This window comes from Quercus robur, chromosome 11 (genome assembly GCF_932294415.1).
Source record: "Quercus robur chromosome 11, dhQueRobu3.1, whole genome shotgun sequence".
In the NCBI taxonomy this organism is placed as follows: Eukaryota; Viridiplantae; Streptophyta; class Magnoliopsida; order Fagales; family Fagaceae; genus Quercus; species Quercus robur.
This window is the reverse complement of record NC_065544.1, coordinates 27062292-27124605: the sequence shown is the minus strand read 5'-3', so window position 1 is coordinate 27124605 and position 62314 is coordinate 27062292. Positions and strand designations below refer to the sequence as shown.

The 62314-nt window shown below is 35.7% G+C and overlaps 3 protein-coding genes across 8 annotated transcripts; 2 read left to right on the top strand and 1 right to left on the bottom strand.

The window, feature by feature from the left end:
- The first annotated feature begins 1914 nt into the window (after positions 1-1914).
- LOC126705750 (phosphoglycerate mutase-like protein 1) lies at positions 1915-10921 on the top strand. 5 transcript variants are annotated; one of them, XM_050404930.1, is made up of 11 exons: positions 2067-2211; positions 2313-2462; positions 4422-4489; positions 4644-4751; positions 4883-4962; positions 8346-8508; positions 9008-9082; positions 9242-9330; positions 9903-10022; positions 10504-10548; positions 10625-10921. In XM_050404930.1, the coding sequence occupies exons 3-11, from the start codon at positions 4430-4432 to the stop codon at positions 10740-10742; spliced, it is 858 nt and encodes a 285-aa protein (XP_050260887.1). In that variant the 5' UTR covers positions 2067-2211; positions 2313-2462; positions 4422-4429; the 3' UTR covers positions 10743-10921. The 5 variants fall into 5 exon arrangements, with proteins under 5 accessions (XP_050260883.1, XP_050260884.1, XP_050260886.1 ...); XM_050404926.1 differs by lacking the exon at positions 2313-2462 and having other exon boundaries at positions 1915-2143; positions 4567-4751; XM_050404927.1 differs by lacking the exon at positions 2313-2462 and having other exon boundaries at positions 1925-2211.
- A 1282-nt stretch (positions 10922-12203) lies between these two features.
- LOC126705675 (fatty acid amide hydrolase) lies at positions 12204-25099 on the bottom strand. 2 transcript variants are annotated; one of them, XM_050404796.1, is made up of 21 exons: positions 24884-25099; positions 24687-24776; positions 24436-24545; positions 24261-24321; positions 23455-23645; positions 23246-23375; positions 22996-23073; positions 22750-22897; positions 20459-20571; positions 20297-20372; positions 18182-18253; positions 17509-17560; positions 16885-16965; positions 16708-16791; positions 16421-16524; positions 16173-16265; positions 15648-15716; positions 15073-15137; positions 13621-13682; positions 12540-12635; positions 12204-12421 (listed from the first exon to the last, which is right to left on the bottom strand). In XM_050404796.1, the coding sequence occupies exons 2-21, from the start codon at positions 24763-24765 to the stop codon at positions 12359-12361; spliced, it is 1827 nt and encodes a 608-aa protein (XP_050260753.1). In that variant the 5' UTR covers positions 24766-24776; positions 24884-25099; the 3' UTR covers positions 12204-12358. The 2 variants fall into 2 exon arrangements, with proteins under 2 accessions (XP_050260753.1, XP_050260752.1); XM_050404795.1 differs by having other exon boundaries at positions 24687-25099.
- Positions 25100-41098: 15999 nt separating this feature from the next.
- LOC126705587 (uncharacterized) lies at positions 41099-61152 on the top strand. The gene is made up of 10 exons (XM_050404663.1): positions 41099-41287; positions 41383-41758; positions 42779-42895; positions 43824-43906; positions 46545-47008; positions 48406-48584; positions 49847-49932; positions 59269-59402; positions 60121-60426; positions 60805-61152. Exons 2-10 carry the CDS (start codon positions 41399-41401, stop codon positions 60981-60983), a joined length of 1908 nt encoding a protein of 635 aa, XP_050260620.1. The 5' UTR covers positions 41099-41287; positions 41383-41398; the 3' UTR covers positions 60984-61152.
- The last annotated feature ends 1162 nt before the right edge of the window (positions 61153-62314 follow it).

Here is a 62314-nt window from a genome sequence, read left to right as displayed (position 1 = left end):
TTCTTGAAATCAAGTAAAACTTAAGTCTACTATCTTTTTGACACGTGTTATCATCTTGGTGGGTCTGGTACAATTGGACACTAGACCTAAATCAAATCTCTTAAAATCTCACTGTTTTAAAAAAAATTTGTATTGGATTGGCAGATTCAGTTGAGAATCAAACTCAAAATTGGTCCAGTTAAAACTAGGAAAATCAACAAAAAACCAGTAAAAAACTAAAAATCTAGAGTTGGTCTCTTTTTCAATTCTTTGACTGTTTCAATTTTTAAAGGGTATTTGGTCATTTGGTTATTATAGGAGGGTACTTCTGGCAAAGTAAATGTTTGTAATGATTTGAGGATATTTTTGATGAAGTAAATTGCATTTAGTGGACATCGTTATCACATATTCACAATCAAAGTACACCACCGTAAACACTTAAAAAGGGGAGGGGGGGGGGGAGGGGGGGGGGTGTGTTGTGAAGAACAAGTATAAACTATTATTCTTTCTTCTAAGGTGGAGTTTGGATTGAGTTTCCCAGTTTGCATTTGCGGGGTAAGAACAAGTATAAACTATTATTCTTTCTTTCTTCTAAGGTGGAGTTTGGATTGAGTTTCCCAGTTTGCATTTGCGGGGTCTCATGCACTATTCACAGAACTCGCAAATACCTTTTTTTTTTCAACAAAAACAACTTTAAAACTGGGTCCCACGGCATTATTCACACATTTAAAAATTATTTTGTTACAGTGTTTTCAATTTTCAGTAATAAGTGATATCCAAACAAACCTTAAAAAAAAAAAAACTTCTTTTTTTTTTTAAGGGAAAAACCCAACTACTAAAATGGTTAAAATTACAATCTATTTTCCCATATAGATAGATAGTAGAGAGATGGAGGTGGTGTTTGAATCACATATATTAGACACTACAAAAATACTAGGCTATTACTTGAACCCCACATCAATTTTACTTAAAAAAAACACTTACAAGCAATTAATTTTTTTAAAATCAACTTACAAATTAATTTGATAATGAATATTTTTGTTAGATTCATTTGATAATGATTTTTTTTTTTTTGAGAATCCGTCCAAATTTCTTTAAAAATTTAAGTAAAAAGCTCATTAGCTAAAACAAAAGTATCGATGTCTAGAGGAACAGATTCCATCCAGACAGTTAAAGAACAAAATCTAGCTCTCATTTGATAATGAATATGATGGATGCAATTTCAACACATAATAAATGAAATATTTTGTTTATAAAAAAAAAATAAACGAAATATTTTAATTATTATTTTGTGATTGGTAAGATGTTAGTTTATATTTATAAAACTTATTTAGTATACAATTAATAGCCCCATTGCTTAAGAGAATATGTTGTGTGTAGTATAACTTATTCTACCCTCCCTTAAAAGTTATCATGACTTTTGAGTCAAGTTATGACGTTCTTTTGTATTATAACCCATTTTCCTTTCCCTTGTATGTGTTTGTTTCTAAAAAAAAAAAAAAATTGAAATACTCCAATTAAGAGGAAATTATTGTGTACTCTCGGAGTACCATAAATGCGTACTCCTTCCTGTCACATGAATGGTGGGTCCCGCTAATTAAATTCATGGTAGGACCTACCATTTATGTGAGAGGGAGGAATACACATTTATGGTACTTCGGGAATATCTAATAATTTTTTCCCAATTAAGAGTCTTATGAGTTATGACTCAACAGATATTAGAGATATCTTTAGTTCAAACTCTTCTCTCACAACTATCAAATAATAATAATAATAATAATAAAAGCCTCTAGAAACTAAAGTGAGATGCAAGTTTGTAACATCCAATTAAGCTATGCCACATATGTAAAAGGAGGCTTATAATATAGGGTGAAGGGTGGTCCACTCCAGGTTCAAAGACTCAAGGCACAATAGCCCATTCAGTCCCAGCTTCTAAAAATAAAATCACAAAGACAAGTTTCAGCAAAGCTAGCATAGAACAGCGAAGTAGCAACATGACCAATATTATTAAAAATCCCGTTAATCCTTATTATTCAGAAATATATAATACGCTTAATCCAATCACAACTGGTCCTGTCACACTCAGACATTATCATAGGAAAAACAGGCAAGGCACTTGCAATTCTCTAACGTATCTCTCTTCGTCCACTCGCATTTCTAACAGGTCTCAATCTCACTCATCCCCACCCCTTCGTTCTCGTTTCTCTGCTCTCTGTTTCTCCTCTAACCCTGGTAATATACCCTTTTCCCTAATACTCAAATAACGCACACATATATAACTATGTGGGTTTTAATTTTGAGTTATTTCATATGGGTTTTTATTTGTTTTTAAGATTGTTTGGTATATATCTTGGATTTATGCTGCTAAAGCTGGTGTCTTGGGATGAGGGTCATTGTGGAAATTTTCATGTAGCTGAGATGAGGTTTTGGTTTTCTTGATCTGTGAATCTTACGGGAAAATAGTACTGGCTTGATCTTTAAAGGTTTGATATTGTGTAAGGGAAATTGTATTGTGGATTGAAATTTGTGATTTTTGTACATTTTCATTTGGGATTTCTTATCTGACCATAAAATTCTTGACCATTCCCATTATATATGTGCCCTTTAATGCTCATTTATTCAATAGCAGTAAATCTTGCTTATTAAATTATGCTTGTTATGTGCTTCTGGTCTCGCTGTTCATGCTTAAGAAAGCTTGGCTTTTAATTATATGGAATTTAAATTAACCCGATTAAAAAAGAAGAAGGTATTGTTGGTGGGGATTTATTGGAAATGATGCAAAGAGAACACCTTTGCGGCGTTATTTTAAGATTTTATCAATTCATTCAAAAAAATTGTGGACCTATAGATTCCATGAACTTTGGAATTTATCAAGAAAAAATAAAACATTTTAACTAGGAATGATTATCAAACGTGTGAAATTTTTACAGCTGTATAAGTGTGCATTTGGATTGAAATGAAAAATTAAAATTATTTCACTATTCAACTTATTTTTGCTACTATTCATAGGCTTTATTATACTTTTTGGTACTATTTATGGGCTCATTGTAAATTCCATGAACTTTGGAATTTATCAAGAAAAAATAAAACATTTTAACTTGGAATGATTATCAAACGTGTGAAATTTTTACAGCTGTATAAGTATGCATTTGGATTGAAATGAAAAATTAAAATTATTTCACTATTCAGCTTATTTTTGCTATTATCATGGGCCCCATTGCACTTTTTGACACTATTCATGAGCTTGCTGTACTATTTCAACTAACTTTTACCTTTATCTACAGTACTTTCAGTAATAATTTTTCAATTTTAGCAAAATAAGCGGTATTCAAACACACTCTAAGTGTTTCCTAAAAGCCAACAATGTAGAAATTTGTAACACAGTGGTCCAGCCTGATTCATCATCACAATGTTGCTAATTGAGTTTGTTTCTAAAATTTTAACCTTATAACTGTTAACATTAATTTGACAGCCAATCCTGCATTTCTTGTGGATTGTTTTTGTTCTTAGAGTTGATGCTCATGGACATAGCTCTGAATATTATACATGTTTGATCACTTGCTTTAATTATACTTTCAGCTTTCTTCAGTGGACGAAATCTTCAGGTCCATGCTTTTAAAAGAAACCAAATTCTTGTAGCACCTCTATTCATTGTATATTTATCTTTTATCCCATTAGTTTAGTGATGGAACTTATTGACTGTGATCATTGGGGGACATTATTTCTCCACAGTGTTGCATGACTTTATATTAACCATGATTGCAGACCAGAAATAACAAATATTTTTCCTACTTAAGACCATATAGTTCTATGAATACATCTCTCCGAAGCTTTGCTTGCAAAATTTTCATCTTATGATGGTTCTCAAGAGTTTGGTTAATAATTCACTGTCAGTATCCAATGGCTAGCTGTAATCTATTGATGATTTACAAGATAGTCTTTTAGATCAATGAGCAGGATTTACCTCTGAAACTTACTAGAAGAACATTGCATTTTAATGAAGTTTTCTTAGCTTCAATCCTCATTCTCCATGATAAGCCTGCTGGGTTGTCATGAAGACTAAAAACCTGCATATTGTTATTTATTAGAGATTTGCTTGAGACCCTTTTGCAATAGTGGAGCATTGGGAGCAATAATGTTTCTTTGTTATATAGTGGTTGTTTTCATATGGTCCAAAGACTCCAAACAGCTCTAGCCGTGGATCCTCTCACGGGTCATGGCCATACACTAAGCAAGTGATTGCTGAGTTAGTTGTTTCTCTTCTTAAACACATGTTTTTGTTATATCTAGTCTATAAATACTAAAATGCATACATACATGTATTATATTTGTGATTTTGACCCGATGCTATCTTGAAATCCTTATTTTACTTGAAATGTTACAAGCAAATTGTTTTGTGCTGATGTATTTCCAGTTTCTTACTTAAAAGCGATTGTCTTCAGTTGCAGATATGGATGGTGGTGCAGGCCCATGTTTGTTTCCATTGCACAGATGCAAAACTCTTCACCTGGTTGGTATCCAAATTTGTTTTCAAATTAGTTTCCAAGTCCATCATGGATTTGAAGCTTCTATACATTTTGTCTGAAGGACATTCAAGATTGCCTTCTTTCTTGGCTTTTGCTCGCAACTCAAGGCATTGTGGTCTTTTAAAACCATACATCCAGGTGAGGCATGCACAAGGGATCCACAATGTAGAGGGAGATAAGAACTACAAGGCATACTTGTCTCCAGAATACTTTGATGCACACCTTACACCACTAGGCTGGCAACAGGTATAAAGCAAGTCATTAAACGTTTATCCAAATTTTATAAAAATAGCTGTACCAAAATTTTTGTCTTGTTTGAAATAATGTAATACCCCCATGAGAATAATATTGCATTAGTACTCTGGCTAATATTACAGGTTGATAATCTGCGAAAGCATGTTCATGCCAGTGGGCTTTCCAAGCGGGTTGATTTAGTTATTACATCCCCATTGACAAGGTATTGACATCAGCATTTTGTACACATATTGGATCTTGATAAGCTTTTGTTGCTATATTTTCCACGTCTGTGTAATATATCAATTTAAAAAAAAAAATTGCCACTTCTATGATATTAGAGTCATGCTTTTCTGATTAGTGTGGGCAGAATTATTTAATTGAAATGATGTCTAGTGATTTTATCTGAAGCTAAAAAGTAGATTTTTTTTTTTTTTTTTTTTACTTGGATTGAAGTGAAAAAGGTTCTTGAGATACTCTTTTCTCTTTTCCTGATTGGTTTTGAAAGTTGCACTATAATGTGCTCTTCCAAATTTTATAGTTCTGGTGGTGTTACATAATGCTGATACAGCTGGAAGGAATTGTTCCATTTATGTTTTTTGAACATTAACTTTGTTGTTGATAAACTTGATTTTCGCGGTCAAAATGACCACTTATAGGCTTTTATTGTTCAATAAGAGTGATAGACTATGGTCATGTTTGCAACAGATACAAGGCACTACACTTTTGGAAAGAGAATGTGCAGTTACTACACAGGATCTTTGATTCTTATATGAATTCCACTTGGTGCACTCAAAGTTTTGTACTACCTGTGTATGTGCAAACTTGCAAACATAGTTGTCAGTATCATACAATACGCGATACGTATCGTATTGTGCACAAAAAGTTCCGTATCGTAATGGCGAATTGGAAGTGCTCATAAATAGTACAATAAAGTGGTGCATATTGTATCATAAAATCATAGTACCGTACAATACATAGAAATATGCTTTAAAATGAGTTGTTTTGTTAAAATTTGTGCTTTTGTTTGAATCCAACAGGTTGTTAGACTTGTTTTTAACAAAAAAATTGTTAGGTGAATTTAGCCCAATAAAATAACATATACATAAGATTTTTTTCCCCTCTTTCTTCTTCAAAATTTGGACTACTAGCTTACACTTCACTTTCATATTTGCAAATTCTTTTCTGTACAATGAATCTGACAATATAATTATTTTTTAATTTTGTCGTTGCTGTTAAAAATCTAAGAAGCTAGAATGCCATGAAGAAATATTTTTAAAAAATTAAAAAGAAAAAAAAAAGAGGAGATAGTAAATGAAGAAAATTTCAATGAAGAAATAAATTAGCAAAATGATGAACATGATGATAACATTGACTTAGATGGAGTTGATTAGGCAAGATGATGAATATGATGAAAATAAATTATTATTTTGGGTCATTTGTCATGTATTATCACTTTTGAGTTTAATCAATTTGAATGTGTATGTTATAAACACAGGTTAATTTGATTTATTTAGTTAACTTGTTAAATATTATAAAATACGTTTGGAATATATTCCAAATTTATAATTTGAAAAAAAAATAAAAAATCAATTCACAATACGATTCACATTTGACAACTATGCTTGCAAATTTGCATTTGCACATGCTAATATTGTTTTAATCCTGGTCTAATAGTGGATGTGCCCAGAAACTCTTAGCAATGTGATGGGGTGGAAGTCTGTGTGTACATTGTCAGGCTTCAATGATATTTTTATTTTTCCTCAAGCTCATGAATGGGTTCACAAGAAAATCTCAAGGGTAGATTTCTTGAGGAGATGGGGTTTTCAGAATATCTCTACTTAATTAAGCATTCAGAGTTTCCTTGAAAATGCAGAAACTGTTATTCATAAAATCAGTCCATAAGTGATTCATTAGTTACTTACATTTACAATCTCCATCCTGGCATGATCTAAATTTGTTGTAGTTAAAGTGTTTGATGTAAATACTTTGGAATTTCGAAGCCTATAAAAGTCTTTTTTTTTTTTTTTTTTGCTTCAGCGTTGATGGTTCTCATGTGTTAGAATCCTGGGAATTGAAATATCCTGTTTTGATGTACTTGCAAAACTAGCATGAAATCATATAAATATATCACTTAAACAAATTCCATTATGAGTAATTCCACTTCTGTTGTTTAGATTTGAATACTCCTTGTTCAGCATATTTTTTATATTGAAGCGTAATTCTTGTAAACAACAATCAAATTGGTCTTTAATGCACCATTTTAGTTTGATTTTCAGAAAATGACCATAGTGGCCTTGACATTGACTGCTCACCTTCTTTGTGTTAGACTAGCGTCAGTACATGACAGACCAATTAGAACTTTTTTCATTTCTTTTTTTTGTTTTGGGGGGGTGGGGGCAGTAAAAACAATTACTTTAATATATCACTAACAAGTCTTGTGAGGTGGATAGAGTTGGGGATTTGCAATTTTTTTTTGCTGTCCTGAAGAGTAGTGGTTCTTGCAATGTTGTCATCAAACAACTAAATATGTAATGATTTCTGATAAATTACAAATCAACAGGCCAATGAATTCTAGTTAAGATGGCACCTCCTCCCATTGTAAGAGCAAGGTGAGGGTCAAGTTGTTGTTTCAAGATGCACTTGGTGTGTGAGTAACTTACCAATAAAAGAAAGTGCAATTTAATCCATAGGACCAGAGAGGAAAACCTAAGGATATTGTGTTGCACCTCCTTGTCTAATGGATAATGTTAATTTGTGAGTTTTGATTGAGCTTGAAACTTATATACCCTTGGCTATACAATTGAACATAGCATGATATATGAAAATTATTCTATACAATTTAACATAGCAAAATATATGAAAATTATGCTATTCAATTGAACATAACGTGCTCTTTTAGAAGCTTTTTTATTTTGGGATTGCATTTTATTCTTGTGAGATGCTTACATTTTATTGATTATAGTTCCCATGCAAAAGCTGGAGGCCAATTAGCAGATTGCCAAAAAATTCCTGTTTCTATGTTAAAATCAAAGGCAATTGAGAGAAGTATAATTTCATATAAATCTTGCTGGATTTATGTAGCATATATAGTTTATGGAAGTTCAATAAACTTGTGGGTACTGTTTGAGTAGTTTGAGATTTAGTCTGTTTAAAAGTCATTTATCTCTACAATTAGCATTCAGGTGGAGTTGGTTCATCTGTAATTGCAGAGCTCATTAACTTCATGGGTAGCATAATTGGCTAGGACTACGTCTCATGAAGCAGAGCTCCCTTGTTTGAATCTACCCTTCCTCTTCCTTTGGGGCCAAACCTATCAAAAAAAAAAAGGAAAGTTGGAGAGGGCATTATTTGGTCATAAATTATTTCCAGCAAACATAGAAGCTACTGGAGTAATTTATTATAATTTGAGTTGCAAAGATGTAATATCAGATAATTTTCAAGTTAAGTTGAAACAAACTTCATTGGATGTATAAAAATATGGTGGCATTTTGTCTGTTCTCCTTTTGGAAGATGAATTTGTTTCATGTAGTTGTTATTTGTCCTGGGAAGACATGCATCAATTATTAATGTTGCAAAATTTTGCTTATGGTTACTTGATTATAGGACCATACAGACTGCTGTTGGAGTATTTGGTGGTGAGGGCTATACAGATAGGATGGATGTATTGCCTCTAATGGTGGCAAATGCAGGAAACAGTAGTCGTGCTGCAATCTCAAGTCTTAACTGCCCGCCAATCATAGCAGTAGAACTTTGTCGAGAACATTTGGTATGTCTTGTGAAAATAAGATATTTTTCTTTCTTGCATTTACACATGCATCCCATTGGAGGAAAGTGTATCATATTGTTGAGAGCTAATGAGTATAAAATCAAGCTCATGCCTACAAGATTTCTGTTAAACCTAGTGAGTATAAATTCTTTAAGCTATCTTGTAGAAGAAATTCAATGCTTTCATAGGGAAGAGAGTCAGCCATTCCATTTGCACGTTGATGGTTTCAGAATTGGTCTGTTGTAATTTTTTGTTTTAGTTGGCTTGGTTTTTTCTAATTTTAATTGCACAAATTTTAGAATTCTCTAATTCAAATTGATGCAGAGGCCATTGATGGAAAATGTTCCATTCATTTCTATTAGACCAGAAATTTTTAATAATTGTGATGAGTTTGGTACATATTAATTGTTGCTGCATTCCTTTTTCCTTCAAGTGTTATCCAGTAACTTAGTTTATTGACATCTAAAGGTATTTTTGGATTGTATATATCTGGTTGCAGGGAGTTCACCCTTGTGATAAAAGGAGGAATGTCGGTGAATATCAGTTCCTTTTTCCTGCAATTGATTTCTCATTGGTAAGAACTTAGATATCTAAATAAATCTAGAAACAGCTAGCAGTTATAATTTCATTGAGGATGCTTTTATCTTTTGCTGGCAGTACAATTTCAGGCGAAAATTAGTTGTTTCCTTTGGTTCTATAGTGAATAAAATTTATTATTACTATTATTTTGCAGATAGAAAGTGATGAGGATATATTATGGAAGGCTGCTATTAGAGAGACGACGGAGGAAGTTGCAGCTAGGGGGTTGAAGTTCATGAACTGGTGACAAGCTTGTTTACTTATAGTTAGGCCCTAACATTCATTCAAACAGTAACTTATTGAAACTGCAACCACTTGTTACATGGAAGTTGGACTTCCTATTGTTCTATTGTGGTATCTTACATTTCCCTACTCCCTGGAAAGGACACATGATGCATCAATTAATATCCTGTGACTAACATGGTGTTCAATGTGCTGTCTTCAAATCTAACTTATAACCTTTTGAAGCACAAGGTTCATTTTAATTCATCACATGCTCATTGGTATTGCTAGCTTTGATCCTTTATTTCTCAACATACTATGAACTTTCCAGCTTATCAATCCTTTCAAGATCCTGTCTTTGACAAGGACAAAATAAATTTTGATTGCTCTTCATGTTTCTCATAATTTGTATAGAACATGAATCTAAAAAGCCAATAGGTCCCAAGAAGTATGTAAAGTTACAAAGCTTTGATTGATTTCCTCAATATTTTCTCTTAGTTGTTTTTATTATTTAGGTATTGTAAGCATATATGGTTATTCAATTTGACTGATCATAAGTGGAACCTCTGATTTTCTGTAAAATTGTTTCTCAGGTTGTGGACACGGCCAGAGAAGGAGATTGCAATTGTTACCCACAGTGGATTCTTGTTTCACACGCTAAGTTCATTTGGAAATGACTGTCACCCCTTGGTGAAGAAAGAGATATGCAAACAGTAATTATCCATATGCCTTTTATTTATTTGAAGAATATTTTGACTCAATCTTTAAACATGAATCATCAGCTTTGTAGATAAGGATGCTCCTTTCAGGGTATTACCCTGTTTTCTCCTAGGTACATAAGATATAATATTCACTACATAAGAGTTTTTGCCTTTCATATTTGAAATATGTTTTTCATTTCGCTTTTTATATCATGCTTCATGATCTCTTCTCACTGCATGTCCTTACATACTGTAACATTTCTATTTTTGCATCCTTGAGCTGTAATGAAATCATTAATGTATCTTTTCTTAAATCAATCTCTTATAATTTTTTTTTTTGTTTTTGTTTTCTTAAATATAGGATTATTATAAGCAAATTACTTCAAATAAAAATTAAATAGGAGCTTGATGTAGGGTTTAATTGACACATCAATGTCTCCTTTTGTCAACTTATTCACGAATAAAAAATAACTATTGCAACATGTACTTGCAGCTTTGCAAATTGTGAGCTTCGTTCTATGGTCATTGTTGATAGAAGGTGAATTTATGAACTCTTCTAAACTGTTGGTGAATTTTTTTGTTCAGGATTCTTATGACTTCTCTTGTTTGGCCAGTATGACAGGTTCAGATTCCTCAACAACTAATTATCCAGGAAAGATCCCTGCTGGGCTGGACCGCCCTAGTGATGTTGTGGACGAGAATAAACTAGAGAAAGAGGGGCCAGATTCTTGATTTACATAGAAAAAAATATGCCTTGAGGTTCATGTATCAAGCAAATTGGAACATTCAGTTCCATATACTAAATGCATTCTCTGAAGCGTGGGCTTCTCTTAAACTGCATACCTATTATCCTATGTGTTGTGGTAACATACATTTTGAAATTGATTGTTAGATAAAGAGGTTTTATTTAAGTTCGGCCAATCAAGAAGAGATGGACAAAAATTCAATTTTGAGGGAAAATTATAGTGAACTAGATCTTAGGAACAATTTAGTAGAGCTGCAATCTTCAAGGTTTAAGAAGGGGTCGTTTATAGTGCAGCTTAGGCCTGTTCATGTCCATTCCCTCACTATACCTCTCGCCCGTTACAGCCATGAATGGCACAACTGTTTGTTATTACCATTATGGTTTTGTTGTGATGTATGTCCTTAACCATCATTTTACAGCACTTAAGAGAGGTGTTTAGTACATACACTTTTTTTTGATAATCATTTAGTACATACACTTAAAAAGATGTATTTTGTTGTTTGAAAATATGTGTGAGTGAAAAAATGTGAAAATACGTATAATGTTGTTTAAAAACTGAAAACATGTGTTTGAGTAGGTGTACTAAATGGGGCCTAAACATTCCCAGATCTTTTATCCCCAAAGTGAAGGGTCAAATTTTTAAGAGATGTGTTATGCTAGTGTAGAGGTTGGACCTTGGTGTTACAGCTTGTGGGTGTCTGTGAATCAACCTTTCCAAATTGGGAAGATTTCCCACTAACAATTTCTTCAACATCTTGCAAATATGGAAGTTTTGTGCATTGTATACTATGCTTTTATCTGTTACGCTAGTAAATTGATGTGCAGCAGCCGGAAAAGGGTGCTGGCAGATGGGAGCAGCTTTAAGGTGTTTGAGTTTTGAGATCAAAAGGTGAGCAGGGATGAGAAGTGTCTTATAAACATACTATCACACAATTTTGATCTGACTAATGTGAATTTAAGTGTGCGTTTGAATACTGTTTATTTTGCTGAAAATTAAAAATAATAATAAAATAATTTTTTAATTACTGTTCACTATTGGGCTACTGTAGCTGTCTCATTGTACTGTTCATGTTTCATGAGCAGTGCAAGAGGCCCTGGTCCCAAAAAAAAAAAAAAAAAAAAAAAAAAAATGCAAAAATGTGCAAACGCAAATGTGATCCAAACGGGCCTTAAAAAAGCCAAAGCTGAGAGATGGGTGGGATTTTTCTGTTGTTTTTACTCTTTTCCAGGGCTTTATTTCAATCTTGGGGTGCAATGAGGTTATGGACAATGGCTACCAAAAGAATCTGAATGCCAACGCAAATCACTCTCGTCTATATATTGATAGTCACTGAAAGGAGTTAGATCTTGTTAGATCTTATGCCGAAACCTATAAAGTACAAATTATCACACAATGCAATTAAATACTCGATTTCTATATGTTCTAATCAACAATATGTTCCCAGCCGTTATTAATCCAATCGTGATTGTCCCATTTGGATTGATGTTGGATATAGACAAATTGGTTTAGCAAGGTAACATAGGTCTTTTGATATTGACAACCACAGCAGTAAGAGCTGTGGCAATGTATAAACATTAAACAGCAACAGTAAGCCACAGCACTTTAATTAGTCTTCAGAACATCATAAAAAGTTGCAGGCTTTTTCCTAGACTTTGCACACAGTTCCTGAAAAAATGACGAGTACTTTAGATCAGTGACAAGCACTTTTTTTTTTTTTTAACAAGTTGCTCATAGCATGTACCATCCATTTTCTTTCATTCAATAATATAATAAGAACTGATACCTCTATTGCAAATGCCACACGCAAAAGTGAAGCTTCACCCCGTGGACGGCCTATCAGTTGCAAACCTATTGGAAGTCCTTGTTTATCATAACCGACCTGAACAATGAAGAATTACCCAAAAAGACAAAAAATTAGCCAACAGAATTGCAAACATAAAAGAGGTTGCAAAACACACCCAGAATTCTTGATTGGTCAAAGAATCTATCTTTGGATAGTGACTGAATGTAATAGGCTATTAAGTTACTTAGAGATGTCCAAAACTTAAATAGAGGAGAGGCTTTCTATGTAGAGATTTAAAAGTTTAATAACCTTTTGTGTGCTGGAGTAAGCTCCCAAATTCTTGAACTCAGTTCAATGGGTTGCATCTTGGATGAGTTCAAGAACTAATTGTTTTAATTTTCACAAAAAATTACATTTTTTTTTTTGACAAAGAGGGAGAATAATTTGAAAGTTACCACTAAAACAAACAGAACATGCTTTTAAACATGGGAGGGAAATCTTACAGAAATGGATGAGGGTAAGATTGAAGAGTGTGTTCTCATGGTCAAAATGTCTGGAAGAGGTTTCCACTTCTAGGATTCGTATGGTACAATAAATTGCTGGCAGATTAGTATATGATATGGAAGGGGGAAAACTGGAAGGAGTTGTTGCATATTTTAACAACATCAAGCTTGGGAATTAGGGGTTCATTTTATTTACATTAGAGATATGTACAGATATGTTTTAAAGTACCATAACAAAATTGATATGTCCTCCAATTATTTGGCACTTATGTTCTACTCAAGACAAGCAACATAAGATATTAAGAAAGTTACCATAAGTTTTTCCTATCCTTTCCTCTTATCTTTTTCTCTTTATCCTTTAGATTCAAAGTTTATAGATTGTGTGAAAAATTATCAAGACTGGATGGAGTTGTTGCAACATTGGTTGTAAGCACAAATGGGAATTTCATAATTTGTTGTAAAGGTGGGAGTCCATTTCTGTTAATTGCATTTACAAAGAATGACAGCAGAGTACCTAACACATATAAACCATAGAACACTTCCGATAGGTTTTTAAGAAAAAGAAACGCATCACTCACAGGCACAGAAATGGCAGGAAGTCCAAGAAGATTTGCTGCAATGATAAACCGCATAAGATCACCTGAAAACAAGGAGGGTATGCAAGAAAACTTTAAAAGATGGTGAAACGTGTAAAGCTAAAATATAGACAACAAAGAGAACTGAAACATAAAATTTAGTACAAATTTAACAAAAATAGATAGAAATGGAAATAATTGAATCTATAATAAGTTAATAACCAAAAAGACACCGAAAATTTGCCTATTGCACAATCTCATAATTTTGCAAAATGGGCATAATTGAATCTATGATATCAAAAAAGATTCCAGACATGTGCCCAATGTACAATCTAAAACTTTGGAAATTGGAGATCATTGAACCTATAACAAAAAAAGAATATATATATATATATATATATAAATATAAACACTGGAAAAAAACCAATGTAAAACCTCAAAGGGTCAGTTCTAGTTTCAGAATATGATGAATAACCTGAAATGTTGCAAGGTCTTCGAATCTCACGCAGACGTAAGCTACTTAACTTAGGAGCTATTTTCACATTAAGGACATTTAGAGTTATATACATCCAAAAGTGGACTAACATGCTACATGGAAAAGGGTAACTGGGTTTGATGGGATGAATGCTGTGGGAGGAGTATGGCAAGTGAGCCTGGGGCCCCTAGCCATCAAATAAGGTCTCTTGGCCTTATGGCCCTTATGTGGAGTTTCTTATGAGGCCATCTAACTTCATGTCAAATTGTGGCTTGCAAAGAACATTTTCCAGTTGCAGGGTTGGCATTCCCAATAACCAAGATTCTACAAAAACAAAGAGAACGTATGGATGCAACATAAATGTAAACGTTTACACCTTAGGATGGTGTCACATCACCATTTTCGAGTCAGGTTAAGCTCGAAGCTTGAAATTAAACATGTGGAACCAAAGGCAGTTGGAAAAAAGAAAGACAATAGTGCAGTAGATGGATTGAAATCAGATGAGGCATGAATCAATATTGGCCTGGTCTATCCATTTTATGACAATGCAAAAGACCAAAAGGAAGTGCGGTCAGACACATTTTTTAGTGAGAAAAGATTTTTTTTTTTTTTTTTTTTAAATTACTTAACGTTTATTATCAACTGAACCACCATTTCACTCACAAAACATGCATGTAAGGTTTTAAATTATCATATAGCAACATAAGACTTATCCACCTTTCAAATTATAGAAACTGATGATAGATAGATGCAATTTATCATGCATGTGCAATTCTTTCATAAGTGTAAATGAAGAATTATAACCAGCCCAGCAGCCCCATCATTAGTTCATAATTGAAAATGACAACAGTAATTATAATTACAGAAAAGAAATTAGGAGAAACATAAAGGCCCAAGGCAATGTAATTTGATTAGAAACAAACAATTTGACTGAAATTTCTTAAATTCATGTGTTTCAACGTGAAACATAGACAACAAACCTGTAACCTGCATATCTGTCTCCCCCAACTGAAGTGCACTAGGAGGTATTATGGGAGCTGTCATGCTGTTAGCGTAAGAAAGCATGTTAATTCAGTTATAATTACTTTGGAAAAAATCATATGTTGGCTATGAATGACAATCAATTAGACATAAACAAGTGCAAAAATCAAATTTGTATTGTTATTTGAAAATCACGTGGAGTAATAGTAAATGAAACTCTAAACACAGGCAAATAATTAATGTGTCTCCCTAAAACTGAGAAAAGCAGACCAAGTTCAGAATACAATAAGCCTACATATAAGATTTATCACAAATTGGCTTATAAAAAGATCACAGCAAGGCTGGATCAGATATTTATTACCTTTCTAATAAAAGTTCATAGCATTTATAAGCAAAAAAAAAAAAAAAAAAAAAAAAGAAAGAAAAGAAAAAAAAAAAGAAAAGGAAGAAAGGTACATAATAACTATTATATGTGATATATAAAGATTCTATTTGGATCAACTTTTATTGTGTATCATCATTTGCTCCACTTTAGTTGCACTTATTACCACTGTAATCAATTAGGCTTACGTACCCAGTTGTTGGGGTCACTATGACATCAACCTTCTTGAAGATCTCCATGTGATGGTACATAAGCCTTCGCCTGAAGCAAACCAAAAAATATTTAGAATTAAATACAAAGAACTATCATCGTTTAGACCAAGTAAAAATAATGAGAATCTCACTTACTACATGGCCTTAAATGAGGATGTGATATATGTATTAAGTACATCAGATATTTCTGAAGGGTCACTCATAGAAAAATGGAAAAAAGAACACAATTAACACTCCTGGGTTTTATGTGTCATGCCCTAGAATGCAGATAAAATCGTATCTTTCCAAAAATAGAAGACCAGTGAAACTAATCTAAAAACATCACATAAACTACATGTGTTAAACATTTTTGGATATCCATTATTTTATGAGATTCCATTAACTATAGCATGCTTGTAAGGATTACACTCTTCCGCTGTAGATATGAAAAAAATTAACAATATGAACAATATGCATGTAATGTTCCAAAAGAACTGAATTCTTTTTTATCATAATCTTGCCTCACCTAAAACACTGGGCAGCCACATAGTCTGTTGCAGTAAATGATCGAAAAAGCGCCATGCTAGTACGAGTATCATAATTAAACCTCACCCCTTTCCTACAGAAAGAAAAAAGGAAGGAGGCCATATTGAATTAAATATACCATCATCCTTGATTCTGAACAATTCCAGAAACTTGTGAAAAACTCTCAGTTCTAGTTTTGGTATACAACAATCTACTAATGTACCTTTGCAAAGAGGTAAAGAATCATACCCTTCTTCACAGTAAGGATTCACAGAAGACAGCATTTCAGATCCAATTGAAACAAGATGAGCAGTACGCATTTCATTTAGCTCAGGTATAACAATCTCCACCATCTTGAAAGATAATATGAAATATGTTGTATCTCAGCATATTATGACTGTATGAGAATGTTATTTCTCAATTTGAAACATAGTACTTCAGCGAAATATAAGCACCATTTTATTTTGAAATAAGTAATACATAAAGAATGAACAATAAAAAAACTATCAAGCACATGCTAGTTATGATGGACTTACTTCACAACCATGAGTTTTTGACAGCAGATCTAGAATATCTTCACACTTATCAGAGATATCAGTCGAATTTACATCATTAAACCACTGCAGTAGGATAATCATATACTTATAAAATGAAATCTGATATCTAAAGCAGTTAAATTTAATCGACATCAGTGGAAACAAAACTGAGATTACCGCTGTGTATTTTCCCAGCCGCAAAGATCCCAAAGCATTTAAACTGTCATTTGATGACAGTATTGGCAAACAAGGTTCAGACTACAAATCAGAAGAAATTAGACAATTAGTTACATTTAAATGAAATACAAAAAAAGAATAAATAAATAAATAAGGTTAATTGCAGCTGTCCACCCTTAAAAAAGGACCATGTAACTTGACAAAGCCTTAATCCCCACTAAATGGGAGAAATAAAAAGGGCCAATGAGTGACTGAAAACTTGGTTCTAGATAAACTAAAGTAAATATATTTGAAGACCTGTCTCACAATCAAGCAAGGTAGAAATACTGAACAGACAGCCTGAGCGGTCAACACTATTTCATGACTATATTTGGACGCAAGAATTATTATTAACTCTATAGCTATTATCAATTCCAAATCAAAATGTGAATTGCAATCAGTGAACCATGCATCTTTCTTCCAGTTCTACATATTCCTCTATTGGAAAAGAAAAAAAAATGAGGCTTCTAGTGAATTGAATCAAGGCTTAAAAAGTAGAATGTATTTAAACTTGTACATTATTTTGACAAGTAAGAAGGATTATTAAAGTTATTATATATATTTTTTTAAAAGGTTTAAAGTTACCGGTTTCAAACTGATTCTATCTGCAGGAGAGGAGCCCAAGATTGCTGCATACCTGATGAATTATCAGTCAATAAGAATTAATGAAGGAATACAAGGCAAGCAAATGTTTTCAACCAAAATTTTTTTTTTTCTGTAACCAAGGCAATAGTTTGGAACTGCATCAAAGTCAGATGTAATGGTTTTTTTTTTAATAGGTAAATAGGAGAGGAAGGGAGAGGTGGGGTTTGAAACCCAAACACCAAGAACCACAGAGGCACAGAGGGTGTTGGTAACACTGGACTATAACTCGAACCCTAAATGTTGATGAATGTACACGACTGGGACTTCAAGCAACACGTCCAAAAAAAGGAGACTGAACAAATGGATTATGCACTTCAAGCCATCTCAAAATTCTACAATGGCCCACACAATTGAATTATGATTTGGGAGAAAGAATTAATGATTCAAGAGTTATTCAATGTAGAGCAATGCAGAACTACTATAAAAAAAAAAAAAAAAAAAAAAAAAAAGTAGAGCAATGCAGAACTTAGACATGTTTTACTGGAACTGACAATAATATATACTGTAGCAATGAAATAAAATTGGAGGGCTCTTTATCACAAATCCATTAGAAGATAGAAACTAAACATAACACAAAGTAGTGATGAACATCTTCATAAGCAGAAGTGCTTACACTAGCATGACATCCTCCACTGTTGTCGCAATTGGTCCAATAATTTCCACAGTCCCTTTACCACATAATGATCTACAAAGAAAAGGTTCCAAATATGATTTTCAATCACTCATGCTTGAAAAACTCTTGCTATAGCATCAATAGTATCTTCAGTACATTAGCCAAATATTTAACATGTGAATAAATGAGGACTCCCCCTATTTGCTATATTGAAATGATTACAATGATCAAAGCTGAAGCATGTGTCAGACATGTTGGATCCTAAAAATCAACGAGATTGTAGTGGTGAGCCTTTTGGTTTACCTTATACTTAAAACATACAGATTAAATTTTATCACATTAATTTACCTTCTTGCTGGAAAATACAAAAGCACAAAATTCATTTAGCTCTTGTGTACGGTGATGCCAAATTTAATATGATGTAACAGATATCAAATTAACGAATTCTATAACCCATATTGTGCTAGACATATTGTGATTTGTAAGATATTTATCAAAAAAAAAAAAAAAAAGAGAGGAAATTTTCAAAGATATTTCTTCATATAAAACAATTTATATATGCTTTATAGCTAAAATAAAGCATGTTACAAAACAAGGCCACAAAACAGGATAATCATTATGTTAAGGAAAGCTTTGGTCAGCCATTGGTGCAAGGCAGCACAATCCGAGAAAAAGTTTAATCTCCCAAAGTAAAAACATCCTTGAACTGCTAAGAAGACTGGATTGATGTCTGCTTGAATCCTATCAAAAAGTAAATGCAGAAAAGGAAGTATTCAATTCTTCATCCTGACATATCACATACGAAGATGTCTGAGGTCAGTGACCTGTTTCGTCTACTATATCACAAAGCCTGCAGCTATTCCTGAGGCAGTCCGTAAGATTTTGTGATACCTTAACTCTTCTCCTGAGAAACTTTTTATTTATTTTTTAATTCCCAATTTACCCTAAGAAAGTTATTTTTACATCTGACAAGAGTCAATCATTGTACAGCCACAAAACAATGATATGAATGTCTGAACTGAGGCAAGTATTTGCCTGATATGAAGACACAGCAAACTCACTGATTGGCACAAATTATAAAAGGCTATGGATTAAGATTTTCTGCAGTGCTTTTGGTTTAATGCATTACACCACCTTTGCTAGTTTAGTAGTTTAGTATCAATTTCAATGCCGCCCAACCATTCATATACTTCAACACAGAATGGAAGGTTCTTTTAATTGATAGGCTGCTTCATACTGGTCATACACGGAGGTTGTTTTCCAAAGGTCTATAGTAATTACATAATCTACCTTTGATAGGGACACCACAGTTTAATGTACACTAATTTCAAAGCCAACTTATCTTCCCCGAAGGATAATAAGAAACCTAACGAACTTTTCACCTCCTTACTAACATCTAGCATTATGTAAAAGTGGGAGTATAATATATGATGTTCCTTTTCAGGGTGTAGATTCAGCTAGAAGTTAGATAATCATGATTCTCAACGCAACATAAAGAACTCAAGGATAAAAACATGGGGTTCATGTATGACAATCATTTTCTTATAGCCAAAAAAAGAGTAGTCTTAAAATGTATCTGTATGTAGATCACTTCATTTTGGAAGATACTCATTTTATTCTATTTTTCTTCCTCTACCCTTGGCCTTTTACTTATCTTTAATCAAATTTTATTAATAAAAAAATTAAGTATGTTTATTCTACAAGTTTTAATATTTTTTCATCTTGATCATAACAGGAGTCTTATCTGAATGACCACAAATTTCCACCATTTCCATTTTTTATATCTACAACACAAAATGGTTGCTGATGGTCCTGCAGCAATTTGAGCTCCAAACTTCCCTCACTCCAAATGTTAATTACAACTACCACCCATGCACTGTGTCCAAGGGGACTGACCTACCGAAGTAGTCAGAATAGAATAGACTTTTTACTTTACACGACAATAAAAAATGTGCTACTAAGTTCAAAGATTTACCATACTCTTGACTAGAATCTTGAAAATATAACTGTTATTTAAAATGTTTTAACATCATCTATATCAGAAATGCACAACTGCACAAGGTAAAAAATACAAGCAATGTGTCACACCCTGGATCCAATGTTTAAAGTGCTTACCCTTTCATATCTGTCCGTCCATATGTTGACTTTAAGCCCACTACACCACAAAGGGATGAAGGAATACGAATGGAACCTGCCTTTTAACATTACATTAAGCATAAAAATTAGAAAAATAAAAATAAAAATCACTGGGCAGCCAGCATATTATATTTGCACAACCTCCACCGTCTGTTCCAAGTGCAGCAGAACATAGTCCAGAAGCTACAATTGCTGCTGGACCTGAGGAAGATCCACCAGTATACCTTTCAGGGGCATGAGGATTTCTTGTTGTTCTGCACTTCAAAATACATCAATCAGAAAATCTTTTATGTATTAACTAGTGAGGGAGAAACAAGGAACTTGTACAACAAAGAAATTAAAATTATGGGCTAAAAATCTTATCAAGACCCTAGGTCAAATTCAATACATAAGTATACAAGAACATTTATTACTCATAAAATAAAACTTATTCAAGTACAAAAAACAACGGTTAATAACTAAAACAGGTTGAACCCAAGCTATGCTCACCAGCCCACCAACCTAGATAATTAAAAATAATCCAAGCCATCTTGAAACACATCCCATTGAGGCATTTGATTTTCATACAGTGATCAAGGTAGAATTGCATACTTAAAATGCATGCCATGTATTTTTTTGATAAGTAATAGATTTTATTGCAAGAAAAGGAATACCCTATGTTCCTTGAAAAAATACAAACAAATCAATTAGAAGCTGAGGGAGTTGGGAATCCAAAATGAAAATACAGTTGGTAAAACCCTATATCCAAGACCATTCAAACAAAATTCGAAGCAGCAAGGACTTCAATTGCTTGATAGATCTCACACTCTCCTCAAAAGTATGGCTGCTATGCTCTTTTTACACTAACCACATTATGCAAACTGGCAGCAAGTTCCATACATTCAAGGAATATTATCTAGCCAATAGTACCAATTTGAAAGGAGGGAGGCTACTGTGTCCAGAAACAGCCAATGAATCCCAAACATCATAAAGACTTCACTCCAAAGTGTATGTGCAATCTCATAATGGATCAATAGATGATCCACCGTTTCCCCATTGCAACAACACATACAACCTTATGAAAAAGATGAATCCTCCTCTATCTAAGTAAATTTTAAGTATAAAACTGAAAATTTCGACAGTTATTGCAAACATCCATGAAACAAACTAAGGTGATTCAACTAAATAGAAGCCTTGTGTTCATAAACGAGGGACAAACAGAACAGGCAGTCACTCCAAGACCTGTTGATAGCGGTGTACTATATCCTACCATATAAGTGTTTTTAAACAAAAAATATATATTTGGATAAGTAATAAAAAATTTATTCAAACATTAAAAAGAGAGTCACCCGACTATACACAATGTATACAGCTGGGGACCAATACAATCAAGAACACAAGGAGGGACAGCCATCTAGGCAATATTGTTGTGATGCAGACCAAACTTCCCTTGCCAACATGCTAGAAGGTCAACCACAGACTTCAGCATTACCTAGTAGAGACCAAACAACGTGAACACCATAGACCAAAGCTGGACTGCAATAGGACAAAAGATGATTTACTGATTTCCCACTGCATTTATACATGTAACACCAATCTAGAATCCATAATTTTTGCTTGCGTTAAGTTATTAATTGTCAAAATGTTCCCCAAAGCAGTCATTCAAAAAAAGACCGCTGCTTTGGAAGGAACCTTCGGCTTCCAAATGATCCTCCAAGGGAAGGACTGATCACAAACACCCATCAATGCCCAATAATAGCTACTCACCTCAAAGCCCAACTCTTGGCAGGAATCCAGCATAGCTAATTCTCACCAATACCCCTCAAAGAGACACCATATATAACATCCATAAAAGTAGACAAGGATTCCAATTCCCAATCTTGAACTGCATGCAAAAACTCCGTATCCCAATAAAGAACCCCATTGAGGAACTTCATGAGATCAACCAGTAAGCCCCCTTATCCCTACTAATGCTGAAAAACTCTGGGAAACTCGATTTCAAAGGACTATTACTGCACCAAACACCATTAAAATTTTACTCTTGGCCAATCTCCAATTTCAAACTGAACATAATGAGAAAAATTAGGCCATTCACTTCTAATAGACTTACATAAACTTACCCTATAAGGACCAGCATGGAGTTAGAGCACCAACCTCTTCCCCCCTCCCTCTCTCACTTTCATATTTAACCCCTATTACCCTTCTCCAAAAAGAATCTCTCTCAGTCCCAAATCTCCTTATTTAAACAATTGGCATGTACTGATATCAAAGACAACATTTTCAATATTTAGGAAAGCTATCAAGGAATAATTTGGTTCATACATGTTCCAAAAAATTAATTTATTCCAATGAGCTAAAAAGCTCTAAGTGTGTTGATAATAATTAATGACTTAAATTCATAGATAAATTTACATTATAACTACATTATTTTAGCTGTTAAGAAATAAATTTACCCGTAATTTGGATTATTTCCTGTTGTACCCATGCCGAACTCATGCATATTTGCCTTCCCTAAAAAGATTACACCACAGCTACGCAATTTTGAAACAGAAACCGAATCCTTGTTAACAGAGCGAAACTCATGCATCCATGTACTTGCACCTGTCATCATAGAATGACATTTTAAAGTTGTCTACTACCTTCAGAGACAGTCTCATGAAACCTTTTTACCATAAAAAAATATCTCAATGATTGCTTACCCTTAGATGGATGAGGGAAGCAATCTATGTCATCCTTGATTGCCATGAAAATCCCGTCCAATATAGATAATGGTTTTCCTGCACAACCAACATTAAAAGGTGTCATAGTGATTAATTGAGCTATATTTCCACCACAGTCAACACAATCATGCTTGACAAAATTTTATATTAAAGTGGAATTATTTCTTATAGGTAAAAAAATTGTAAATGCCATCATATGCATGAATGAAACTTTAAAATTCAGCATTACCTTCCTCAAACCTTTGTGTAGAGGCTGCAGCCTGCTTCCTGACTTCCTCAGCATCAAAGGAAATCAATAATGGTGTTGGGGGTTTCTTGCTGCTGAACTCTTCAATAACTGGGATGATGTACTCTGCCACCTATAAATTGAGATCGGAATGTTCCTTTTGAAATCCAGTTGAAAATAAACTTAACTCCTAGCTAGTAACAGCAACGTACCATAGATGGGGTCACAAGCCCAGACCGATAAGCATGGGCATAATCACGTATCTTCCAATACCGGAATGATGAAGCTGGTTCCACGTTCCCGTGGCTGGCAGGATCATAATGTGGAAGACACTTTAAGGCTGATTCAACTCGGTCCTCAGGTTTTCCGTATTCTTTAAGGACAACAACCCCATGTTCTGGTTCTAAAATTCACATCACACTCATTAAATCATTTTTCATGTTCAAAGATTTGTAAATTAAGTGCACAAGTTTAAGCACTATGTTGTGTGTGACACCCAATTTTCCTGTTACTCTCTGTACTTGTATGGAATGATTATTTGCAAACTGCTACTACCTTCTGTGGTTTTCCTGTTGGACGTTGGTTTTCCCACATAATGTAATAAATAAAACTAGAGATTGATGGATATAGTTATCAATCCCTTAAGTAAATTGGTTTCAAACCATAGATTTTCAAAGTACAGATTTTTTAAAAAGATCACATTTTTTTTTTCTTTCTTTTTTTTTCCTGGGTACAGCATTTTTATACAATCCCGTTTTCAAAAAGCAGGTTGAACCAAAACCAAATAATTAAACTAGCAGATGGTTAACAAAATAATAACAATCATTATTATTTTTAAATACTAATTAAATAAGATATACTAATATGAAGCAGCTTGATACCATTAGTAGCCATTTAACAGAAACCAAATATTAAATTTTAACTAAAATTGATCTAAAATCCTATCCCCCAAAAAAAAAAAAAAAAAAACAGTAATTAAAGAAAAGAAACTAATGAGTATAAGGAAAAAAATAAAAACCTTGAGGAGGGAATTCAGGTTTAAACATGGGAGCCTCAGGTATGACAGTATTCCGCAACATCTGCCAATCCAATTCTCTTATAGTCAACAACAACAACAACAACCCCACTTGATTGTTACACATAATTCAATCTAAGATGTAACAGAAACTGAAAAAAAAATGAGAGACACAAACCTCAACCATTTTATTTTGCCTTTTCAAGTGAGACACAATCAGAGAACCCAACACCCTTGATTCCACTATCCTAACAAACAGCTTGAACACCGACCCCGTCAAATGCGGAGCTGAAACAACCATCATAGTTTTTTTTTTTTTAAGGAACAAGTAATCAAGGCTCTAACAACAAAGATTGAATTTTTGCACACATATATGAAAAATGAAAGCAACCCTGTAAATGAAATGGAATTTTGAGTATGTGGGTTGACCTTGGATTGTTTCAGGCTCGTACTTGACGGTCGACAAGTCAACGTCCTCTGCCGGAACCATGGCACGCATTTTTACCATCTTTTTTAGTACTGAAAAATGAAACCAGAACAAAGAAGTTGTAGCCTTGTAGGTACTTTCAGAGAGGGTTTGAATGAATGAGTTGGCTAAAATTATGGTACTGAAAAACCCAACCAACCAAACCAAAACCAGGTCAGTGACAGTGAATGAGTCGTTGAGAATTAAGCGGAGATTAAATACTGATAACTAATAGTATTTGTTGCTTCCGTAGACTGCAGTCTTCATTTAGAAAAAAGTGGTACAATGACACAGTGGTGCACTTAATGCTGCTCTTTACCATTGCCAAATACCAATTTCTTCATGGAAAGTGTTTTCCACGAATGGCAGAGGTAACCATGGAATTGATTGACTTTTGAGTGAAAAACAAAAAGTGTACAGTAGAGTTTGAGTAAATTGTATAAATTTATATATATATTTTAAATATATTTTGATAGTTTGAGTTATTTTTTATATTTTGCGAATCCCATTATTATTATGCAACACACCTAGGTTCGAGTCTCGTTGTCCATAATAGAAGTCCGTTGGTAGACATCCTTAGTGAGGTTAAAATCCCACATAGGCAGCAACTATAAATTCGGATCACCTGACGTCCTGTCCGGGGGTGCAATATAACCATAAATCCCCCATTTTTATTTACCAAAAAAAAAAATCTCATTATTATATTTTTTTTTGGATGGGCCATTATTATAAAAATAGGTCGTGTTGTAACTTGTTATCTATACTAGTAATTGAAGAAAATGTGTTTCTTTGGAATATTGTCTCGTGGATATAGGAATATAGGTTTTTGAGATGGAAACCATGTATATTATTATTATTAATTTTTTTTTACACTCTATCATAATGAATTAATGATAAAGTTAGAAATTTAACATAAATTCAGTTTAATTTTAACAATGGTTTTTTTTTTGAGAAAAATTTTAACAATGTTTTTAATTAGTCTACCACCTCAAACATGGGTCCACCATACTTTGTAATTAAAATTTTTATTTCTATTTTTATGCCCCATGAGGGAAATGTAGGCTAATATGCAAATTTTGCGATTTTTTTTTTTTGTCCCTAAAAGGATCCTATCATAAATTTTAACAACTTTTGCTTCCAAACCATATATGAATTTGTGATGTCTAGTGTCCCACACCGAATCCAAAACAACTTGCTCCATCCATCCATCAAGCTCAACTCAACCTCCTATTTCGAATTTCATTTTAAAATAAAATTAAAAAAACAATTTCATTATTCATTTGAGCAATTATTATAAAACAACCATTGAACAAACGTAGTCAAACACTTTATAGTTTAACTGAAACTTCTTAGTGTTTCTAAGAAAGACATTCAATATTCAAATTCCTACACGTTGAACTATCGAATCAAAGAAAAAAAAAAACCCACGATTAAGCCATTGTGATTTCAAACACATGATCAAATAACTGGATCATATATATAAGATCAATGATACCCTACTATTTTACTGCTTTTGTATTATGAATTTGAGCCAGGCATTGAAATAATAATTTTCTTTTGATTTTATAATTTTAAGCTAAATTTTATAAACTTAGTAACTTCCCATTTAAATATGAACAAATTAAAGTAACTTATACGTAAATCATAAATGAACCTTCATTTTTGGTAGTATGTATGTATCATACGTCATACTCATACGGGTGAGAGTTGGTTGGACCCGCGAACCATGCCTGCTTTGCTTAGTTAAGCTACCGACATCGTTTTCATTGATATGATATGTTATTGGTGGGCTTTGGTTTGACAGTTGCCGTTAAGAAAGACTTCTCGAGATTGACGTTCAAGATGAGATGACGAATCTCATCATCCCACGCGTCAAACTAAGCGCGTATGGATAAAAATGTTCATCAAATGGAAACCTTTTTTTTTTTTTTGAGATTTTTTTTGTCAATTAAAAAAATAATTCTATAATAATTGTTCCATTGAATGTTCTATGATAAAAATCTCAATTAATTTTTTAATTGAGATTTTTGGATGTTCAATACTGATGTGCAACTTTTTATAATGGGATCAATATATCAATGAACTAATATTTTGTACAGATGAAAATTCAAGCACTTATTTCTTTTTTTCAATAATAAATTCAAACTCATGATCCTTACCTTCATTAACCGAGTTATTATCTGTGGGGCCAAAGAACTTGTGACCCCGGCCCACTTTACTTTAGGGCCCAAGGCCCGAGCCGAGGAGGGATATTGCCGAGGACATACAGTGAAAGTCCAAATGGCCTAGAGATATAGTCGAGGATGATTCTGTCCTCGGCATCCCAACGCGCTCCTGAGAGAAATGGCAAGTACGGTATAGGAACAGTTTAAGGAAAAGCTGAATACATCCACATTGATGGAGAAAGGATCTCTGGACAATATGGCGACAAAGGACAAAGGAAAGGCTGTCATTACTGCAATTAAATACTCTGCGCCAGACAGAGCAATACTTTTCAGCTTTTACAACCACCCCCAACCACTTTGGGTATGGGCTGATGGGACAAGTATCAGCCTTGGAAAGCTGAACCTGCACGTGGACGTTAGAGGAAGGGTAAAGGGTAATATAAAAAGAGAAGTAAGCAATCCAGAAAAAGGGGCTGGAAAAAAAGGCCAAGAACCAGAGCCTCCCAGGCCATGCCGAGGAGAGAGACTTCTTGAGCAAACATGGTTCGCCTCTGTATGAAAACCAAGTCTAACCATTGTCCGGTGACCAAAGCCTAACCTTTCAGCCCACGCTCTACAAATTATATTGTTTGGGCTCTTAATGTACGAACCCAATACCATTTTGGAGTCGTTATAAATTGAGTCCTTACAATTGACGCCGTCTGTGGATAAGGCTTGCGCGTTGACACAGGTGGTGGATCGAGAAAGTCCCTTTGTCACTTCCAACAGCCCGTTGTTGTTGCTCTAATATAAAATTCCACTAGGGGCTACGCTTCGGAGCGTCAGTAGCGCGGACAGTTCTAGGGGCTTCCAACTTCAGATCAACGTCCCACACCTTGGCCGAGGGGCTAATCCCCCAAACTTAAAGAAAATTCTAAGTTTTAGACAGAACCAAGGTATTGCATGGTCCTCGGACTCAAACCTATGGGGAAACCAACTACTTAAAGAAAATTCTAAGTTTTAGACAGAATCAAGGTATTGCATGGTCCTCGGACTCAAACCTATGGGGAAACCAACTACTTAAAGAAAATTCTAAGTTTTGGACAGAACCAAGGTATTGCATGGTCCTCGGACTCAAACCTATGGGGAAACCAACTACTTAAAGAAAATTCTAAGTTTTAGACAGAACCAAGGTATTGCATGGTCCTCGGACTCAAACCTATGGGGAAACCAACTACTTAAAGAAAATTCTAAGTTTTGGACAGAACCAAGGTAAGTATTGCATGGTCCTCGGACTCAAACCTATAGGGAAACCAACTACTTAAAGAAAATTCTAAGTTTTGGACAGAACCAAGGTATTGCATGGTCCTCGGACTCAAACCTATGGGGAAACCAACTACTTAAAGAAAATTCTAAGTTTTGGACAGAACAAAGGTATTGCATGGTCCTCGGACTTAAACCTTTGGGGAAACCAACTACTTAAAGAAAATCTAAGTTTTGGACAGAACCAAGGTAGGTATTACATGGTCCTCGGACTCAAACCTATGGGAAAACCAACTACTTAAAGAAAATCTAAGTTTTGGACAGAACCAAGGTATTGCATGGTCCTCGGACTCAAACCTATGGGGAAACCAACTACTTAAAGAAAATTCTAAGTTTTGGACAGAACCAAAGTATTGCATGGTCCTCGGACTCAAACCTATGGGGAAACCAACTACTTAAAGAAAATCTATGTTTTGGATAGAACCAAGATATTGCATGGTCCTCGGACTCAAACCTATGGGGAAACCAACTATTTAAAGAAAATTCTAAGTTTTGGACAGAACCAAGGTATTGCATGGTCCTCGGACTTAAACCTATGGAGAAACCAACTACTTAAGAAAATTCTAAGTTTTGGATAGAACCAAGGTATTGCATGGTCCTCGGACTCAAACCTATGGAGAAACCAACTACTTAAAGAAAATCTAAGTTTTGGATAGAAACAAGATATTGCATGGTCCTCGGACTCAGACCTATGGGAAGATTATCCATTAGAAAATGGATTAAGTCCTAGACAGAATGGAAATCCCGACCTATCCTCGGATCCCCAGCTCTAAGGGAACTAACGCAAACGAGTGTTTAGGTTCGGTACAGTCATACCTCGGTCCTCGGATCGGATGCCAAAAATGGTTAAGGCTATGAATGTTGTTAGGAATGTGGCAAAGCACCTTACTCCTCGGCGACCTTCTCGGATAGTTCATTTTGGGTTACCCATCCTCGGATGATCGCCTCATACGCAATACAGAGCATTCAGTTGTTATCCCAGTTAGTCTTATATGTATAACCTTTTTCAGGTTGGCATTATTATGCCTGTTAGTCTCAATAAGTTCAAAATAATAGCTTTTTGTTAGCAGGGGTTTCGACCCTAAGTATCGTTCAGAATAAAAAAAAAAATAGCACATCCATTCACAATATAACTATTGCAAAAAAGAAAGAATACTTAGAACAAAATAAAGTCATCTTTTATTAATACAAAGAAATAGTACAACGTACAATGAGGGGCTTAAGCAAGCCTATACCAGAAGCTAACTACAAAAGCAAAAAGAAAAGCAAAAAGGAAAAAGATACAAGGGAACGATAAATCCTTCAAAATTCTGCTCTTGTGGCGACTAAGCGTGTCAGGATGGCCCCTTTGATAGAAGGGGAGAAGAGGCAGAAGAAGAAGCAGAAACACCAGGATGTCCCTAGTGATGGAAGAGAAGAAGAAGCGGAGACAAAATGAGGCACCAGAGAAGGAGGAGAGGAGGAAGCGGGGATGCCTAGTCCCCGTGCTAGCTCTGACTCCCATCAGGCCAGTGCCATGTTAGCAATGCTCGAGAGAGAGAGGATGGTACTGACGATGAGCAACCCCCGTGCTATCGCACCAAAAATCTGATGCGACTAGCACCTGCTTCGGATTTTGGCTAAAGGAAGAAGAGGCTTATTTGCCGCCTTGTCAAGGGGGAGAAATGTTTTGAGTCTCTATCTCCCTTGCCCTGACCGGGCCATCTTGAGTCTCGGAGAGACCTAGTGCTCCTAGGGAGGGTGTGGTCCCTTCACCCTCATCTTCGCCCCAACCATATCACTCCCTAAGGCTTAATCCCACTAGCAGCGAGGACTTTGACCACAGCAGGTGGTTTAGGAATTTGAAAAGATTGAGGGGTCTGTACGTAAAGGAAATGACCTCCTACCTTGCTTCTTATATGGAAGGCGAGTCTGGTGGCATTTAATCTGTACAGATTTTCAAGAAAAGTTACAAACGAGATAATTCCCACTCAACTCCCAACCCCGTCTACGACCGTTGGGTTGGCGTTGCCTCATAAAGGGAACTTATTAAAGACGTGCCTCGTGTACTGAAACGGCAAAAGCATGACGTGAGTAAAACTTAAGGAATGTCTCATAACCAAGAGCATTTCCCAGGCAAATGAAGAGACACCGACATTAATGAAGGACAAAGCTTGGCAAGCCGTGATATAGGCCCGACGTCACCAAAACCCTCCTCTCCGTCCGAGGGGCCGAACAGCAGGATTTTGAGGGGCTATTGTGGGACCAGAGAACTTGTGATCCCGATCCACTTTGCTTTAGGGCCCAAGGCCCGAGCCGAGGAGGGATATTGTCGAGGACATACAGTGAAAGTCCAAATGGCCTAGAGATATAGCCGAGGATGATTCTGTCCTCGGCATCCCAACGCGCTCCTAAGAGAAAGGGCAAGTACGGTATAGGAACAGTTTAAGGAAAAGTTTAAGGAAAAGCTGAATACCTCCACATTGATGGAGAAAGGACCCCTGGACAATATGGCGACGAAGGACAAAGAAAAGGCTGCCATTACTGCAATTAAATACTCTGCGCCAGACAGAGTAATGCTTTTCAGCTTTTACAACCACCCCCAACCACTTTGGGTATGGGCTGATGGGACAAGTATCAGCCCTGGAAAGTTGAACCTATACGTGGACGTTGGAGGAAGGGTAAAGGCTAATATAAAAAGAGAAGTAAGCAATCCAGAAAAAGGGGCTGGGAAAAAAGGCCAAGAACCAGAGCCTCCCAGGCCATGTCGAGGAGAGAGACTTCTTAAGCAAATATGGTTCACCTCTGTATGAAAACCAAGTCTAACCATTGTCCGATGACCAAGGCCTAGCCTTTCAGCTCACACTCTACAAATTATATTGTTTGGGCCCTTAATATACGAACCCAATACCATTTTGGGGTTGTTACAAATTGAGTCCTTACATTATCAATTGACCATTTTTTTTTTCAATTATAATATAAATAATAAGCATTTAAATTTTTTCCAATTATTTTTAATTTACATTGTAATTTTTTTTTTGCAACATTTTTCATAACTTATTAAATTGTTAAGTTGTGATTATAGCATCATCACCTTTATATGTTTATCTACAAAAAGAAAAAGAAAATTCACTTTTATATGAACTTGTAATTAACATGATTTTCATAATACATAATAACTATAAAAAAAGTTAGTAAAAACTTGGTGCCACTACACCTTATAAGATTGGATTCAAGTTAAATTTGGTGTAATTTATTTTTGAGAATTTTATGTCGTTCAATTTTTTTACAAGTTAATAACTTTTTAATAAATGTGTATATATATATAAGAAGATCTTCAATAGTTTGGGAATTAACAAAGTAAAAAATTATAAACCTGACAATTATTATTTATTTGGAAAAAATATTATGTCCACAATATTTTTACAACACTGTGGGCGCAAGCGGATTTCGGGGAGAGTATGCCTCGGCCGAGTGAACAGGGGCTGAAAAAAAAAAAAAGAGTTGCCACCTAGATTAGGTCCAAGAACCATAAATTATTTCCATAAAAAGACCGTTATACCTTACTAGTCTAATTTAGTAATTTCATTGCCCCTTTAATTAAACAGACAGTCAAACCCCCAAAAAAAATCAACATCACCTTGCCAAACTGAGCCTACTAATAAATAGAAATTGAATTCCCAAACCTTAATTTGACATAAATAAAAAGAGAAAGAGAAATGGTAGTAGTAACGAATAAAGTTCCCAAAACCACTACAGTGAGCCACATGTAAGAAATTGGTAGAAGATGAAACAGTGTATTATAGGTAGCTTAATAGACCGACCTAAAACCAAAACCCAAACAGACACATAAATAATAAATAAAATATGTACTAGTAACACATAACCGTCCCAATTAAAAAGTCGTCCATTATATCACTTTCCACTTTCTGTTTCCAAAGAATCCAAACCCCACCACCCCCCTCTCTTAACTTTCCACTTTCCTCTCTCTCTCTCTCTCTCTCTCTCACTTGTAAAGGGGGAAGCTTTTCTGCTAATTTTTTCAATTGTTGGACTGCTTCTATAAGAATAGAATTCCATTATGGAGGAGATTTCTTTAGCAATTGAGCTAAACAATTTCTGTATTTGGAGATTTTTGGGATAAAATCTAACATATAATTAACAATTCCAAGGAATTGTTGTATTTGTTTGGTACTTGTAAGCTTATTTGGGAATTCACCAAGAGAGACAGCTATGTGAGGCTGTAAAGTATACTTTCCATCTAAGATGTTTACTCCCAAGAAATCTATAGAAGACTGTCCGATGACCATTTTCTTTTCTGAAAGCATTATTCCTTGAGATTTCATTAAATTATAAAATTTAGTGAGCAACTTTTCATGGGATTCTTCATCTTTTGAGAACAAGAGAATATCATCTACATAAATTAATGCATTGGTCAAGAGTGGCTGGAACAACGTTACCATTGCTTTTTAAAATTGGGATGTAGAATTTTTGAGACCAAAAGCCATTACAGTCCATTGGTAATGGTGGTCTGGGATGCAGAACGCTGTCTTGTATCTCTTTTCTGGATGGATTCCTAATTGCCAAAATCCTGCTTTAAGATCAAACTTTGAGAATACTTTTGCATTTGAAAGATGCTGAAAGAGAGCACTCTTGTTTGGCAAGGGGAATTTATCATCTGCAAGAAAATGATTAAGATCTTGGTAATTGATTACCAATCTGAGTTTTCTTTAAACTTGCTCAGCATGTTTGTTGACATAGAAAGCTTCACATGCCCATGGAGAGGTTGTAGGTTCAATGAGGCCTTCCAAGAGGAGGGTAGATAGTTCTTGCTTGGCCAAGGCTAAATGGTCTGGATTCATTCCCTTGTGATTGGTTTTTGTGGGATTGACATTTTCATTCTTCTTAAAGGGAAAATGCATGAAAAATTTCTGATTTTATCACAAAGGATTTGGATTTTTAAGGAGGAATTTAGAATGGCTGTTTGCACAACAGTCATTAATAATTTGCAGTTTTAGAGAGTCAAATGGGTCAATTGTGAATAAATGAGGTACTGTGTCTAAGTGAGAAGGTGCTATTTATGCAAAAGTCCTTTTGAAGACCATCTAAGGTTAGGTATTTGATGAAGGAGATCAAATCCTATGAGAATGTCTTTGCCTGTAAGAGGAGATCCAAGGACTTGGTGTGTGATGGTAAGGGTTGGAAAGATTCTAATGAGGATAGGCTTACTTTTGAGGGTGATCAAGAATGTTTATCCATTTGCCGCTCGGAACATCTAATTATGAGGTAACCAAAATTCTGCAGGTAAAATTTTTGGATGGTGGATTGTTGCTACTGCTCCTGTGTCAAACAAGGCTATTACTGGGATGGGTTTGGAGTAAGTGTCAAGAAGAATATGTACTTAAGCTATGGGAGTGGGGTTAGTTAGAGGGGCTATAATGGGTTGGGATGTATAGATGGTTTGGATCTCTGGGTCTGAGTCATCCTCATTGTCTGGGTCTGAATCATCTTCTGAAGTAGAATAGGCCATAATTACCAAAGCTTGAGGAGAGTAGTCATCATCCAGTGAAAAGAGTGATTCTACATCTGAGAAAGGAGTATCATTTGCATGGATCTGGGCTTGTTCAAGAAGCTTTGCTACTTTCTCCTTTATTGGGCAACTTTTTGCAAAGTGACCTGGTCTTCTGCATACAAAACAGACTTTCAAAAATTTTCTTTTAAACGGCTTTCTTCTAAGAAACTTCCATTTTTTCTTCTTGAAGGATTTTTTCTTTTGTCCTGCATTGTATCGTTTCTTCCAAGAATATTTCTTGAAATGATCTCTTCTTTTTGTTGGACAGGCGCAATTTTTTTCATAGCACTTTATTTGCAAGTCTTTCCTTTTACAATTGTCTTTGAGTTTGCTATGAATCTTGTCAATTTCTGAAAGAAATTTTCTCCGATTGCAGAGTTTTTCTAAGGCAATGAGTACATGCTAATAAATTTCTCCTAAGGAAGCTTGCTGTAGAGTTACCTTTTAGAGATTCATCATATGGAGAGTTTCATCTCCTAATGGTTCTGGCAGGGAGTTGAGAAAAGTATGCTTGGAATTAACATCATCCATGCCATTAAAAGAGTAGTATCTCCTTAACATTCTATCAAAATATTTCTCCAAATCTTTTCTTTCAAATGAGCAACACTTCATCAATAAGAATTCCTCTCATGCTACTTCCGTATAATGGGTCACTGAACCAAGAAATTCATTTTGGATGATTGTGAAAAAAGTCTTCTAGTGTGTTGCATTGAGCTGGCTGTCTTTGCCTATATTCTCTTAGATTGATCCCCCATTCTCTTAATCTTCCTGTAACTCTTGCAACAAATTTAGCAATGATCTGGGCAACAGTAGCATTTAAGGCTTGGAATTCAGCTATGCACCATGAATACATGTTAAAAATCTCATCATGCCATCTAGAAGAAGGAGCATTATCAATAGTGAATAGATGTTTTGAGTCTGTGGTTGGTGAATAGGTCAACCTTGTTTGGTTGTCAGGGATAAAGGGTGGTGGAGGAAAGATTGGTGGTGGAGGTGGAGGCTGTTTAGGGCGAAGAACATCATCTTCTTCTACCTTTGGTTCAGTATCTGCCATAAACACTTCCTCTAAACCAAGATCAGACAAGTCTAGGTCTGTGTCCTCAATTATTGGGAGCACAAAAGGTTCTTTTGAATCTTCAAGGGTGAGGGTTTTAAGAAATGATGAGATTGGGTTTGGAGGGTCAGGGTCCACAGTCAACATGTTCATATCTGGTGGTTTTGAAGAAGCACCAATAGTTGGATCTGGGGGTTGGTATAATGGTTCTTTGTCTTTTTTCATAGAAGAAGGTTCTTTTTGTGGCTTAGCTTGGGGTTCTAGTTAAGGTGGAGCTGAATGTGTTATGCCTGGGAGAAATCCACTTGGTTTAAAAGGGTTATGATCAGGATGTGTCATGAATAATGGTTGGAGGTTTTGGTAGGGAGAAATTGGTAAGAATGGTGAGGTCAAAGGCATGGATAGGTCTTTATATGGTGATTGTTGAGGTTGGTAGGGCGTATAAACATGCATCAGGAGAGATCCACTTGGTTTAAAAGGGTTATGATTAGGATGTATCATGACTAATGGTTGGAGGTTTTGGTAGGGAGAAATTGGTAAGAATGGTGAGGTTAAAGGCATGGATAGGTCTCTATATAGTGATTGTTGAGGCTGGTAGGGCGTATGTGTGTGTGTGTGTGTGTGTGTGTGTGTGTGTGTGAGAGAGAGAGAGAGAGAGAGAGGGAATAAGAGACACAAGCTTTAAAGACCCATAAATTTTATGAGTTTATTTTAGTTGATACAGACTCAATCCTGGTAACACATATACCTTACTCCCAAGACCCAAATAGAATTGGCTACTCTAAAGTAGTCATAAAATAGATGCTCACCCCCTCCCAATGAAAGCACAACCTTGGATCACTAAGAACTTTTCCTAACTCTTTGACCCTCAGTTTTATAATTATTATGATTATATAGAAGCTTAGGATAGGTTCCTTCTACTCCAAAATAATATTTACAGACATACTTGGTTTTTCCGTTTTGATATGTATAGAAAGAAAGACATAATGATACCAAGATGATTCATTGACTGATAGAATTCCTATGGTCTTGAAGCTATGATTCTCCCTCCTGATCTCTTAAAAGCCTATGAGACTTTCAAGGAAGAACCAGATATACCACATCTTAAGAATTTCCCACATCTTTTGTAGTTCTTTTACAAGTTTCCAGATCTCTCATGGATCATTAGATGGGAATACAAGACAGAAAGACACCTCCAGTATCTTGTCCCCATACTTACCAGAAAATTAAAATTAAAATTGTGGAATAAATTTAATTTTGATCATATTTTCCAAGAATTACAGAAAAAGACCTCTTTCTCCAAGACAGAAACTTCTAATTTCCTTCTAGAGAAAGTTCAAGTCCAGTGCCAGCTTGCCTTCGTCTCAGATAGAAAATAGCTTAAGAAGTAACTACTTGAAGCTGCATCACAAATTTCGGATGATGAAAATGACACAGTGATGGAATCCTCCTTTCTAAATTACAGAACTCACCCAGAAGCATTCCAAGACTCTCAAGATCCCTATGACATATGACAGGACGACAGAATGACAGCTCACTCAGACAGACCCTCTAGAAGACAATTATGATATATCACTATTCATTAGCATGCGTGAATAGTTTCCACACAGATCCAAACAAATGATAGATTAGAGACTACTTTTTGATAGAATACTGTGAATAGTACCTTACAGATTCCTAAACAAATTCAAAAGTCACTTTATGAAAGTCTAATGTTTATCAATAGTATTGTCCACAATGTTCTACAAGTTTCTGCTAACAGATTAACTTGAGTTAACTTTACCTACTCAGGTTACTTTTGAAGACTTACTATGGTTCATTCCATCTATAAAAAGACAGACTTCGAAGACAGAAGATAGGTTCAATTGTCAGGTTCAAAATTGAGGTTCAAGTTTTAGGTTCAAGTCCCAAAAAGAAGATAGCCCTCTCTCTCCCTTAGAAAGACTTTTGTAATCCTTCATCTCTTGTAATCCTGTAACCCTTCCCTACAGACAGATAGAATCTTGTAACATTTCAGTTTTAAAGACAGATTTTACTTTGTAATCTTGTAACTCTTCAGACAGAGTTTTATTTTCAAGCTTGTAACAAAGACAAAAGTTTGTTTTTAAGTTTTATCAAAGATAGAAGTTTTTATTCAAGTAAGATTTTACTAGTTTCTGTTTTCATATTCTATATTCTGTTTTAAGTTATTTTGAATAAATCTATTTTGCTGTTTTCTTCTTCATCCTCTATTTTGTCATTGTTTATGCTTCTATATTACTGCTGTGCTCTCTCTTGGGTATGTTATGGTATCCAAGATTCTTCTAAGGTTCAATTCTCTTATGCCATAACAACAGTAATATAGAAACATAAACAATGATAAAATAGATGATAAAGAAGAAAACAACAAAATAGATATATTCAAAATAGGTTAAAACGGAATATAGAATATGAAAATAGAAACTAGTAAAATATGACTTGAATAAAAACTTCTGTCTTTGTTACAAGCTTGAAAATAAAACTCTCTTTGAAGAGTTACAAGATTACAAAGTAAAATCTGTCTTTGAAACTAAAAGGTTACAAGATTTTGTTTGTCTATAAGGAAGGATTACACGATTACAAGAGAGGAAGGATTACAAGAGTCTTTCTAAGGTAGAGAGATGGCTATCTTTTTCTGGGAATTGAACCTAAAACTTGAACCTCAATTTTGAACCTGAGAATTGAACCTTAGAATTTGGACCTATCTTCTGTCTTTAGAGTTTGTCCTTTTATAGATGAAATGAACCAAGGTAAGTCTTCAAAAATAACTTGAGTTTGTCAACTCAAGTTAATTTGTTGGTGAAAACTTGTAGAATATTGTGGAAATTACTATTGATGAGCAATAGTCTATTTGAGAATCTATCAGGTCTCTTTTCATGATTGCTAGTGAATAGTAGTGACTTATGAACATCTGTCTGTATTTGTCTGGACTGTCTTGGATTTGTTTGGAAGCTATTCACGCATGTAAATAGTGATCTGTCACAGGTGAATAGTGATTTGTCATAGTGAATAATGATTTGTCACAAGTGCCACAAGCCGAAGTTGCTGTTGCCTCCATTCAACCCAACTCGACTTCCATTACTGAGGTACTACGTATAGTGCGGAGCTAGGATTTTTCTTAAGGGGGGCTAGGCTAATTATAATCAATTTCTTAGGTTGAAAAAAAAAAATTCATGACTAAAAAGTAAAATCAATGTTTTATTTTATAAATTAACTTTAACTCGACAAATTTACCTTATATTCTTTTATGCTACTTGTAAGGACTCAATTTGTAATGATCCCAAACTCGTATTGGGTTCGAACGCTAAAGGCCCAAACAATAAATTTGTAGAGCGTGGATGTCAAAGAACTAGATTAACTTCAAAAGAAAAACGATTAAACTTAACGTTTCTAGATGGATTAACATAAATATCATGATCAATTTATCATTGAAGTAAGCTAAGTTCTTTATTTCATGAGATTTTCTTCTAGGCACCAATTATTTAGAAGTTTCGATCCCTTCTCTCAATGCATTCTTCCATATTATATATTGTCCTCTTGGTGTCATCTTCACCACACACGTGTAGGTTGGATTCGGGGGATCCCTTCCTGTCCCATCCAACACTTCCTAGAACCTTCAACCAGCAGCTGTAAGGCTGCTTTATCACTGTTCAGGCATCACATCTACATTAATGCGGCCAGAGAGTTGATTGAGAAGCAATTAATGCGGAGGCAACAGTTGTTAAAGATATTTGTTTATCTTTTCTTTCTGACCCTTGGTCCCATGTCCCACCTTTAGTGGTAATGTAGCTCTGAAATGTGTTTGTAACAATATGGCGTTCAGGTCGTTCTCGGACACATATTGCCGAGAAGGATTTTGTCTTCGGACGAATACTGGACCCACCTCATGTGATATCTACTCCTCTTTTCATTTGGTTCCCCTTATAACCTCATATGGGTCTCCTCGGATGGTTTAACGTCCTCAGATGGGCCACAGGCCCAGTTAACACGGTTTTAATAATTATTGATTAACCGGCCCCCACACTACTGAAATTATTAATAATTGATTTTTAGACTTGCATTGTTTTTAATTTTAACTTCTATTTTAATATTTCTCAACTTTGAAATGTTCAACAAGTGGATAAATGGAGATATTAGTAGTTGTAATCCAAGATCACATTTTAAGAAAACAATATTTACTTCTTAGGTTTGAATCTTTCTAGGGGTTTCAACATTTGAAACTTCAGCATTTGAAATATATGAATGAGTGATAACCTTCAAATCTTGAACACTTTCTTTTCTTCATATATGAATATGTCTACTCCAATTATAAAATCTAAATAAAATTTTATAATCTAGTTATATAGTCTTAAAAGAAAATTATAGAACTAAATAGCTCTCTATAACAATTACACAGGCTAGTATTCGAATATAATAATATAAGCCAATGATCAAATTTGGAATATAAATAAAATATAATAATATTTATTTATTTTTTTTTTTGTGAAGGCAATGAAGTGAACGAACTTACTTCTCTACTTCATAGAAAATAGAAAGGTCAAATGAATTAAACCTAACCAAAAAACAAGTCAGTGGAAAAAAAGCTCAGTGCAAACTAGGTGTTACCCAATTATTGCTTTTAATAATAAAAAAAAAAAATATAAACTACAAAAGTTAAAACTTAATACTAGAAGTAAAGCATTGGCATCCAGGGACGCAAAAAAAACATATTTTGCATCCTTAAACACTATTTTATCTGTTTTACCAATTTATTTTACAACTCATCCCACATCCCAGTTTTTATTTTTACATACAACCCAATAAAATAATATAAAATACCTAATAAAATAATAAAAAAATTATTCTCTCTCTTTCTTTCCTCCCACTATCTTTTTATCTTCACACATAACCATTAGATTATTATTATTATTTTTTTTTTGTACAACCTATGAATAGTAAGGTTGTATATATGCAATTAGAGCACTAACATCCGAGGATGCAAAAAAAAAAAAAAAAAAAAAAAAATTTGCATCCTTAAACACTATTTTATCTATTTTACTAACTCATTTTACAACTCACCTTACATCCCAATTTTTATTTTTACACTCAACCCAATAAAATAATATAAATTACCTAATAAAATAACAAAAAGTATTCTTCTCTCTCTTTTTCCTGCCACTATCTTTTTCTCTTCACACACAACCACTAGATTAAATATTATTATTTTTTACAACCTACGAATAGTAAGGTTGTATATATGCAATCTTACTATTCATAGGTTGCAATTTTTTTAATTATACAAATCAGGATGGAATGAGTTTTTGCTGTCTTAGGTTGTAAAATAGCAATTGAGGGGTGTTTACACCCCCTAATGCTAGTGTTCAAACTTAGATAATATTGCCATATCTAAAGACTCTAAACATACCCATTGGCAGAGAGAGAGAGAGAGAGAGAGAGAGAGAGAGAGAGAGAGAGAGAGAGAGAGAGAGAGAGAGAGAGAGAGAGAGAGAGAGAGTTGGGCTGAGGCTAGAGTCGCTGGCCATCTTTGTTATGGGTTTCCATTAGATTAGAGTTGAGAGGATAACATGAGGCTCACACAATGAATTGGGGTTTTAAGCAAAGCAACAACGGTGCCGTAAGGAGGATTTAATTTTTGTTTTTGTTTTTTTTTTTTTTGAGTAAACAACAACTATTAGCTATAACTAGTCACTAACTATTAAAAATGAGATCTAATGAAATGTCTGTTTCTTTTTCTTCTTAAGTTAAATATTTATTTATTTATTTTTCTTTATAATTTGTATGTTAAGAAATTGTTTTCTTTTTTGGTTAAGAAAACTGTTATTTCCCTGTTAATGTCAGGGTACCAGGGCTAGTTGCTATATGTTAATGTAACTGAGGAGCTGAAGTTATAGTACTTTGAATTTTAGGAATGCTGCTAATTATATTTTTGCTTATTTTTAGAACACGCATATTGTCTTCTCCAAAAAATCATGTGCAAAGGGTTTTAATCTACTTCTCTCCCCCCAACTTGGTAAAACAGCCCTTTCCCTAGTTGTGTGGGGGCCAACATTACTGTACGGATGTGGTTCACAATGCCTCTCTCCCTCATATTCTACGGACCACAGCCCTACCATCTCTTAACACGTCACACTCTGGCAGACAGTTGCCCTTACCTAATTGGTTCATTCACAACCAAGCAGTTCACTCTAGTACAGTCTCATACTCATGCGACTGTCTATTTTAACACTAGTTTGCTACTTCGACAAAAGATATGAAATTACTTAAGTACCCCGGATTCCAACATTCACAGGGGCTTTTAAGTCCAAAAACTCGGGTCCCACGTGGGTATGTGTTTTTAGGCTTAAAATTTTTGGAGCAGCGAAGAAGAAGAGAGGGAAGCTCCAAAGGTGAGAGAATCGAGTCTCTACTCTTCGCTTTTTCATTCTTTGTGTGTGGGAAAGATCGCTTTCCTGTGAATCAATTTGAAACAGACAGGTGCGACTTTCTACATCTTTTTCACATTCATTGCTGTTTTGTTTTTTTTTTATTTTTTGGTTAGTTTTTGTTAGTTGATTTTGAACTTGCAAAAGGAGGAGGAGGTTCAACATGAGTGTGGATTCCAAGTTGTTGGAAGAAGAGGCAGAAGTAGAATTACAATACACTGATAAAAAACCCAGTACTCGAAAACGCAAATTGAATCAAAAGCTTGATAGTAATGGCCATGTCATGCCAGAAAAACTTGTCAAAAGAATTAAATTGTTTTTGACCAAGCCATCAACCCTTCTAGTACTTGCTCCTAAGATTGGTTCCAAGGTTGTGAGGTGGGAAAATCGTGTCCGGCTATCCCATCTTTTGCGCAAATTGGCGAAACGCCGCAATTGGGTAGAAGTTGGTGGTGTGTTGAGCATGTTGTTGAAAGCGTCATGTAAGGACCGGTATCCATTGAACAATCGTTTCAAGTATTCGGTACGCTTCCCTTTGTGTTTTTTGATGTGTTCTTTTAGAAATTCATGTGTTATAACGTGTATTAGTGATCATTTAGAATGTAGAGAGCAGGGGACAATGATGTGTGTATTTTGCTGCTCTTTGTGTTTTTGATTTGTTTCTTTAGAAATTTGTTTGTTATAATTGTGTATTAGTGATAATTTAGAATGTAGAGGGCAGGGGACAATGATGTGTGTGTGGTGACTTTTAGTCATTTTCGGATTAGGATCTTGATGTTTACAATGTAAGTTTGTGTTATGTGGTATTCATGCATTGTTTGATTCTATAATGAATGCTCTTTCTTTTGTGTGTGTGTGGAACTTAGGATGAGGACCAATATTTTGTGAGATGTTCTAACTTGCACCTTTGATGGCAGCTTGATATGGAATATGGGCTTTCTATCATAAAAAAAGTCCAATTTATGAGTAAATTTTCTTGTTTGAAACAATGAAATCTTTTCCCTGGAAAAAAAATAGAAAGGAGTTTTCTTCTTATTTTCATATAGTATATAATCTTAAAATTTTGGGTTGGGCAACTAAACTAGAGGCATGAAAGCTTGATTATTTTAGTCTAAATTCTACAGAGCAGATACTCTTTAAATCAGAGTCCGATTCCTGATTTAAAGCTTTTTATTCCTCATTACTTTGTTTGAATGGATAAATTCTTTGGGTGCTTGTGCTTGTGCTTTTGCTTCTTTGTTTGAGTTACTTGATAGTTGTACTTTCCATGCATCTTTTTTATTGATCTTTTACTGTATCCTTCGTACACTTCTAGTGTACTTGGATTCATAGTACTGTTTTCCGATGAAGTCTTATTATTTATAAAAAAAAAATATCATAACATTTAGTATGCATGTTCATATGCTTGTTGTTTTAGGCATTGTTTAAGCTACTCATTTTAATAATTTTTACTCATGAAATTTTATTATTGTGAATCTTTATCATTGATGTCCTTGATTCTAAAATTAAGGAGCCCACTAATAAATTTTAGCAATAATTTTAGGTTTCAATGGAGCTTCTTAAGCATATGAAAAGTGATCGTCTCAAGTTCACCAAAATCAGGAACATATATGACATTTGGATGAGAAAGAATGGATCAATGAAAGAATGGCCCATAGAGGTATGCTTTGGAAAACACTAATCTTCAATATTGCAGAATCACAGAGTATTTGTTTAGTGTTTGTTAAGTTGGTACACATTAAAGCCCTAGAAATTTTCCAGAAAAAACATAAACGATAGCAACAAACCCACACACTACAAGTAAATATATTTCCGAAGAGTAATGTCCTTTAGATATTTTGCTTCCATCTTGGTGGAAAGTGTGAGTTTATATTAATCTTTGTATTTTGTAATCCAAAGAGGGGTTAAAGTCCTTTGGTATGCTTGAAGAGCTGTAAAAATTTAATATTTTTCTTTTTAATTACTGCTTCCCAAATCTGTTGATCTTGGGTAGGGTTAGCCATAATGCCTCCTTACACCAAAGACAAAGCTAGACTGATCCCCAACTCCATCGTTAGAATTTGAATAGACTCAGATAATGTTCTTGTGTGCTCTGTGTTGATGCATCAGTATGATGCAAGTCATCTGAATGTCTACCATATGATATTCAACTTGATTCAATCTAATGTTGGAGGGATATATGTGTGTAAAAGTCTTTTGACAAAGTATAGAAGAGAGCCTGATTCCTTTTTTTTCCCCAAAGGATGAGGTATAAGATAGATTGAATGCCTTGGTTTATATTTACAAAGTGGAGCTTGATTTTTTTTATTATTTCAAAGGCTGTTGCAAAGTCCCATCAGAATCATAGGATGAATTGCTAATTAGACACATTGACATTATATCTGGTTATTGTTAAATAGAAATTGCAACATGGTGCAGTAAGTTTGTACGCATAGACCACATTGTGAAAATTTGTAACAAATTGTCAATATAAAAATTGTAGTTACTAAGTTAAATGCCTTTTGTAATTCACAATTTATTACATATAATGCACTTAACTTATTTAATACACTGAAGTTTCTTATGTAGATTTTTTTCTTATTGAGCAGGATAGATTTCTGGTTCATTTTGAGTTCATTCTATTCTGTCTTACACAAGGGAATGTTGAGGAAGCACATCAGGCTGCTATATGGTATTGTTCTTATTTTTTCCTATGACCAGTGAATAGCTTGCTTGTTGATTACTTGAATGCAATTTAAAAAAAAAAAAAAAAATAATAATAATAATAACAAGAAGACAATTAGCTCTTGCTCCTCTGACAAGTTTGTACAACATCCCCTGTGAGAATGCAGTGGATGTATAGTTGTGAGCTTGGACCCATTGGGTGCATGCATCACTGTACCAATAGAAAAATTTCACAAGTAGTAGAACTTTCAATATCCCTTCTAGTATAATACTTGTATGTAAAATGTAGGATTTCTAAAAATTGCCATTTTATATCTTGGTGGCCTTGAAATAATGCGTCGGTTTTCCAAAGATTTAACAGCGTTTTTTTTTTTTTTTTTGGGTCAGAACTCTAAGCTAATAAGTTATACACTTAATTTTGTAGCTAGTTTTGTTTTTTGTTTTTTAATAACTGGGCTGGTCTCCATGGCAAAGAAGGATCAAATTCTTTTTAAAACATTTGCAATAAAAAATTCACATTAGTGAAATCGCTCTTTAATTCCAAGGGTTAGCACACAGATGGAAGTGGAGGTTACTAGTTTCAATCTTCCTCCCCCATCTCTGAGATGCTCAGTCGGTCCTCCGGCTTCCATTGGAATTTAAGTGAGCTCTAAAGGCTGAGTGAGTAAAATAAACTTTGGTTGATCTTGAGGCCACCAAAAATAAGTGTCGGTGATATGGCATGTTAAATGTGGTATAAAAATATCACTTGTGAGCATGTGAAGATCGATTATTTAGGTCTGGATTATTCCATTGCTTGCTAAAGTTAAGCAGTCACCTATTTGGTGGTCTTATAGTTGCTAGATCACTTGGAGCTATTAGTTTCTGGCTTGTGCCTACCAACATGCGGAAACTCACTCAAAACAAGCTGTTTTTGTTGCATGTTTGGGTTGATTTTGGATGCTCACATTATGCCCAGGTCCGAGACTTTGTAATGAATTCAGTTGGCTGGTTGGCTGTGCAGTTTTAATATAAACCATTTAGTATGAAGTATCGCTAGCTTTAACATTTTCTCTCAAGGATAGGGTCATGTGGCATTAAATTAGGTGATGTTAGTGTTTTTAGGCCTGGACTAGTTGGTGTACATGTTTTATGGAGTACAATTTAATTTGGTTCATGTTGGATTAGAAGTCCTTTATTGGGTGACATATTGTCATAAAAGTCACAAGGTTTTTATGCTGATGCAAATCAATGTTTAGTTGGTTATTTGCAATCACCCTCATAAAAGCAAGTTACATGGTGTTTGAGGAATAATTGCAGTGACGGTGGAAGTTGCAGAAGTACAAACTACAAACGTAAAGTGAAAGGAGGTAGTAGCCTTGTGGCTGTCTAACTGCACTATAACTGTCAGCATCAGAAAGGTAGTTCTATCATTATTACGTGTAACTTGCAACAGTTGTTAATCTCTTTAAGAACATACTTGTGTAATTAGCTTGTATTTTACAAGCTTTTCAATCTGAGTTCCGATGTAGGAGAATTTAAGCCAAGAAGGGGAAAAAAGGCCGATTAGTCCACTGCCTTTTATTTGTTTATGTTGTGTTTAATTTATTATTGTGTCTTTAGTATTTTAAAAGATCATATTACTTATTAAAAAAAAAAGATCATATAACTAGCATGTGCATTTGAATGAAGTCTCTGCTAATTTGTAGGTTTGGTGAGTGCCAAACATACATGCAAGATGTGGTTCTTACAGATAATTTGTATGGATAATGGAGTGCAACCCCTTTTTTGATTGGGTGTAGAGCTTCCCCTTGAAAGCTTAAAACTTTCTTTGCTAGGGACAAAATAAAAGGGAAAGCAAGGAAAAAAAAGTAATCAGTTATAACTAATGAGGATGATTTCTTTTTAGTTTTGATCAGTAAGAAAAGAAACCTTATTAAATCAAAAAAGAAGAAGAAAGGCCAAGGCCAAAGTACACAGGGAGTATACTTAGGACACTCCAAAGGAAAAGTAAAGAGAAAAACAAAACAAAATAGCCCCAAGATTCAGGAAAGAGCCAAACCGTCCGAAAAGGTCAGAAGGTCTAAACCTGAACTGACAGAGTACCCAAAATTTGAGATTTCAATTGAACATTTGAACATTCTGTTCCTTCAAAAGCTCTCAAATTTGCTTGTGTGCATGTGAATGTTTCTTTTAACAAAGTTTGAGAGCTAATCATAAATTCATGCTTGTTCAATTCCTTTAGGTTGAACATCCTGTGCTACTTCACTCACCTTCTTCGCTGCATGATTTGGAATTACAAAGGGGCAAGGCAAAAAACCTTAGGAAGATTGACAGTATAAATATATATATATATATATATATATATATATATTGTAAATTCTAAACAAGATGATTTTGCAGTGTTCTTTATTAAAATTGTGTGGTCTTGAGAAATATGCATTTTCTAATGACTAGCATATCTTTGAGATGGTGTATAATGATTTTTAGTGTCTTTGGAAACAGTCATACTTGTGCTTATGTTTGTCTCACTTGTAAATTTCAGCATTCTTTTATGACAGAATATACTGAGTTCAATCATCTGATTAGAGGAGACAGTATTTGAATTTCTTCATCAGAAATTAGTAATTGTGAATTGTATTTATTATTTCACTTGTACTTTTCAGCCTCAAGCAAGAACAAGAACTGGACGCTGACCCTATGTCAAATATGGTCATGGGCTTGACATTCTATGAGCTGTGGTATTCAACTATCCCAGAAGAGATGCAGTGGAGAGATTCAGATCTATTTTCATCTCGTTGCCACTCTGATATAATGGAAACAAGATTCAGCAACCCTGTCGAAAATTCAATGTGGTGTAGTGCAAATGATACTCACAAGGCTGATATACCCATTCGATGCGATTCAGACACCTCTGTCATGAAGGATAAAAAAATATCTAGCAATGCTGATATTAATCAAAATAGAGAAGTTTCTATGGATGCTGATGTTAGCCTGCAAAGTGAACATCCCATGCAGAACTTCCAGCCACAAGAGTTTTCCATGAACTCTGATGAAATTACTGGAAATGAAGCCTCATTTTCTAAACACGGTGATCATATGCAGTATGCTTCCAATTTCTATTCTCTTCGTAAGTTCTAGATTCTTTACTTTTTTTTCCCTAAACATATGTAGGTATTTACTTTTGGATTAGTTTGTTAAAAGTCCTTCCTCATCCTTCTTTCTTTCTTTAACTACTTTACTTTTCCATCTGTACATATTATGTGGCGTATCTGAGGCAGTAGTTAATAATGGAAAACGAATGTTTATAATCAACTTGCAGTTGGTCTCACTTTATTTAAGTACTTGTTTGATGAGATCCTTTGATTTCTTTGTTCATTAAAGTGTATGCTTTCTCTAAAATGCTTGGCTTGATTACCACCATTGGGTGAAACTGGACACCAATGAGAATAATTTTTGCCTTTCTGTACTTATTCAGATGTTTTTTTTATAGGTATACATATTCAGATGTTTTAAAACTAAGTTAACTAATAGGAGTGAAATATATTGGCCTACTTAAATTAATGAACGAACTAAATGCTATCCCTAGTAGGTTAAAATTGTCGAGTTTTGTCATATATGTCTACTGCTAGATTGTGTTTTTCTTTTTAGATGATAAAATCTGCTTATTCATGGTACAAAAAGGTTGTAAATGGCATTTTCTGTTTTTGAATTCTAATGATTGCCGAAGACCAATCTATGTGCATTTACATTGTGGGACAGATTATAACTTCTTAGTTCTATTGATATAATGCCTGGGCACGGATGGATTTTGAATTATTGGCTTTTTAAGTCCATTGAGTTGTGAAGTTTTTGTTAAATAATTTGATGTTTAGTGGATAGAGTGGAAGATTTGCTGGTTAGATCAAGCCAAAGTAGTCACACGACACTATGCATAGCTGCTGTGACATACATTTAAAAAGGAAAAAGGAAAAAAAAGACATTGATATATTCTTTCATGTTTGATTGAGTTGAGAAATTGATTTTAAACCTAAAGAATAGACATTTCTATGTGGGTACTACTTGTGGAGGTGGTATTGGTGGTGCCTGATGGAATTGGTGGTGGTAGGAGTCTTGAAGCCTTTTTGCCTCCCTAATATCTTTCTTTATATATATATATATAGCATACAAAGTATGTAAGAAACTCAGCTTCACATCTGCCACTAAATATCTCCTATATGCTTCCTAGTATACTGCCCCTTCCAACGTACCAACAGATCCACTACCCTTTTGGGCATAATCCACTTCACCCCAAATAATTAGAAGACAAGTAACCATAACTCTCTAGCCACAAGACATGAATATTTATGATGAATGCTGATTATTATTGTTATTCTCAAGTGATTCCTTTGACTGATAATGTTAGCAACAAATAAACATTCCCTATTAAAATAATGTTTGGTGTTTTTAGGCTTTGGAAAATCTTGTCACAGTTATTGGTTTATGAGCAAATATAATGTTAAATGAATTTCTTTTCTCTTGCCAAAGGGGGCTTGGAGACCTGGTTGTTACCCTTGCAATTGCCGGATCCCGAAGAAAATTGTGAGGACTTGATCAATTTGCATAGGGGAATGCTTAATGATTATTATATGGATGCAGTTAAGTATTTTCAACTTGCTCTTTACTCAACACCGCCATTATTGGTGGCCTTACTTCCTTTGGTACAGGTATGTAAACATTTATTCCTATACATATATTTTTTGCAAGTAAATTTTATAGCCTTATGAGATATCATACTTTTTTTTGATAAGTAATGAGATATCATATTTGAATTTAGTCTAACATATATCAATAATGAAACTATTGCAGCTTAGGGAGCAATTAGGAATTCAGCACTATATTTGGGTTCTTAGAGAGATCACTTAAAGGGTTCTTGAATCTTGAATGAGTTAAGGGTTTAGGTAGGATCAAGTAATAAAAAGATTGGATCTTGAATGAGTTTGATGTCTGTTTGTGGTTCAAAAGGTTAATTGAATGAGAAAAAATACAAGATTAAACCTATGCGATCACACCTCTAAACTTAAAATAAACTGTTGGAATTTTATTAAATTCAGTCTCTCTATCTGCATCTCTTATTGGATACATAAAACACACTTTCATTTCATAGGCTATTGCCAATATGCCCTAGGACTAGGACTACAACTCATGAATAATCTTTTCCTAAATAGACTAGGACTCCTAATAATAACAAAGAATATTAAGAATTTCTAAACCAAAAAGAACATGACTAAAAAAAAAAGAAAAAAAAAAGAGACTCATGGGCCTCTGGAATAGCCCACTACGGCATATTCCCTAAAATCTGGAAATTACCAAACTACCTGTATTTTAAACTTCATTAAAACTGAAACAATAACTTGCTAACCTATGGAAATTTTAATAATAAGAATCATTATAATTAAAGTAGCCTATGAAAGGTGCCAAGAAGGCCCCATGGTGAAACTAGACCACAATTTTTGAATCTTTTAATTTGTAGTCTTGTTTTTCTCGAACTCTTTACTATTTCCATCATGGTGTATTCTACTAGTTAAAAATAGAAAAATAAGGGGAGAGAGAGAGAGGAATATGCTAGGTTATCTTTTCTTAGACTTGAAATATTCAATACTCAAAAATCTAATTTAATCACTACATTGAAGTGAGATGCCCTTTTGAAGACATTATTTAATTGGATGAAGGCTGTGGATCACCTTGCTTCCTTGGATTTCTTTTAGTGTTTAGATTAGCCCGTTAGGGGTTAAAAGCCTTCGGATTACCTAGTATCTGGTTTTGGCGGGTGGATTGAGATTAACAGTGAGGATTGTTGTGCAGTATGCTCTACAATGTGCAACTAATTTGAGTGAAGTTCTCCTACGTCATAAAAATAATAAATATGGTCACTGATTTTGTCCTTAAATTCATGTATGTTCTTAGTTCTTTTGTTCCATAATTTCAGTTGTTGCTGATTGGAGGTCAATTTGATGAGGCCCTAAAAGTTCTGGAGAAGCTCTGTTGTAAATCAAACACAGCTCTTCCTATTAGGTACTGATTCCTTTGCTTGCTTTATTACTCTTACTGATTGGAAATAATTTTTATTTTTTATAAGTACTGATTGCTAATAAATGAAAGGAGTTTGAGAAGATAAGAGTCTATGTGGGGAGAGAAACTTGAAACTCAATTGATTTGGAAAGAAGATTTAAGTTCATCTAATTGCTTGAGAAAACATTGATTAAAAAGCATATGGAGTAGTTGCTACCACAGGAACTGGAGTTGGTTTGTTGCTAACTTGCCATTGGTTGTGGTAGTGAAGGTGGTGTGCCAGCAGTACCATGGTGTAGTGCTGTGCATGGTCAGTCAATTCAGATTTGAGGGAAAAAAGCCTCACCAGACTGAAGCAGTCAGGTTTTTATTTATTTATCATTATTATTAATATTTTTTTTTAAAAAGAAAAAAAATGGCACTGAACTGAGTCAGTACAACAACCAGCCAAAACCAAAGCATCTTGAGCACTTTTCAGTTGGTTGCACAGTGATGATCTCAGTGGATATATGCAATGTGGTGACAGTGGTGATCATTGAAGAAGTGATCAAAAATCTCGTCCCTCCCATGATTACTGGATGATCTTGACAAATATGATGATGGCAACACTGCAGAAGGTTGAAGTCACCTCTGTGGCAGAACAATAGAGGCAATTGGAGAGTTAGAATACAAGATGAGGGAAAAAGAAAAGTTGGCAGACAAAGGAGTTAAGGAGACTAGATGAAAGACAAAGAGGATTGGGGTCTGGTGGCAATGGGTGAGGTTGTAAGGCAGTGCTGATGAGAAGGGCTGAAGGAGGTGAGATGTACAGGGGGGCATCGATTATTGAATGGGGAATGGGGGAGTGAGGGTAAACTGATGAGGTTTTATTGGGTAGCTAACCATGTGTGTGCGGGTTCATGGTTACATGCCACTAAAACATTGCCACATATTTATAACAGTTAAATGTATAACTTGGATTCAATCAAATTTTAGTCAAGCATGTTGGTTAGTTAGATTCTGACCCAACTCCTTAGGTTGTAAATATTTGGACTGACCTGACCTCTTTCCCTTAGAGAAACCAAAAATGTGATCGAACTTCAAACCAGGCTGATTCATTAATGTTGGTGCACATCCCAACCATGTTTTCTGGAGGATGGGGCTTGTTTTTGATAAATGCACACAAGCGAATTTATTTCTCTTTATAGTCTTGGTGTACATCCCAACCCAGTCTCTCAGTTCATGATGAAAGCTTGAATGATGTATTTGTGATTGTTATTTGGCCATGTTAGATTGCTTTTAGTACTATCTTCCAAGAAATTTCATTTTTCTTTGTTTTCCCTAAAGGATGATTCACATTTCATAGAAAACTGATGGTATTTCTGAATATGTGTGTCTTGCCAGTTCCAGGGAAAGGCTGGATGTTAACTAGGCAGCAATTGTCCACTTTCCAGACTAGGAGGATAACCAGCTGATTTGACCAAGTTCTATGCTGCTTGAGTCAAGTTCTATTCACCAAGTTTGAGCTTGGTTTAACATGGCTCGGCTTGGTTGATTTACCTGATCAGCCTTAGTCAAGCTTTAGCTAGAGAGCTCAATTTTTCCCACAAGCACTTTTTTTTTTGGGGTCCTTTTTAGCTAGTCCTGAAAAGGAAATAATTCCTACAGAATTATTTCTAATTGTATTTATATTAGTCAATTAATCTAATCCTGTGTGTATGCTAGGCACTTGCCCTTCAAAGGTTATATTTCTAATTTTTTTTAGTATATAAAAGCTCATCAGCTCATGAGCCAAGCCTATGTAAGTTGACCTTGAGCTCACTTACTCTACAAACCCAGTAGCCCACTTTTGGGCTCAAAGTCAGCTTGTTTGCTATTCGAGCTTGTTAAATTATTGATTGTCTCCTTTTTTGACTTTATCTACTCTCGGGTTCCAACCGGTGTGGGGAGTGATAGATTACGTTGGTGCCTTAAGGGAAGTGTTATGTTAGACACTCGGTCTTTTACCAAGAGATTCAGGGTGCTCCTAACCCCATATTTCCATGGAAGGGTATTTTGAAAGTATGGTTCTTAAAAGGGTTGCTTTCTTTTTGGCGACAGCGACTTTATGTTGGACTCTTACATTGGATAGCCTCATGAGAAGGGGTTTGCCCTTAGTGAATCGATGTATGTGCCACTGCACTGGGAAATCTATGGACCACCTCCTTCATTTTGATGTAGCACATGCTTTGTGGGTGAAAATGTTTCAGATTTTTGGGGATCAATAGGTCTTGCTAATCTCTGTTTCTAGTTTACTATTTTGTTGGAGATATTGGCTTGGGAAGTACAGATCAGATATTTGGAATTTGGTCCTAGGTTGTTTGATGTGGATTGTTTGGATGGAGTGGAATCGTTGCTTGTTTGAGGATAGTAGCTTTCCCTCCTCCAACCCATGTCTCTCCTCCCCCCTCCTCCAACCCACCCTCCCCCTTTCCCTCTCCCTCAACCATCACCTTCTTTCTTTCCTTTTTTGTCACCCCCACCTTTTCCCTCTCCCTCTCCTTCCCCCATTTGCTTTCCTCCACAATTCGGGCTTTTCCCTTATCCTTTTCTCCCTCCTCCACCACTGCCTTTGCCCTTCCCTCCCCCACCATCTCAGAGGTCTAACCAAGCTCTACCTAAACAGCCATCCCTTGTACCTGCACCTGTAATCTCACCTTGTCCCCCCTCCATCGAAACCTCTCTAAACATCCCTCCTAAACCCAATCCTTTGTCCTTGGGGGCAGCAAGAGTTCTTTTCATGTTGATGCAAAACTTTTTTCTTTTTCTTTTGATGGGGGGCAGTCTGATTCGTATGCCATACACGAGACACGTCGGAATGTTAAGAGCTCTATTTGGGTTGGACGTAGGGGCATAGAGTGGTTACTTACTTGTCTTGAAGATATTCGAGATTGGGTGCCTAGCCATGTTTTACTTTGTAAGAGATTTAGGGAAAATGGGAAGTTGTTAGAGTTCTGTGGAAGATCTAACAAAGCTGGTTTGTTTGTTGTTATTGCAGTTTATTTTGGTGGGGCTAGGAGAGGTAGTATTATGATACCAGCAAGCTCTAATAGAGCTGGTTGGTCTTTGTTTCAGAATGAGCTTAGGAATTTTTGCTTTGGTGTTAAACCGATCTCTTTGGCCAAAGTTTCTGTTTTTAATGGTGGTGGAGGTGGCCAGCTTGCTAGTGATGGCCGGAGTGGGAAGAGTATATTTGTTTTTGGTAATCAGCAGAAGTTCAGGAAGTTTGAAAAAAATGGAACTAAATGGGGGCAGAACGTGAATCATGGTGGTTATTTTGAAAATGGTTCAGCTAGAAATGGCAATGTTTCAGCTTTATCTGGCAGACCCACGCGGGCTTGTAAGTTTAAGTTGACTCCTTCCTTGTTGGCTTTGAGGGTGTGCAAACCTGTGGGAGGTAGACGTACAGTGACTTTCCTGAGTGCTAAGGAGATCAGCTGGCCCAAGGATGTTGGTGATGGGCCAATAGTCACTAAACTAAAAGGTGGGCTTGTTGAAGCCCAGCCCGTTGTGCAAGTTCCTTCTTTAAAGAAGGGCAGTTTGGTCAAGCCCACTTCTTTACAAGTAAAATCTGGTGCTCAGACTACGTGGGTTATAGGTGAGTGCTCGAATGGTGTTAGAAATGGTAACTTCAAGTCGCCAGAGAGCGCCGCAGCGCCGGAACTGGTGCTTAATGCCTCTGCACTCAACGGCGAAGTGACCCATAGTTCATCGGAGGCTTCACCGGCGGGCAGGTTGGTGGGAGCTTCTCCCGACGTTGCTGTTAGAGCGACGGTGGCTTCAGGTTACGAGCCGTTGATGGATGGGTGCACGCCGATGGTTGATTCCGGTGCACCGGAGGCTGAAGTGGCTTCTCCGTTTGCCATTTTGGAGAGAACCAATCCCGATGAAGAGTTTAGTGCGACGGCAGCTTCAGTTTCTGAGCTGGAGCTTGATGGGTGCACGCCGATGGAGGATTCCGGTGCACCGGTGGCTGATATGGTGGATTCCGATGCCGGCAAGGTGGTTTCTTCTTCGGTGAGTACGGCGATGGTGCCGCCGGCTCTGCAAAATGGGTCACAGGCACATCGTCGGCATCGGTGGGTGAAACAGAATCGCTTTTCCCCTTTGTCTGAGCTGTGTAATGAGCTGGGTACTGAGTTTGGGGAAGGGGCAGATCGGGTCGAGTCTATTAGTGACTACCACAAAGTGGTAACACAGCCAAGGTCTGAAACTTTTGTTGGTATTTGTCATAATGATTCTGGGCTTCTTTTCCTGCCGTGGGACAACAATGGAGCTGAGAAATGTGGGGGTGGTAGTGGGGGGAAAGATATTTGTCTTTTGGAGTGTAATCCTTTGACTTGGTGGGATCCTAATACTCTTGGTGAAGTGGTGTCGGTTCAGGATGATACAAAAGGGGCTCAGATGGCTAAAACTGAACCAAATTCAAGTTGGGTGTCCCAGCTGATGAAAGATTTTTGTAATATGGTGGGTTTTCCTATTGTGAAACATGAAGCTCAATGTTTGACTTTGTTTCGCCTTCTTGAACAGGAATGTCTCAAGGTGATTGAGGTTGGGGGGACTAAGCAACCTACAAACTCAGGGTCACGAAGTCTTAGGGAGCTTAAGGGGCTCATTTCTAATGTTAATTATGAAGGTGGTTCTTCTAGGAGTAGGAGTAGGAGCAGAGCTCTTTCGAATGTTGTGGGGGTTGTTGGTAGTTTTTAATGAATTTACGACTACTTTCTTGGAATGTAAGGGGGCTCAACAATCCCCGAAAGAGACAGATTTGTAAGAATCTTCTTAAAGAGTGGAAATGTGATATTGTTTGTTTTCAAGAAACGAAAGTAGCTTCTTTTGACACTGCTTTTGTTCGAAGTTTATGGGGAAGTCCTTTCATTGATTGGGCTGCTTTGGATGCTGTCCAGACTTCGGGAGGGGTCTTGCTGATTTGGGACAAGAGGGTTTTTGAAAATATGGATGTTATTGTTGGACAGTTTTCTGTCAGTGTCTTATTGAGAGGGGTAGTGGATGACTTTGTTTGGGCTTGTACAGGTGTTTATGGCCCCAATGAGGATAGTCAGCGGTCTTTTTTATGGGAGGAGTTATTATGGGTGCGTGCTAGGTGGCCCATGGCATGGTGTTTAGTAGGGGATTTTAATATTATCAGGTACCCTAGTGAAAGACTTGGATGTGAGTCGTTCAGCCCGGCTATGTTTGCTTTCTCGGACTTTATAGAAAGTAATTCTTTAGTAGATTTACCTTTAGAGGGGGCTTCTTTCACTTGGTTTAGAGATTCTGGTATTCCCTCTATGTCAAGAATTGACAGAGCTTTGGTTTCTCTAGATTGGGAGGATCATTTTGAGAATATATCCCAACGGGTGCTTCCGCGTGTTATTTCAGATCATTGTCCGCTTTTGTTGGAAGCTGGTGTTGTTCGACGAGGTCGCAGTGCCTTTAAATTTGAAAACATGTGGCTGCAAGCTGAGGGTTTTGTTGATAGAGTGCAGCAATGGTGGGTTGGTTATAGTTTTACAGGCTCTCCAAGTTTTATTTTGGCACAAAAGTTGAAGGCTTTGAAAGTTGATTTAAAAAAGTGGAACAAGGAGGTGTTTGGTGATTTGGCTTTTAGAAAGAAGAATTTGCTTTCTGAACTTATGGGTTTAGATGCTAGAGAGGAGTCAGTGGGTCTTTCGAATGAGGATCACAATCGTCGCATTCAGCTTAAAGGGGACATAGAACATTTGGCCTCTCTTGAGGAAATTTCCTGGAGACAAAAGTCTCGTGCTTTGTATGTGAAGGACGGAGATAATAATACTCGTTTCTTTCATAGATTAGCAAATTCCCATAGAAATGCTAATCTAATTAAGAGGATAGAGGTGGATGGTGTTCTTTATGAGGATGAGACTGATGTGCGCTCTCAGTTAGTCCTCTTTTACCAGGGGTTGTATAAGGAAACTGAGGCTTGGCGCCCTACTATGGATGGGTTAGACTTTGCATGCATTGAAGAGGAAGAGAGATTGTCCTTGGAGAAGGAGTTCTTGAAGGAGGAAGTCATCCAGGTGTTAAGGGAGATGGAGGGCGATAAAGCCCCTGGTCCTGATGGTTTCACCATGGCTTTTTTTCACAAATGTTGGAGTGTTGTGGAAAAGGATGTCATGGATTTCTTTGACTATTTTTATCGGCACTCTATGTTTGAACGGTCTTTGAATGCTTCGTTTCTCACTCTAATTCCCAAAAAGTGTAATGCTGTTTCCATTAAGGACTTTCGCCCTATCAGTTTGGTGGGTAGTGTGTACAAGCTGCTATCCAAGGTGTTGGCTAATAGGTTGAGGGTGGTTTTGGATAATCTTATTTCAGAGTCTCAAAATTCGTTTGTTGGCGGAAGGCAGATTCTGGATTCAGTGCTTATTGCAAATGAATGTCTGGATAGTAGGTTGAAGAGCAGATTACCAGGTGTGGTTTGCAAGCTTGACATTGAAAAAGCTTATGACCATGTGAACTGGGAGGCCTTGTTTTATTTGTTGGGCCGAATGGGTTTTGGGGTGAAATGGAGGGGATGGATTAAGGCTTGTGTTACTTCTGTCTGTTTTTCTGTTCTGGTAAACGGTTCCCCTGAAGGTTTTTTTGGTAGTTCTCGTGGTTTGAGACAAGGGGATCCATTATCCCCGCTTCTGTTTCTTTTGATTATGGAGGTTTTGAGTAGACTTTTGAAGAAGTCAGAGGAGTGTAATCTTATTCGGGGTTTTTAGGTGGGCCCTGTGAACTCTGTTGGGTTGCGTATCTCCCATCTGCTATTTGCTGATGACACTATCTTATTTTGTGATGCCTCTAGGGAACAGCTTCTGTCCATTAGGTTGGTGTTGTCTTGTTTTCAGGCCTTTACGGGTTTGAAGGTCAATGTTGGGAAAAGTGAGATTGTCCCTGTTGGGGAGGTAAATAATCTAAACGCTCTAGCTAATATTCTTCAATGTAAAGTGGGCAGTTTGCCTATGAAATATTTGGGGATGCCGTTGGGGACTTCTTTTAAGACAACTTTAATATGGAATCCTATTTTGGAGAAAATGGAGAAGAAGCTATCTGGGTGGAAGCGTCTCTATTTATCTAAGGGTGGTAGGCTCATGTTACTTAAGAGTACCCTCTCAAGCCTCCCAACATACTTCTTATCTCTTTTTACTATTCCTAAAGCTGTGGCTGCTAGATTGGAAAGGATTCAAAGGAATTTTCTTTGGGGATCATCTGAGGGGAGTTTCAAATATCCTTTGGTGGCTTGGGAAAATGTGTGTTTACCCGTCAAGATGGGTGGTTTGGGGATTAGAAGTGTGGTGTCTTTTAATCAAGCTTTATTAGGGAAATGGTTGTGGAGATATGGGCATGAAGATACCCATCTTTGGCGGCGAGTTATCTCCACAAAATATGGTGAGGGCCAAGGGGGGTGGTGCTCTAAAGTGTGCAGGAGGACTCATGGGTGTGGCCTATGGAGAAGCATTAATGAAGGGTGGGATAGCTTCTCTAAGCATCTGTCTTTCGTAGTGGGTGAAGGCACTCGTATACGCTTTTGGCATGATAGGTGGATTGGTGATAATACTCTAAAAAATCTCTATCCTGATCTCTATATGTGTTCAGCGGTCAAGGATGCTTGTATCTCTGAGGTTTTGTGGATGCCAGATGGGGGTACTGTTAGAGTACGGGATTTAAGGTTCTATAGAGCTTTTGAAGATTGGGAGTTAGCTGCTTCTTATTCTCTTCTCCAGCTTATCCAATCTCGCATTCCTCGGGGTGATAGGAGTGATACTCTTTGTTGGCGGTTGAAGGGTGATGGAAATTTTGACACCCGGTCTTATTACCATGCGATTCGGGGTGCTTCGAATTCTTTGTTTCCTTGGAAGGGTGTTTGGAAACCAAAGATTCCTAGGCGAGTAGCGTTCTTTTTGTGGACAGCTACTCATGGTCGGATCCTCACTTTGGACAATCTAATGCTTAGGGGTCGTCCGTTGGCTACTTGGTGTTGTATTTGTTGTTGCGATGGGGAGTCAGTAGACCATCTTCTTCTTCACTGCCCTATTACTCATTCCCTTTGGACTTTTATGCTTCAGGCCTTTGGTATTCATTGGGTTATGCCAGGATCAGTGGTGGGTTTGTTATCTTGTTGGCATCAGTGGCTCGGGAAACATAATTCAGACATCTGGAATTTGGTTCCAGGGTGCTTAATGTGGATTGTGTGGTTGGAATGAAATCGTCGTTCCTTTGAGGATAATGAGAAGTCTTTGGACGAGTTAAAAGTTTTATGCCAACGTAGTCTTTGGGAGTGGTCTCGATGTTGGGGTTTTACTGAATGTTCTTCTCTCTTTGAGTTTATGTCTTCTCTTAGCTTAGTTTCCTAATTTCTTGTTTTGCTGTGTTGTTTGTTTTTTTCCTCTTGTTCATCATCATGAACAACTTGTACTTTTCTTTTCTTTTCTTTTTTCTCTTTATTAATAAATTTCTGATTACCTATCAAAAAAAAGAAGCTGTCAGCGAACTCTATATGACTGGTCTTGGATGGGCCTCTTAGGTTGTTCATCTAGCATAGAGTTTCTTGTTTCTCTTAGAATAGCCTTTTGATTTTTTTTTTTGGTGTTCATCATCATGAACTGTTTATTATTATTATTATGATTTTTTTTATCAATAACACTACTCTTATTATATATATTGATTCTCTCAAAAGTTTAAGCTAGTAAGAAATTGTGAATATAATCATTTAATTTGACACTCTCCCTTCACGGGGAAAGAAAGATGTCTTTATAAGACCATCTTCTGACTCTTGTCCTTCATGTGTGAAACCCTTACTAAGTGGGGCCTAACACATGAGAATTTAAAAAAAATGAGAGGTAAGGTGGAGACAGGGTTTAAACCCAATACTTCTTGCTTTGATATCATGATAAATTACTGTCTTTCCTGAAAGGTTAAGCTGCCAATGATAAGTAAAGGTGACTTATATCGTTTAATCTAACAAAGATGAATTAAGTGGATTAGCTCATTTGGAACCCTATTTGTGATTGTTAGTGAGGTAGCAGTTTGTGACATAAATCACCATTCAGTTGGATTTTTGTCTAAAATAGCAAAGTTGCTTTTTGCCTGGGATCTTTTCTGGTTCATCATAGGAAAATAATCTGTTTGATATTCTTAATCTACATTTATCAATAATTCAAATTAATACATTAGTGAAATATCTCATAGCTCCAACTTAAGTTTCTGTTTTCTGTGGTTTTGTTTGTAATGATATTTTTGTTCATTCATGTTAGTTGATGCCCTGATGTCTTGCCACCTTTAAAAATCACTAAATGTACGTGTCATTTACAGGTTGAGGACTAGTCTTTTGGAGCATTTTGATCGTAATAACTCTTTTTTGCTTTCAACCTGCTTTGAGGATATCCTAAAGAAGGATCCAACATGTTCCAATTCATTGGCAAAGCTTGTCAGGATGCATCAAAATGGTAACTTATCATTCTGAAGTCTTGATCTTGCATACAGTCTGGTTGAAACACGGTTTCCTAGTTTCATTCCAATTTTATTGTATTTTTTTATTTTTTTTCGCACAACCGGTTAGTCTTCAAAGTAATTATCTAATTAATTAATAAATTTGACCAAAAGAGGGTGTATTCAACTGCATGGAAGGTATGCAAGATTCATGCTAAAAAACAAAACTTAGAAGAATTATGATCTTAAACTAAAAACAGAAATTCCAAAATCAAGAGTGATGGTAAGCTACTATTAGAGATCAGCCGCTCAAACACCTTGGAAACACCATCTTGTAATCACTGATAATTCAATGCTCTCAAATGTTCTTGCATTGTGTTCTTAGCCAATACACCACATGAGGCATTGGGGAAGCTCTATTTCAGTGACTCGTAAATAGCCTTTCAAACTCACCAACTCCACAATCGTCTTTAGTTATCGACCTCGCCCATGAAATCTGGAATAAGATAAGAAGTGGCCCTATTCCCCTGCCTCTGCACAATGAAGCACAAGGTGTCAACCAATGCCCCACTTTTTGTTTACACATACAACGCCAATCCACCACCATATTTCCACTTAATTTGTAATAGGAGTAAGAGTACAATAATACAGCATAGTACTAACTAGTACACATATCCCAATAGTGATGATTTATCATACAAACATTTACAATTGCTTTCTCCTGATATTTTGTAGGGGATTATTGTCTCGAATCCCTATTGGAAATGATAGCATTGCATTTAGATTCTACCTATGCAGAATACAATACCTGGAAAGAATTTGCATTATGTTTCCTTAAGCTTTCTCAATATGAAGAGGATCAAATGTCTGTGTGTACAAAAAAAAATGAAGATGGGCAGCAGCAAACAGAGACTATTTATTTTAGTAAGACCCCCACAATATTTACAAAGGGAAAATCAGGAAAAAGTTGGAGGCTTCGCTGCAGATGGTGGTTGACACGTCACTTCAGCAATAATATGCTTGTATCCGAGATTGCTGCAGGTACCTTCCACCTTTCCGTTTCATATCAAGAAAAGCATGTCACTTTATGCTATTTGTATTGCAGTTGTTTCTGATCGCTGTCTGGATGATAAAGTTATTGAACCATGCTGAAATTTGATTTTATTGACGAGGATTTGGTCCTCAATTAGAGAATAGAACTAGCAAGATCTGAGATGGATCCAAAAACTTTTTGGGTTTAGTCGGATTCTTATTGACCAATTTAATAACTTGATTTGATTCAGTTAGCTTGATTAGTTGTGATTTATTGAAGCTCCTCCCCTTAGTGTATGTTGTGAGAAACATGAGGTCTGCAGATGGCATGTCTAATTTTAGCCGTACAAACTGATTTTTATTTATTTAAATTTTTGGCTGCTGCAGGTGATCTGCAGCTATTAGCTTATAAAGCAGCATGCGCATCGCATATGTATGGAGAAGAGTTCAATTATGTTGTGGAGGCTCATAATTGCTTAGGAAAGGAAAATGATAGGGATTTGTTATTGTTCCTGCAAACGCATATGGAGAACTCAATTGGAATTTATACAAACTTTCTAAATTAAAAAAAAAAAAAAAAAATGAGATCACCTTCTTTTCTGCAGGCAAAGTTTTATTTACTTATGGAATGCTTGGTGAATGATCCATCAGCATTACTCATTAGTTGTCCTTTTCCTGGCCTTTATTATCCTCCCAATATTTTATTTTATGATGCCATTAAGGTTTTGTGTTTTATAGGTTTGAAAATATTTTCTTGCATTATTATGTCATTATTCTTGTAACAAATTTGCCCCCAAGGGTCGATGTTTCAGCACAAAAGATGTGGTTCAATGAATGTACATAAGTCTTAGTTAACCCGCAATGCATGTTTAAATTTTAAAATAGAATCATGATGGCGGCAACTTCACTCTGTCAAGTATAATTATCTCCCTTTTCTCATTATTGAAAGGGTGTAAGTGTCCCTATCAAAAACAGGGTGTAAGTGGAACATACTTGTAGTGACCTTAAAATTAGACCAACGGATGAGTGGTTTGATGTGTACCCTCTAGTCCTCAACAGCTTGTAGTTGTGGGTTATGTATCCACATTCCACAAGGAAATATTAAATGATGATTGTAAACTTGTATTACTATTTTTTTTTCGCTGAATAAATACTTTATTGCTCAAAAAACTCAACTCGAAACCGGGGAGAAACAAAAAGACCAGGCTTGGACCCATCTCTAACAACAGCCTGAGATACATGAGAAGGCAAAAAGGAGATGGGAACCGGCCCAGACCAGTTTACAAGAGCTGCCCATTGAGCGAGCAAATGAGCAGATACATTACTTTTTCTATGTACAAAAGAAAATTCAACATTGGAAAAGCTATTAACAAAGAACACAATATCTTCTAGGATAGACTTGATACTCCAATGCGGGGTTATATCAGATTTTTTCAGCGGCTCAATGACATTCCAAGCATCACCCTTCAAGATTATATTCTGAAATCCTTCATTCACAGCACACTTCATGGCAAACCAAGTTGCTCTCGCTTCTCCTAGCAGGGAATTTCCACTCTCAAAATGCTCTGACCATGCCAACAAAAGGTTGCCATTATCATCTCTTCCCACAACTGCAACTGTGGTTTTCTCTTCACGGATTGCCGCATCAAAATTTATCTTGATCCAACTCTTTGGAGGGGGAGACCAGACCAGACCACATCTTTGGATGGTCTCTCATTTTGCTCCTTCCAAGCATCCTTATGCTCCATGAAGACTTTAAAAATTTGCCTGGAAAGATCAGTTAGATTACTTTTGGAACCTTCCACTCTAGCTTTATTTCTAGCCATCCATAAATGATCACAAAGAATGGAAGCATAAAGCTGGAAGTCTCTGACAGACTCTTCATTCAACCCCAACA

Excerpts from the sequence above, each read along its gene's own strand:
- LOC126705675 (XM_050404795.1), bottom strand. The coding sequence starts at position 24,765 with ATGGTAAAAATGCGTGCCATGGTTCCGGCAGAGGACGTTGACTTGTCG. Across the intron at positions 15,717-16,172 it reads GTGGCTGCCCAGTGTTTTAG|GCGAAGGCTTATGTACCATC; the intron begins GTGAGGCAAGAT and ends GGTTTGCTTCAG. Across the intron at positions 12,422-12,539 it reads GTGTGGCATTTGCAATAGAG|GAACTGTGTGCAAAGTCTAG; the intron begins GTATCAGTTCTT and ends TCATTTTTTCAG.
- LOC126705587 (XM_050404663.1), top strand. The coding sequence starts at position 41,399 with ATGAGTGTGGATTCCAAGTTGTTGGAAGAAGAGGCAGAAGTAGAATTA. Across the intron at positions 49,933-59,268 it reads AACACAGCTCTTCCTATTAG|GTTGAGGACTAGTCTTTTGG; the intron begins GTACTGATTCCT and ends TGTCATTTACAG. Across the intron at positions 60,427-60,804 it reads TGTATCCGAGATTGCTGCAG|GTGATCTGCAGCTATTAGCT; the intron begins GTACCTTCCACC and ends TGGCTGCTGCAG.
- LOC126705750 (XM_050404926.1), top strand. The coding sequence starts at position 1,974 with ATGACCAATATTATTAAAAATCCCGTTAATCCTTATTATTCAGAAATA. Across the intron at positions 4,963-8,345 it reads ATTACATCCCCATTGACAAG|GACCATACAGACTGCTGTTG; the intron begins GTATTGACATCA and ends ACTTGATTATAG. Across the intron at positions 10,023-10,503 it reads AAGAAAGAGATATGCAAACA|CTTTGCAAATTGTGAGCTTC; the intron begins GTAATTATCCAT and ends ATGTACTTGCAG.